This window comes from Staurois parvus, unplaced genomic scaffold (assembly GCF_062004578.1).
Source record: "Staurois parvus isolate SC_StPar_1 unplaced genomic scaffold, SC_StPar_1.0 ptg000198l, whole genome shotgun sequence".
NCBI classification, from domain to species: Eukaryota; Metazoa; Chordata; class Amphibia; order Anura; family Ranidae; genus Staurois; species Staurois parvus.
Genome location: NW_028317994.1, coordinates 9,274,521 through 9,337,954, shown reverse-complemented (window position 1 = coordinate 9,337,954; position 63,434 = coordinate 9,274,521). Strand labels below are relative to the sequence as shown.

The 63,434-nt window shown below is 41.8% G+C and overlaps 1 protein-coding gene across 2 annotated transcripts; it reads left to right on the top strand.

Moving 5' to 3' along the window:
- Positions 1 to 16,759: 16,759 nt before the first annotated feature.
- TYRP1 (tyrosinase related protein 1) lies at positions 16,760 to 59,532 on the top strand. Of its 2 annotated transcripts, none has more exons than XM_089678095.1 (8): positions 16,760 to 16,910; positions 17,971 to 18,384; positions 32,784 to 33,106; positions 38,213 to 38,417; positions 39,079 to 39,246; positions 39,340 to 39,519; positions 40,834 to 40,980; positions 57,763 to 59,532. In XM_089678095.1, the coding sequence occupies exons 2-8, from the start codon at positions 17,991 to 17,993 to the stop codon at positions 57,792 to 57,794; spliced, it is 1,449 nt and encodes a 482-aa protein (XP_089534221.1). In that variant the 5' UTR covers positions 16,760 to 16,910; positions 17,971 to 17,990; the 3' UTR covers positions 57,795 to 59,532. The 2 variants fall into 2 exon arrangements, with proteins under 2 accessions (XP_089534221.1, XP_089534220.1); XM_089678094.1 differs by lacking the exon at positions 57,763 to 59,532 and adding an exon at positions 50,025 to 50,650 and having other exon boundaries at positions 16,761 to 16,910.
- Positions 59,533 to 63,434: the final 3,902 nt, after the last annotated feature.

Genomic DNA, 63,434 nt, shown 5'->3' with positions numbered 1-63,434 from the left:
ATATACATACACACTGCTCGAAAAGCTTACATGAACACTTTTTAATCAGAGTATAGCATCAGGTCAGTTAAACTCCTGGGATATTGATCTGGTCAGTTAAGTAGCAGAGGGGGTTGTTAATCAGTTTCAGCTGCTTTGGTGTTAATGCAATTAACAACAGGTGCACTAGATGGGCAACAATGAGACAACCTCCAAAACAGGAATGGTTTTACAGGTGGAAGCCGCTGACGTTTTTTTTCCCTACTCATCTTTTCTGACTGTTTTTCACTAGTTTTGCATTTGGCTAGGGTTAGTATCACTTCTGGTAGCATGAGGCAATACCTGGACCCTACAGAGGTTGCACAGGCAGTCCAACTCCTCCAGGATGGCACATCAATACGTGCCATTGCCAGCAGGTTTGCTGTGTCTCCCAACACAGTCTCAAGAGCATGGAGGAGATTCCAGGAGACAGGCAGTTACTCTAGGAGAGCTGGGCAGGGCTGTAGAAGGTCCTTAACCCATCAGCAGGACCGGTATCTGCTCCTTTGTGCAAGGAGGAACAGAATGAGCACTGTTTGAGCACTACAAAATAACCTCCAGCAGGCCACTGGTGTGAATGTCTCTGACCAAACAATCAAAAACAGGCTTAATGAGGGTGGCCTGAGGGCCCAACATCCTCTAGTGGGCCCTGTGGTCACGGCCAGGCACCATAGAGCTTGATTGACATTTCCCATTGAATACCAGAATTGGCAGGCACACCCTGTGCTTTTCACAGATGAGAGCAGGTTCACCCTGAGCACATGTGACAGACGTGAAAGGGTCTAGAGAAGCCATGGAGAATGTTATTCTGCCTGTAACATCATTCAGAATGACTGTTTTGGTGGTGGGTCAGTGGTGGTCTGGGGAGGCATACCATGGAGGGATGCACAGACCTCTACAAGCTAGACAATGGCACCCTGACTGCTATTAGGTATCGGGATGAAATCCTTGGACCCATTGTCAAACCCTATGCTGGTTCAGTGGGTCCTGGGTTCCTCCTGGTGGAAAACAATGCCCGGCGTCATGTGGAAAGAATATGCAGGCAGCTCCTTGAGGTTGAAGGAATTGATACCATTGAATGGTCCCCACACTCACCTCACCTAAATCCAATAGAACTCCTCTGGAATATTATGTTTCAGTCCATCTGACGCTGCCAGGTTACACCTCAGACTGTCCAGGAGCTCAGTGATGCCCTGGTCCAGATATGGGAGGAAATACCCCAGGACACCATCCGTCGTCTCATTAGGAGTATGCCACAACGTTATCAGGCATGCATACAAGCAAACAAACTGCTGAATACCATTACAATACAAATTACTGTGTACCATTTTGAGTTGCTGCAATGAAATTTCAGCAAAATGGACTAACATGCTGCATCATTTTTTTACTTTGATTTTCGGGGTGTCTTTGAGTTCAGTCCTCTGTAGGTTGATGATTTTCATTTCTATCAATTGATGGGGCTTTTTTATGTTCCTAACACGGAGCTCCTGGACAGTCTGAGGTGCAACCTGGCGGCGTCGGATGGACTGAAATATGATATCCCAGAGGTGTTCTTTTGGATTTAGGTCAGGCGAGTGTGGGAGCCATCCAATGGTATCAATTCCTTCATCCTCCAGGAATTGTCTGCATACACTTGCCACATGAAGCCAGGCATTGTCGTGCACCAGGAGGAACCCAGGACCCATTGCACCAGTGTAGGGTCTGACAGTGGGACCAAGGATTTCATCCCGATACCTATTGGCAGTCAGGGTGCCATTGTCTAGTCTGTAGAGGTCTGTGCATCCCTGTTGAACGATGTTTCAGGAAGCATAATGTTCTCCACAACTTCTCCAGACCCTTTCAAATCTGTCACATGAGCTCAGGGTGAACCTGCTCTCATCTGTGAAAAGCACAGGGTGCCAGTGGCAGACCTGCCAATTCTGATGCTCACTGGTAAATGCCAATCGAGCTCTATGGTGCCGGTCAGTGAGCACAGGGCCCACCAGTAGTGACACTGACCCTAGCCAAATGCAAAACTAGTTAAAAACAGTCAGAAAAGATGAGTAGGGGAAAAAATGTCAGTGACCTCCACCTGTAAAGCCATTTCTGTTTTTGGGTTCATCTCATTGTTGCCCATCTAGTGCGCCTGTTGTTAATTTCATTAACACCAAAGCAGCTGAAACTGATTAACAACCCCCTCTGCTACTTAACTGACCAGATCAATATCCCAGACGTTTAATTGACTTGATGCTATATTCTGATTAAAAAGTGTTCCTTTAATGTTTTTGAGCAGTGTATGTCTACTATATGCAAGTGGCCCCTTTTCATTTATCCCCTGAAGACATCCGTTGCAGCAGACGAAATGCAAGGAGGGTGAGGCCAGTGGCATATGATGTTGTATACTTACCAATGTTCCTGGGTGTGGTGTTTTTTTACCTATGTTAATATTACAAACAATGATGTGATGCTAATACAATAAAAATATAATGTGAAACCCACAAACATGAATACAAAGATAATGTAATATATGCAAATAATAAAAGAATAAATAAAACAAATTATGCAAAGTGATAATGATGAACGGGGGCCAACAACACTCACACAACTGTGTGTATAAATTCAAATGAATAGTAAATGTGCCAAGAAAAAGTCCAAATGGGACCAATGAATCAATAGTGCCCAAAAAGATCCTAAAATGGATTTAAAAGTGATGGAAAAAATAAAGAAAGAAACTATATGACAAGGAGTCCAAAATAGGACTGCACATCAAAAGTACTGACAAACCCCCCCCCAAGAAATGCACTTGTGACATAAATTCCCAAGTCCACATAAAAAACAATGTGACACACAAAACTAACAAACTGTACCTAACCGGTGCTTGCGTGATAATAAATGACAAATGATCACATACAAATAAACATAACGTGCATGAAAAAACACAGAAACTGAGAAGCATTATGACTGACTGAGGCTGACTGAGAAGCATTATGTAAAAATCACTTCCAGGTTGCCCTGGTAATTTCCCCAGCCAGTATGGCCGGAAAAGAATGTAATGCATAGCGATCTGCACTGCATTACATTCAGTGGAAAACAGGGAAGACATTCGGGGTCTTTTAGGCCCCCAACGTCTCATTAAAGAGAACCCGTTACCATAAAAACCTTCACAAATGCAAAACCGCTCTGGCAACAAAAGGGTTAAAGCCAGGGGTGTCCAACCTGCGGCATGATGGCTATGAATGAGACCCAGCACAAAATCATAAACTTACTTAAAAATGTTGATTTTTTTTTACACTTCGCAAACACATGTGGCCGAAGAAAAATTTGACAGTGTCTCTTTACTGGACTTTTATAAGATTTATCTTCCTGAAGATAAATATCTCACTCTTCACAATCAAGCCTAATGGCCCATACACATGATAAGAAATTTGTATGAAAATGTATGTATGATCGGCCAATTATCTGATCGTTTGTGTAGTGCTTTCGATTCTGATTTTTTGGATGATGAAAACCAAGGGTGCAAGCTAGAGAATTTTTATCATATGTGAACACAATGTCCGATTTTTGTTTATCGTGTACAGTAATCATGTGGAAACAGGGGCGGACTGACAACTCATGGGGCCTCCAGGCAATAGGGGATCATGGGGCCCCTGTGTCCTTGCCCAAACTCAAAAAAGCCTATGAAAAAGGTACCAGGGGCATCTCATGGGGCCCCTACTGACCCCGGGCCCTCGGGCAGTGCCTGAGTTTCCAAATGGTCAGTCCACCCGTGTGGAAATAACCAAAAAGAAAAAAACACGCATGATCAGAAGCAAAGGATGACCGTACGCCTCCTTTTCTACTATGCCAGTATGTAACTACGTTTGCCTATGTTTGCCTTTGTTGTATGAGAATTTTCTTACAAGTCAACACCATTCCAATTACATCATGATACACACTTCCTTGGAAAATCGGATAAACGGTCATCTGATTTTCTCTGTACCAGGCATTATTCATGTCATCAGTTTTGGCAGCAGCTATATTTGTGAGCAACTTTTTTCATGGATGAAGGATACAAAGGGCAATATTGCAACCAAAATATCTGATGAGCACCTTGAGAATTCATTCAGAATTGCTACTATATCCATCGAACCCGATCTTGATGCATTAGTTTATCAAACAGTGTCAGATATCGCATTAGTTTTATGTTGCCCTTTTTTACTTTTAGTTAAAAAAAATACTACAAACAAATGAGGATTTATTACACAGATAGTAACATTATCTATATCAGTGATCATTAAATTGATCTGCTTAACTTTTTCTGTTTCAATATTTTTATTAAGAAAGTTTTGTTTTTAAGAATATAACAAGCTCAAAATACGCCCTCGCAGGGGCAGAGCAGAACAATAACACATAAACAGAGACATCCTGCTGACATGTATTAGTCAAATAACGAAATGTCCAGTGACATCAAGAAGGGACTGCAAAAGCCAAACCAAATAGCAGCAGTAAGCCAACATAATATCGGAAAAAGAAGAGAAAAGAAAAAAGGTTAAAAGAAAAGATAAAGAAAATAAAACAAAAGGGAATCAGAAAGAAAACATGAAAGAAGGGAAATTAGAAGGATCACGAATCTGGGGCTAGCATAGTCAGCGACTATAGGAAGCAATGACTAGTAGGAGGCAGGGATGTCAAGGAATAACATATCAAAGGTTCCCAAACCTTAAGGAATCTCGGATGAGAATCATGAAGAATGCTAGACATCTGTGTATTGAACAACATAGCATTCATCTGGGTCTTCACCCCCTGAAAGACAACCGAAATGGTTCTCCAAGCTTGAGCTATAGCACGTTTGGCCGAAATAAAAAGGTAGGATGCCAATTTCTGCTGAGACCTAGACAGACCCAAAATTGGGCAATGCAGGAGGGCCACCCTTACATCCCTATGGACCGTAATATGAAATAGCGTTTGTAGCAAACCAAAAACCCTAGACCAGAAGCCTATCAATCGCAGGCACGACCACCAAATGTGCAGGACGTCCAAAGTTCCGGAAACACCTATCTCCGCCAGTCGGATTAAAGTGAGCAGTCCGAGCTGGGACCCAGTACCACTGCAGGAGAACTTTATAGGCTGCCTCAAGAGTGACTGTATTGAATGAACATCCAATCCTCCGCCGCAATTGAGACACCCAGATCTCGCTCCCATTGAGATACATAAGACAGGGGTGATGAAGAGGACCTGATCTGCCTAACTTTTTCTGCCCATCAGCTATCTTTATTGTTAGTGTAGTTCATGTGTGGCCCAAAACAATTCCTCTTCTTCCAATGTGGCCCAGGAGAGTCAAAAGGTTGGACACCCCTGGGTGAAAGGCATTGGACATTTATAATGTTTTAAGGATTTTTAAAATATCACTGCACCTGGCCAAATTGAATTTTTTAATAAATGTTTCCCCACTGGTACAAGTGTCCCAGGGCAGTGCCCCCCATGTTATTTTTTTTATACCCCTTGCCTATTAGCTCATAAAATGGGTATTTTAAATTTTACAGATTCAGTACCCATTGATTTTAGTGGAGTTCAGGTTCATCATCATCCCTAGTAGTAGTAGTTCGGCTCATCCCAAGTAATAAAGCACATGTGTGTAAGAGAGGCTCCGTGCTTGGCTGTATATGGCACCAAGAGCACAAGAACCAAACCTTGCTCCTGCCCTGCTAGAACACTGTCCATCCCACTGAGGACAAACCCTCTGCCATCTTGTACAGCACTTCATGTCAGAGATCTTCACATGACATTTCCTGTGCGCAGATCTACTCCTCCCAACCTACTGCCATCTTCAGGGCCTACAGGTGCTGGTTATATCCACATAAGTGTGGGGTGTTTAGCTTCCATAACCCAAGTGTGCGTTGAAGGAGGGCTCTACCTAAAAGGGGCCTAGCAAATGAAGACACTGTCTGTTGTAACCGGACAATATTCTGCTACAGAGATACCTAGTGGCAAAGTAGCTAACTGCACCTGCCTACACGTGTGAATGTTAAAACACAGTAACCACTGCAACAGTTGCAAAAACATCTGGTAGTGTTAGAAAGGAATAAATGTAATAAATGCACACACATGCTGCTGTCAATTTCTTGATCAAATAGTATCCAGTTTTGTAGCTGAGTTGACAATGGTATTGATAATCTTATTTAACACCCTCTAGTGTGCATACGTAAATTTAGTTTGGCTTACAGAGTAGCTGAAGTGAGCATGTCTGTGGGGTTCAAGCTCAGGTCAGACTGGAAGACTCTGCAGGTCAGGCCTCTGCCACCAAACCCTAGTTCTGGAAGTCCCCAGAAACTCTAGAAGCTAGTGGGGAGGTACAGAGGCAAGGATCTGAGAATTCATGGGAACCTGACCAATCCCCAGGCAGGAGGTCTGGCATGGTGGTAAGACCTGCCCATAATTATTGAAGAGCCTGGCCAGCAAGGATGGAGTGCTGAGTTGAGGTTCATGAGGCCTGGAGCTGAGAAAGGAGCACTTTGATCAGAGGACTCTTCACCACCCTTCAGTCCCATCCAGGAGACACCCTGTATTGCAAGAGGGGACCTAAACAGCAGGAGGCCTGAACAACAGTCTAACTGAGCAGCAGAATTTCAAGGGTTGGCGTGAGTACTGTCACGGCCCACGGTCGCCGCCACCAACAGGCGACAATTGTACAGCCGCGACTAACAGTAATACGTCACGCCCACGGCGTCAGACCCCAGACCTTCTCACCAAAACCAAAGGGCCGGCCGATCCAAAACCGTGGTGTGATGTGCGTAACAAGGCCCCACCCAGCTGCACCCTACTTAGCGATTGCCCAGCTAATGGTCTACAATCTGTGCCTGCAGCCTGAATGCGCTTGTTACTGGGTCGGGTTAATTACGCAACTAACCCTTCTACTGCCACCGCCACTTTTGTCGGAGACTGGGAAACTCCCGTTATCAAATATACACTATAATGATTGAAATATTGATCTATATAGCACGGCCCGCAGACCTGCTATACAGAGATATAACAAACAGTAGCGTCTCTTCCAAGGCAGGGATTCGTGAATTGCAAGTAAGCGCTTAGAAACAGTTTAACACTTTCAGAAGGAAAGATTTATTACTAAAAGCATCAGACAGATGCAATAAAAATATTTACAAGGAGATGTCACAAAAATATATATATATGTATATAAAGACACAGCAAGGAGATAATTAGGAAGAAGATTACAGGGTTAAGTTACTTGCCCATATGTCTGGGTTTGCAAATCCAAGATGCAGAGCAGAAAGGTTCTTTAGTCTCCTTTTGTTACGATGTTGCTGGGAGATCTCTCTGTGTGTGTGTGTGTGTCAAGCTCTAACTCTCTTGAAAATCCCTCTCAAGGGGAGGGGGGGGGGGCTCTGACTACACATTTTGGGAGTGGTCGTTTGGGAACTCTAAACTAAACTACCAGCTTCATATCCCATGATATGAACCATACAGTTGACCTGAGGAATGTGCATTTATTCTGGTCAGTTTGATAATGTGTGGGCTTATGCCGTTTTGGGTGACAAAAGTTACACTTTAGTAGCCTGTCTCCACTCTCATGTCTTCCTGGTTGTTCCACGCCATCTGCCAGGAGATAACGTTTGCCTCTCAGGAAGGGAGGAGGGTAGGAATGAGGCTGAGGAATGCCTCAAATAAACAGACAGAACACGAAAAAGAGAGTGGAAAAGGGGGACTCCTCTCCAACAAGGATGAGCAAGTTTGCCACAAGTACCTCTGCCTTCATCGCCGACAGCCTATTGATGAGAGGCAACCAGGTGAGAGGGACAGGTTCTGAAAACCTTGACCCCTGCTTGGGATGATCCTGTGCTAATGTGCCAGTGCTGGGATCAGTATTGGAAGTGCTTTACCAGTCTATTGAAAGTTTCTCCAGGAAACACAGTCTGGAATTTGAGCTAAGAAGACAGTATAGTCACAGTGGTCCTCAAAGTTTTCTACACTTTCAACCCACAAAAGCCTACAATGGAGAGTGAAGCTGAGTGCAATATTCAGCTAGCTTTCAGACGGACAGCATATCGTTATCCTCCACCCTTGCTTATCAGTTGAACCCAGGTGCACCGGTATTTTCTACTAAAGGGACAGAGAGCTTCTAAAAGCAAAAAGGATATTCACTACTGATCCATTAAGGACTGACATTATTCCAGAAGGAGTACAGTCTAGGATCCATTTTTGTTATACATATTATACATAGAAGAGTTATCTTCTAAATCGTTGTTGAATTCACTTTAGGCATCCCCTAACCCAGCAATGGGCAAACTACGGCCCGCGGGCCGTATACGGCCCAGCGGACCTTTTAATCCGGCCCGCGGAGCTAGGCTCCCGCTAGGCTCCTCTCACAGTCCGCCCTGAAGACCGGGTGTAGCATGAAAATCTGTCTCCTATGAGGATCTGTCCCCCTCGACGTATCTGCGCATGTGCCGGAGATCGCCGATCGGCTGCTAATGCCTGAAACTGGCACATGCGCAGATACGTCGAGGGGGACAGATCCTCATAGGATACAGATTTTCATGCTACAGGAACGGTGCGGGAAAATGGCGGAGCAAAGGTAAGTGAATTGACACAGGGGGGACTTGGGGACTTAATATGGGGGATGAATTAATATAGGGGGGGTGAATTACTATAGGGGGGATGAATTACTATAGGGGGGATGAATTACTATATGGGGGATGAATTACTATGGGGGATGAATTACTATATGGGGGATGAATTACTATGGGGGATGAATTACTATATGGGGGATGAATTATTATAGGGGGGATGAATTACTATGGGGGATGAATTACTATATGGGGGATGAATTATTATAGGGGGGATGAATTACTATGGGGGATGAATTATTATAGGGGGGATGAATTACTATGGGGGATGAATTACTATATGGGGGATGAATTATTATAGGGGGGGTGAATTACTATGGGGGATGAATTACTATGGGGGATGAATTACTATATGGGGGATGAATTACTATAGGGGGGATGAATTACTATATGGGGGATGAATTATTATAGGGGGGATGAATTATTATGGGGGATGAATTACTATGGGGGATGAATTACTATATGGGGGATGAATTACTATGGGGGATGAATTACTATGGGGGATGAATTACTATGTGGGGGATGAATTACTATATGGGGGATGAATTACTATATGGGGGATGAATTATTATAGGGGGGATGAATTACTATGGGGGATGAATTACTATATGGGGGATGAATTACTATGGGGGATGAATTACTATATGGGGGATGAATTATTATAGGGGGGATGAATTATTATGGGGGATGAATTACTATGGGGGATGAATTACTATATGGGGGATGAATTACTATGGGGATGAATTACTATGGGGGATGAATTACTATGTGGGGGATGAATTACTATATGGGGGATGAATTACTATATGGGGGATGAATTATTATAGGGGGGATGAATTACTATGGGGGATGAATTACTATATGGGGGATGAATTATTATAGGGGGAATGAATTACTATGGGGGATGAATTACTATATGGGGGATGAATTACTATATGGGGGATGAATTACTATAGGGGGGATGAATTACTATATGAGGGATGAATTATTATAGGGGGGATTAATTACTATGGGGGATGAATTACTATATGGGGGATGAATTACTATGGGGGATGAATTACTATGTGGGGGATGAATTACTATATGGGGGATGAATTACTATATGGGGGATGAATTACTATGGGGGATGAATTACTATATGGGGGATTAATTACTATGCTTACTATGGGGGAATATTACTATACTTACTATGGATGACACATACACATCATTCATCTACTCTTGGTCCGGCCCCCGGATCCAATATATGAACCCATTGCGGCCCTCAAGTCAAAAAGTTTGCCCACCCCTGCCCTAACCCCTTATCCCTATCCAAGTTATATTCCCCCAATAAAACATAAAAACAAGCCCAAGGTCTGGTTTTCTGACTACCTGTGCCTGCTAAAAATGCATGTTATCTAGTTGAGAGGTCAAGGGGGGGACCCAAAATCCAGCGGATCCTTAAGGGGTAGTACAGCACTACACTTATATGAAATTACTTTCTCCGCAACCAAAGAATCAATCTTATCCCATTTATTTTCCAACATCTTGGAATTGATGTTTAGAAAGACAGAATAATGTACAAATTCATAAAAAGAAATAAAAAAAATACAAGAAAGAAAGAAAGAACGCAAGGTGTTTTCTGATAGGGGTGAAAAGTAGCAGAGCTATGTACCAAGTGTTAACCATTATTTCTGAGACCAATATATTCCAATGGTAATGAGCTTATACCAACCTAAATACCAACCAAAACTATCTTAAGATATTCCATATAACCCCTTAAATTTCTAAAAAAAAATTTAGAGATGTTGTGTACCTGTTTACAGGAAAGATCGAACCCACCACTTTTAAAAACAACCTCACCCCCTGCAACATTTCTTATCTTCAATTGTCAAGTAAACTAAACATATAGTTAGGACCTTACTCCCTATCTCCCCTGCAACAGCATCCCTAACCTGTGTTATTTAGAGGAACCGTCTTCTTTTAAAAATTCCAAAAAATTAACAGCGGAAGAGAAAAAAAAGATGAGAAAGGGTCCACAACCAAGTAATTAAAACAGTGACTGTTCTCTCTCTTTACTCCACCTCGTCATCCCTCCTTCTTCTCCGCTCTCCATCCAGTCCTAAGATTTACACAGCTCTACCACATATCACAGCCCTGTCTGCAACAACAGGGGCCTGTTTTATTCTAAGTAACACTTACAGGTTTCCTCCCCAACTCCACCTTGTGATTGGAGTGTGAAAAGAGAGAAGACTGATGAGATCAACTCTCTGTAACTCTGCTCTCTTATTATCAGCATGCACCTTGCACTGCAGCACAACTGGTTCTCTGTGCTGCTTCTGCCTCCCCCAGTTCAATGTGGAGTTCCAGTGAAAAAAAAAAAATAAGTAAAAGTCAGCAGCTACAAAAAACAGCCTGTCCCTCCATCCCATGGTGTCCCCCCTTGCAGCCCATTTCACCAGCCCTCTGTTGTTCGCAGCGGCATCTTCAGTTTGAGCACCTGGCTGTGATAGCTTGTGGTTTCACAGCCGGGTGCCCACTGCGCATGCGCGAGTAATGCTATGCTTTGTGAATGGTCCCGTAGTCTTCTGGGACCTATCACGTGTCCTAGAAGACTATGGGGACGGGGGGAGTGGGTATCTGTCAGTTTCGGGTACCCGCTCCCCAAAGGTACCAATCCTTAATTAGGAGCGGGGGACTAGTCCTTAAAGCGGAACTTCCCCTTTTCGGTGGAGCTCCACTTTAAGTTCTGCAATACAGGGACTGCAAAAGGTTGATACCAAGTTGAATTCAGGTATCTTATGCTGGCCACACATGGTTAGAAAATCGTTCGAAAAAAATGGTTGGATTTATTTAAAGGAATCGGTTGACCGTGCATGCAATCGTCGACATATTATCAAAAGTTAACAATACAAATGCTAAATTTTTTGTCGATTACTGGGAAAGATGTAAAGATTTTTTGACCTTTGTGAACCCTCCCACTCGCCTATTGTATTTAAAATAAAGATCTTTCTTTTCGTTGCTTGTGTTTCCGGGGTTACATTTTAACGTCCACATGCGCTGTAGATTTTTTTTTAACTGTTTTCAATACATTCCACTACTAATGTTTAGAAAATCATGCCTCACATTGTCTGGAATGCAAAGAGAAACTTTAACACTTGCAGGGTGTCCAGACGCTTGTTAAAATGTGCACAACATACATTCACATTATGGCACAATTACACTCTAGTGTGTCCTCTTCCAGCAGTGTGACATCTGTGCTCACCTTCATCCTCTAATATGTTTTGGAAGTCTTCCATGTCTGTCATGAGGCAGCCCCAGATGATGTAATTCCTACTCACTGGAGTCACATCACCCCATCACACGGCTTCATTCTCTGCATTTTTAGATTCCAAGAATAATTTGCACATACACAACAAACGATGCAGCACAGTGGCTAAATGGTTAGCACTTCCACCTGGCAGTACTCGAATCCCAACCCCGGCACCACCTGCCTGGAGTTTGCATGTTCTCCCTGTGACTGCGTGGGTTTCCTCCGGGTACTCCAGTTTCCTCCCACACTCCAAAGACATGCTGGTAGGTGAATTGGCTCCTGTATAAATTGTCCCTAGTATGTGTATGTATGAATGTGAGTTAGGGACTTTAGATTGTACACCCCTTGAGGGTTAGGGACTGATGTGAATGTACAATATATATGTAAAGTGCTGCGTACATTGAGGGCACTATATAAGTACCTGAAATAAACAAATAAATATACACAAAATAAACAATATCTAGAAGGCAGAGTAAGAAATTTTTGCCATAAAGGGCTTTGCATGCCCTAGCAATGTTTTTTATTTCCTTGTTTCAGTTTTTTTTTTTAATAATAAAGATGTCATACTTACCTGCTTTTTGGAATGGTTTTGCGCAGAGCAGCCTTGAACCTCCTCTTCTGGTGTTCCCCATCAGTGCTACTGGCTCCTCCTCCTTTATGAGTGCCCCCATAGCAATCCACATACTATGGGGGCACTCATGCCGACTCAATCCCAAGCCTGACTATCTGTGTCTATTGATGCACAGTACAGCTCTGCCCTGCTACCTCCTCACAGAATTTGGTTGACAGCAGCTGGAGTCAATGGTTATTGCTGCTATCTCCATGTCCTGTGAGGAGGGAGAGAGAGAGAGAGCAGTGCCACTGGTCGTGGGCACAGCACTGCATCTATTAAGTACACTGCTCAAAATTAAAGGAACACTTTGAAAACATGTCAGATCTCAATGGAGAAAAATATCATGCTGGATATGTATAGTGATATGGACTGGGTAATGTGTTAGGAATGTAAGGATGCCCCATGGTTTGATGGAAATAAAAATGATCAAACTAGAGAGGACTGAATTCAAAGACACCCTGAAAATCAAAGTGAAAAAATGATGCAGCAGGCTAGTCCATTTTGCTGAAATTTCATTGCTGCAACTCAAAATGGTAGTCAGTAGTTTGTATGGCCCCCATGTGTTTGTATGCATGCCTGATAACATTGTGGCATGCTCCTAATGAGACGACGGATGGTGTCCTGGGGTATTTCATCCCAGATCTGGACCAGGGCATCACTGAGCTACAGGACAGTCTGAGGTGCAACCTGGAGGCGTCGGATGGACCAAAACATGATATCCCCAGGTGTGTTCTATTGGATTTAGGTCAGGCAAGCAGGGGGGCCATTCAATGGTATCAATTTCTTCATCCTCAAAGAACTGCCTGCATACTCTCACTACATGAGGCTAGGCATTCTCGTACACCAGGAGGAACCCAGAACCCACTGCACCAGCGTAGGGTCTGCCAATGGGTCCAAGGATTTCATCCCGATACCTAATGGCAGTCGGTGCCATTGTGTAACCTGTAGAGGTGTGTGCATCCCTCCATGGATATGCCTCCCCAGACCATCACTGACCCACCACCAAAACAGTCATGCTGAACGATGTTACAGGCAGCATAACATTCTCCACGTCTTCTCCAGACTCTTTCACGTCTGTCACATGTGCTCAGGGTGAACCTGCTCTCATCTGTGAAAAGTACAGTGGGGTTTATTTACTAAAGCTGGAGAGTCCAAAATCAGACTCCCTTCTGCATAGAAACCAATCAGCTTTCAGGTTTCATTGCCAAAGCTTCATTGAACAAGCTGAGGTTAGAAGCTGATTGGTTTCTATGCAGAAGGGAGTCTGATTTTGGACTCTCCAGCTTTAGTAAATAAACCCCAGTGTGTCAGCGACCTGCCAATTCTGGTGTTCAATGGCAAATGCCAATCGAGCTCTATGGTGCTGGCCAGTGAGCACAGGGCCCACTAGAGGACGTTGGGCCCTCAGGCTACCCTCATGAAGTGATATTAACCTCCCTAGTGGTATGATTCTTTCCGATTTTTTGTGCTGAAAGCGGTACCATTTTTTCGCATGGAAATAGTTTTTTATTGTAGGCTGTAATTTTTAGGAAAATTTCCCCACAAATCATTATCACTCAATTCTGCAAGTGGTTCTGATTTACTATCGCTGTTCTCTAGCCGGTCTAAAACCGCTTTTGACGTAAAGGGACACTTTTTGGACACCATGGACGTTTCTCAGTTTCCAGGCAGAAAGAACAGACAAAATGCAGGCAGGGCACAGGACAAAGCACTAGGGACAATATGTATGTGAAATGGAATGAAACAGCAATGTTTTACTATTTAAAATGTAAAAAAAAAAAAAATGACATTTTTGAAATTTTTGAAATTTCCCGCCGCCGGCGGCGCCCGTACGTCCCGACGTCACGGGGACCGGAACACAGAAGCCGGATGCCGGCATCGGCCAGAGGAGATGGCCGGGGATGCTGCAGGGGACACATCACGGGAGCGAAGGACAAGGTAAGTGCTGCAGGGACTCCCAGAACAACGCCGCATGATAAGCCCGAGCTACACTCGGGAATACCGCTAGGGAGGTTAAAGGTTCGGATTTAAAAACAAAATAGCAAACATGTTATACTCACTTGCTCTTTGGAATAGTTTAGCACAGAGCAGCTCCAATCCTCCTCTTATCGAGTCCCCTGCCAGCGCTCCTGGGTCCTACCACCTGCTCAGTGCCCTCCTTGATCTGAGGGCACTGAGCAGGGGGTAGGAGCCAGGAGCACTGGCAGGGGACTCGATAAGAGGGCGTTTGCGGAGCGGCACCATAGACTAGAATAGGAGGCTTCGACCAGAGGCGTCCGTTTTGCAGCGACACAACGTGACGCAATGCAATCGCTCCTGTTAGAACAGCACCATGTGCTGTAATGTGCAGAATTGGCAGAGGCATTTGGGAAGCGGTAAAAACGCTTCCCAAATGCCTCTCTGCCGCCTGCACACAACGCTAGTGTGAAAGTAGCCTTAGTCCATAAGTGTGAACCTAATCTAACTGTCCATAGTGCAGGTGCGTTGCATCTTGAAAAGTTCTACATTCTGCATCGATGGTATAGTAAGTGCACTAAAAAGGCATCTTCGCACAAAGCAGAAAAAGCAAAATGCAAAATAAAAGCATAAAATATGTAACATTTGCATTTTTGGTGCGGTTCCATTGAAGTCTATTGCGCGCAAAACGCAATCTGCTGCATGAAAAAAAGTCCCTGGCCCTTTCAAAAATCTGTACCTGCTCAAAGCGCACAGATGTTAAATAGATCCATAGGAAATCATGTTAAATGAATTGTAGTGCATTTCTGCAAACCAGGAGGTGCACTGACTTCTGCATAAACGTGAACCTAGCTTAACTGTCCACACTGCAGGTGTGCTGCATCTTGAAAAGTCCTACATGCTGCATCTTCGGTGTAGTAAGTGCACCAAAAAGGCACCTTCCATTGTAAGCTAATGGTGATGTATCAAAAGTGCATCAGTGTGAAAGGATCCTTATGCCCCGTACACACAATAAGAAAATCTTACAAAAATTTCACAGAACCACTGATCGAACTATTTTCTCTTAGTTGATGAGCAGGATGTTTTAACCGATAACGATATTGTAAATGAAAAAATCCGGTTGAACAACAGTGAAAAATGTTGCCGTTTCGCATACGAGCGACTGATTTTCTATGCGGTGGTACAATGGTCGTACGAAAAAAATCTATCAAGCGCTATCACGCATGAGCGGAAACGGAAGATGACCCAGATGTTTATGTCCAAGGAATCTTTGTAAACACGAACAAAAAATCCAAATGTTAAAAGTAGATTGGCCTAATGAGATAATGAAACCAGAATGATTCATATTATATTTTATGTATCACTATTTATGTATATAGGTAATGTAATAAGCTATATTATACTCATTGCTGTTAATTGTTGTGTATATCGCTCGTTCTGGCCGGAAGGGGGTGGCTACAAGGTCACACACACTGCATCACTTCCACTTGAATGGAAGACGTCAACACTACATATTGCCTGACAAATGATTTTTTTTTAGATTGGTTAATGTGGGCCATGATTTTGACCAATGAACAAATGCCTCTCGGTCGTCGGATGACCGATCGGTCGATTTTCTAATTGTGTATTCCCACTTTTAGGCAGCACAAAAGCACATTAAAAGTGCCTTGGTGTGAAAGGGCCTTTAACCTGAAACAAGCAACAAAGAAAGAATTTTGACTTTCACAGGCCTTCATTTGTAGCAGGCTTGTTCCAGGTCAGCAACTCAGAAATATTGAAGCAAGCCACAGCCATTTAAATGGCATATTCCAAAAGTCAGCAATGGAAGCACTTATATTCCTTTTAGGGCAGGTATACTTTCAATAAGTCATGGGTTAGTTAATGAGCAAGTGGTCTGTTTAATCGCTGGATACAATACATAGGTGCTTCAGCAAATAATGTTGCATGTAAGCTGGAAATCTGTCTAGGTGTTTTTGGCTTGATATTAAAGCAGGAACTTTGAAGAAGTGGGTTTTTCCTTTAAATTGGTAGTTCTGTAATCAGCTTTTCCCTGTAATAGGCATGTGATGTTGCTCTGACTTGATGGACAATTGCTCTCTTTATTAGCTATGCTTGTGGGGGAAGGGGGGTTGATAAAATAGATGCTAAAGGGGAAAAAAAATCCCTTATACACATCTTTTGGTTTAAGGAATGTTTTATGTCCAGGTTTGTCAAAATTCTTTTCTTTGACCCATGCTCAATCCTTCTGGTCACAAGGCGATCAAAATGAAAGAGATCATGTGCTGGGTAAACTGATATAAAAGGATTAGACTGGGTAGTGAAACTCTCCTGACTCTATCAAAGGGATTATCAGGCAGTGGACCTGAACACAAACTAAAGGGCATCTTTTTAACGTCCAACATTTAAGTGCAGACGCAATCTTTACTTACAGGTATGTGATGTTTAAAATGGAGGGGGCTAATAAAAAAAAAAATAAAATCTGGAATTTAATAAGAAGAGTGGTATTAGAAATGTGTAATGTCACTATAGCCAAATTATTTAACTGCAGTTTATCAATTCTGTTTGTATCTGTGATCCTTCTGAAATGTGAAACTGCTAAATTATGTGTACTTTTCTGATCTGTAGGTACTTTTTTTTTTTTTCTTTTTTTGGGCAAAAAAAAATGGGGACGACTTACAAAAGTTAGAGCACTTATGAAGCTAATGTCTTTAACGACTAATCAGAATTGCCATTTAATATTTCAAGATTAAAACTGCCGTGTGTGGCTTTTTATTTTGATATATAAATATATATATATATATATATATATATACCCCACACAGTTCTATTTAAAAAAAAAAAGTTTGTGTGGGGTTTTTTTCCTTCAACATATGAAGGCTTTTAGCCTAGGGTAGGCAAGTGGATGCTGAGCATAGATATTAAACGGAGTAAAAGTTGTTTAACTTGTCACTGTCAGGGATTATAAACCAGATGCTTTATTGTACAAGCTTCAGAAGTAATTGGCATGTGGAGAAACTGCCTGGGTGTGTAATGGCTTTCATCCATGAAACTTTAGTTGAAATGCTATGTTAGAGAACCACTGAATCATTAGTCCTTTTGATTTCTGTGAAGGTAAGATTGCAAACGTTCTTTAATGTCCACAATATTTTGCTGCTTCATTACATGCATATCATAGGGTTTGTTTAACTGTGACTCGATTGTACAATTGCAGCAATCAGATTAGTTAAGCCTGGCGTGAAAAGTGCCTCTTATGTTTGAGCAAGTGCTTTTTATAATAGTTAATATGGTGAACATCGGTTAATATGCCTATTAGATACTCTTGAGTTAAAAAGGAGGGGCCCATCATCAAAGCTGGTAAACTGTAACTGCTAAGCTTTATTAGGCTTCATTTCAGAGGTTTTATATAGTCTAGTTAAATGTTCTAACTCTGACCACACCAGTTCTCTCCTCTGTCCACACCAGTTCTCTCATCTGTATTTGTTCTTCTACAGCTGTGACCGTCCACACAACAATGATGTTGTGCTACAAGTCTTGGCGTACCTATGCAGTGGCATTTGTGGTTGCCCTTTTTTCTGACCTGATTTCTGCCCAGTTTCCTCGTCAATGTGCGACTCCAGAAGCCTTAGAAAGCGGAGAGTGCTGTCCAGGTCTCTTTCCCCATCAGTCTCCAAATCCTGATGATCAATGTGGCTTTTCTGTTGGTCGTGGTCTATGTGTGCTAATTACAGCAGACTCCAGACCTCATGGACCCCAGTACACACTTGATGGTCTGGACGACCGTGAACGTTGGCCTCTCCGCTTCTTTAACAGGACTTGTTTGTGTAATGGACGTTTCTATGGGTACAACTGTGGAAGCTGCAGACCAGGATGGATTGGTGACAACTGTGATGAACCACTTGTGATTGGTAAGTGAACAAAAACTAGTTTGACAGTTTTAAATACTTCTAAGGGGAACCATATAAATCAAAACCGTTAACACAGAATGCTTCATATTACAGTGAGATGAATCTCCATTTTTATGATTGAAAGAAATGGCATTTGCTAATGTTTCCTGATTATTATGGCATAAAGGCTTTTTTTTTTTTTCCATTGGTATTTAACCACACATTCATAAAGGTTCTCCAATGCATATTTGTAGCCATAAAATGGTTAGTTTTATGCCAACAACTTATTAAATGTCATCCCAGACCAGTTTTTCAAATGCTTATAAATGACAATGATGGGTATCATTAAGGCTGATACACACGGGCTGAATATCGATGGGTTCAATGACATTCGGTGTGTACAGCAGCTTTTTCGGCAGAAGCCAGCCCACCCGTCCAGCTTCTGTGGAACAGGCATGCTGGAAAACTAGCAGCTGTCCGGCATGTGATCAGCACTCACAGCCAATGGCTGTGAGCACTGACGGGTGTGTTCTGGCGGTGGGGGCAGTACCCCTGTCAGAACACAATAGCTCAAAGTACAGAAACTATGCAATGTTAGTACAGCGAGCTGCTCAGGTTTTTTTTGTTTGTTTCAGCTGCTGGGTTGAGCCAAAAAACTACCTGTGTGTACCAGGCATTAGCTTGTGTACGTTAAAAAGATCAGATTGTACAGGCAGGGGATTCATAAAGACCTGATTTTTCCTTTCTCTTACTTGAGTGTGCAAACAAGTCATAAAACTGCTTTCAGTAACTTAATATCTGGGTCCACTTGTATGTTTTTTGTTTTTTTGTTTTCTTTTATCTCGCATTCATCTTTCCATAGCTGGCGTGTGAGGGTTCAGCAGTTTTAATTTCTTCTGACTCTGGAGAAAAAAAATGGTACTAGCTTGCTTTTTCTTTTTTTTATTTTTTTTTTTCTTCTGCTTCTCCCATGCCACTGGATACTGCCCAGAGCTGCTCTTCCAGTGCTGCAGGGTGGCTGTGCATGTGAGGAATTGTGCTACTTGCCTGCCTCGTTTGCCATTCACATAACTCGTACTATTGTTACTCAATGCAATGCAATCTAATATTTCATTCGCTTCTCCTACATGAACTCTCTAAAATGTGTTTTTATTATTGCCATTCTCCCATTGAACCCTCCTATGTATTTTAGCAGGAAAAGTCTGTTTTGGCTGTAAAGCACTAATAAAATGAGACTGAACACATGCAAAGGAATATCGTATACCGTTTTTGACATTTTGGGGTTTATTTACTAAAGCTGGAGAGTCCAAAATCAGACTCCCTTCTGCATAGAAACCAATCAGCTTCTAACCTCAGCTTGTTCAATGAAGCTTTGGCAATGAAACCTGGAAGCTGATTGGTTTCTATGCAGAAGTGAGTCTGATTTTGGACTCTCCAGCTTTAGTAAATAAACCCCATTTATGTCTTTTACATAAAAAGTGTATTTTAAGGCTTTATTTTGTAAATAAGTCATGTAATTTTAATGTTTCATATATAAAATACTGCCACCTTGAAAATCCCCATTTGTGTATCATGGGGTAATAGTTTCTCGGTTCACACTACTGCAACCTGAAAGTCACACCATTTATAGTGCGACTTTGCCAGGTGACTCCCTGGCAACTTGAGTACTACTTTGATGCAACTTGATGTGCCTTTACAGCAACTTTCAGGGAATGCCTGGGTATTCTTCCTGTAATGTCGGATCCAAATTGCATCAATATAGATGAGGATCCAACTTGGAGGAGACTTCCATTAAAGTCTATGGGCACAAGTCAGAAGTCACCTTGAAGTAGTACAGGAACCTTATTCTAAAGTCAGAGCAACTTCATTAGTGCAAATAAGGATGGCTCTCATTGACTAACATGGGATCAGACTTACGACCCTAAGTCGCATGACATGTGAAGTCCCAAGTCGTAGCAGTGTGAACTGAGCCTTACCCTTTTAAATAAATCTGAGAACTTACTATTTGAGATCCACCACAGTTCAGCTTTTACTTAAAGGCTGTAAGTAATGATGGAAATATAGAAGGCTGATACAGAACAAGTCACACATGCAAAGGATAGGTGCTACAACCCTCATAACATATTCCAGAAGGAGTATAAATCTTGCCTGCAGTCTCCATGCGCTGAACCAATGAATCAGTCATGTAGGATCGGCAAAAAGGTGAGAATGAACTGTAGAGACTGCATTTGAATGCAGAGTAAAAAGAGTTCCAGAAGACAAGCAACACTAGTGTCCTATATGATTAAAGTACAATGTAGCAATAGTGAGCGCTCTCCGATAGCAGCTGATACACTCAGGTAACCACATAAAACCTTCAGTATAAAATAAGTAATAATAAAGTGCAGCGCTAAATAAATCAGTGAAAGTAACACACAATCGGTGTTGTGAATAGTGCCAGTAAGCGTATCATTTTTACATGGTGCTCCATGCAAATGATAAAATTATGTGTTTACCAGAAGCCCATAGATTATGCGCATTGATAAATCAGAGTAGTGAGGTATGCGCCTGGGACATCCGTCTCCAATTGGGCAGCTCCACATTAAGTGGGTGATGTCTGCTCCAGAGGTCTCCTTAGGGATCAGTAGGGTCAGCCACCTGATTACAGAAATTCCACCTCTCTGGATATTGAAGATCTTCCCCGGTTCTGCATACTTAAAGGCTACGTGTAGGAGTCATAAGAAAAGTGCTCATAGCGTAATATTGCCAGGAAATTGAATTTATTAATGCAGCAAGTTTCACAATAAAAAGTAATAAAAAGGTACACTGACCAGTAATATGAGTAGCCGCCGGACCAGTTTATGGCTCCGGCGGTTAAAAATCACAGCGTGATATTCAATTCCTGGCAATATTACACTATTTACAACACCGATTGTGTATTGAATTATATTGGGACTTTACTTTCACTGATTTATTTAGCACTGCACTTTATTATTACTTATTTGATCCTATTTGATTGATTCGCTGATACAGAACAAATTGAATAAAATTGTTTGCATGCATTGAAGATGGCAGATAAGGCTGTAATTGTACCCTCCTTATTTCTATCAGGACAGGTTCACTTTTAAATGCCAATTTGAAAGTCAGCCAGAAAAAGTAATTAATGGCACTACTGTATATACATTTCTTTATCCTCCAAAGGGGCATAGTGAACAAAAAATGTTTTATGCAGGCAATGGGGTGAGCATACAGCATGTCTGGTGTTTGTATATTCTGTATATTGAAGCAGATGCATGACCACATTCTTCTGTGCTCATGGTTAACAATTTTAAAAATGTGGGTGGTATAATATTCTGGCCCTCGAAAAACAGTGGGTGCCTGAAGATGTATTTGAGAGGAATCTATGTTCTCACTAAAATCTGAGACTCTAGGCCTTAAAACTGATTCAATGTGTCATATCCTTATACTACAGATTTGAACTTTCAATTCAGTCTTCCTCACAATGATTTCTGAATTTTTTTGATGAATTGAAATCAGTCTTAGCACTAATACCACATCTACAGCCCCTCTGACAGTACTTGGAAACTTGAAACTGTTATTGCTGGCCATACACCCATGACAGCACAGCAGTGGGCTTGAACACTGAGTGTTCACATGTACAGTTGTGCTCATAAGTTTCCATACCCTGGCAGAATTTTTGATTTCTTGGCCATTTTTCAGCGACGATGAATGATAACACAAAAGCTTTTCTTTCACTCATGGTTAGTGTTTGGCTGAAGCCATTTATTATCAATCAACTGTGTTTTACTCTTTTTAAATCATAATGACAACAGAAACTACCCAAATGACCCTGATCAAAAGTTTGCATACCCCAGTTCTTAATACCGTGTATTGCCCCCTTTAACATCAGTGACAGCTTGAAGTCTTTTGTGGTATTTTTGGATGAGGCTCTTTATCTTCTCAGATGGTAAAGCTGCCCATTCTTTTTGGCAAAAAGCCTCCAGTTCCTGTAAATTCTGGGGCTGTCTTGCATGAACTGCATGTTTGAGATCTCCCCAGAGCGGATCAATGATATTGAGGTCAGGAGACTGACATGGCCACTCCAGAACCTTCACTTTATTCTGCTGTAGCCAATGACAGGTCAACTTGGCCTTGTGTTTTGGATCATTGTCGTGTTGGAGTGTCCAAGAACGTCCCATGCGCAGCTTCCAGGCTGATGAATGCAAATTTTCCTCCAATATTTTTTGATAACATATTGCATTCATCTTGCCATTCATTTTGACCAAATTTCCTGTGCCTTTGTAGCTCACACATCCCCATAACATCAGCGATCCACCTCAGTGTTTCACAGTAGGAATGGTGTACCTTTCATCATAGGCCTTGTTGCCTCCTCTCCAAATGTAGCGTTTATAGTTGTGGCCAAAAAGTTCAATTTTGGTTTTATCACTCCAAATGACTGTGCCAGAAGGTTTGAGGCTTGTCTCTGTGCTGTTTGGCGTATTGTAAGTGGGATACTTTGTGGCATTTGTGTAATGGCTTTCTTCTGGCGACTCGACCATGCAGCCCATCTTTCTTCAAGTGCCCCCTTATTGTGCATCTTGAAACAGCCACACCACATGTTTTCAGAGAGTCCTGTATTTCTCCTGAAGTTATTTGTGGGTTTTTCTTTGCATCCCAAACAATTTTCTTGGCAGTTGTGGCTGAAATTTTAGTTGGTCTACCTGACCATGGTTTGGTTTCAACAGAACCCCTCATTTTCCACTTCTTAATTAAAGTTTGAACACTGCTGATTAGCATTCTCAATTCCTTGGATATCTTTGTATATCCTTTTTCCTGTTTTATACAGTTCAACTACCTTTACCCGCAGATCCTTTGACAATTCTTTTGCTTTCCCCATGACTCAGTATCCAGAAACGTCAGTGCAGCACTAGATGAAAGATGCAAGGGTCTGTCAGGAGTCCAGAAACTCATTGACCTTAGCCATTCAAACTCATTTGTGTCAACTTGTGTGCATGTTATCAGATCAAAATCACCAGAGTATGTAAACTTTTGATCAGGGTCATTTGGGTAGTTTCTGTTGTCATTATGATTTAAAAAGAGTAAACACCGTTGATAATAAATGGCTTCAGCCAAACACTAATCATGAGTGAAAGAAAAGCTATTGTGTTATCATTCATAGTCTCTGAAAAATGGCCAAGAAATCATAAATTCTGCCAGGGTATGTAAACTTATGAGCACAACTGTATGCGTACAACAGGCCCACTGTTCCTTGCTAGGAGAATGCTAACTTGCAAGTTCCCAGCCCTGTGGCCAGACTGTCTTTGACCACTTCTGGTAACTGTTTATGATCGGGAGCTGGTAGGGAAGGCTCCCTCAACATGTGGCCACTTGGATCCAATCTGTAATTTCATAAATGGAAGCCTGCATAGCACACCCTTGAAGGGCCATCAGTAAAGGGTTAATACTGCTCCAGACCACTATATGGACTGGCTGGGGTGGAGGAAGCAACTGAATTTCTTGGGGCTATTGGGATACTTGATACACATGTAGTGGGTAAAAAGCATCTGTCTAGGGCGGGTGTCGGCAACCCGCGGCTCCAGAGCCGCATGCGGCTCTTTTTCATCTTTGCTGCGGCTCCGGAGCACACTGCCCACCAGGTGACAGGCAATAGGGTTTCAGTGGTCGGCAAGCCGCGGATCGCAAGCCACATGCGGCTCTTCTGTGTGCTGGGCGCCCGCTCCCCTCCCTCCTCTCGGGCGGCCGCCTCAAAAGTCAGGACTCTTTTAATCCGGCCCGCGGAGCGTGGAACATTAGCTGTCAGGATGTAGGCGGGGCAGCCAGGATGTAGGCGGGGCAGCGTGACGAACTCCTCTCACAGTCCGCCCTGAAGACCGGAACACAGCGCGGGAACACAGCGAGAGGAACGCGCGGAGCAAAGGTAAGTGAATTGAGACAATATGGGGAATTAATTACTATAGGGGGGATGAATTACTATGGGGGATGAATTATTATATGGAGGATTAATTACTATGGGGGATGAATTACTATGGAGGATGAATTACTATATGGGGGATGAATTACTATGGGGGATGAATTACTATGGAGGATGAATTACTATATGGGGGATGAATTACTATGGGGGATGAATTACTATGGAGGATGAATTACTATATGGGGGATGAATTACTATGGAGGATGAATTACTATATGGAGGATGAATTACTATATGGGGGATGAATTACTATGGGGGATGAATTACTATGGAGGATGAATTACTATAGGGGGGATGAATTACTATGGGGGATGAATTACTATAGGGGGGATGAATTACTATAGGGGGGATGAATTACTATGGGGGATGAATTACTATATGGGGGATGAAGCTAACTGCACGATCCTGCATGGGGGATGAATTACTATGGGGGATGAATTACTATATGGGGGATGAAGCTAACTGCACGATCCTGTATATAGCATTAAGGTAAGAAACAATATATGCAGTGTCGGATTTGTTTTAAATGTTGCAATGGTTTTGCGGCTCCCAGTCTTTTTTTTCCCTTCGGAAACGGGTCCAAGTGGCTCTTTATGTCTTAAAAGTTGCAGACCCCTGGTCTAGGGAAATATCCAACCATTGAGCTATCCCTTTTTGTAATTCTAATTAGATCAGTTTGTGGGGAATTAACTCCAGCTGGTTAGATGAACTACCCCCCCCCCCCACCCTGCTATGAATCCTCCTACCTGTTTTGTGCCAAAAAAAACTCTCCTCTTGACCTGAAAAATCTTTCCTAGCCAGGAAAAAGACCAAGCAAATCTTTAACTTTGTAAAAATGTGCTTAAGAAAATAGTCCACCCACAACTGTTTGACTGCAATGTTGGGTCCTTGGTTTCATTTATCTCCCACTGCTCAGACTTGGAGGCTTTGATCTTTTTTTAAATCTGTACACCTTTTATCATCCTGATGAACCAACTATTGCTCTTAGATATAGATGGATGTGTATGTAGTCAATGCCAGTTTCAGAGAATACTGTGCACAAAGAGAAGTAATAATAATCCTAAAAAAAAACATAACTGAGCCTTCTTGTTTCACAGTAAATACTGTTCTCTTTTTTTCTTTTTTTTTTTTCTTTTTTTCCTCTGAGTAGAGGGTTATTGTGACCTGCCAGAAAATTTCCCGTTTTTGTCTCTTCGAGAGATGAGCGAATCGAACCAGGCGAAGTGGAATTTGTTTCGAATTTCAGGAAAAATTTGATTCGCGTCGAATCCGAATATTTGCATACTTCGGGTGCGCGAATCAGATTTTTCCCGATCAGCCGGCAAAAGTGTCCCTGCAGAGAGCTCCGCTATTTCTGACAGTTCTCTGACAGTTCCTTCACATGTACAGCGGTTGAAACATTGTATCTATTTGTTTCCATTTAGGATACAGATGTTTTTATTCGGAAATAAATAGATACAATGTTTCAACCGCTGTAAATGTGAAGGAACTGTCAGAGAACTGTCAGAAATAGCGGAGCTCTCTGCAGATACACTTTTTGCTGTACTGGAATACTTCTTCTTTTCATTCTTCTTTTCATTCTTCTCATTCTTCTTTTCATTCTTCTTTTCATTCTTCTTTTCATTTTTCTTCTCATTCTTCTTTTCATTCTTCTTCTTCTTTTCATTCATCTTTTCATTCTTCTTTTCTTCTTCATGAAAAGAAGAATGAGAAGAAGAATGAAAAGAAGAATGAGAAGAATGAAAAGAAGAATGAAAAGAAGAAGAAGAATGAAAAGAAGAATGAGAAGAAGAATGAAAAGAAGAATGAGAAGAAGAATGAGAAGAATGAAAAGAAGAATGAGAAGAATGAAAAGAAGAAGAAGAAGAATGAAAAGAAGAAGAATGAAAAGAAGAATGAAAAGAAGAAGAAGAATAATCTTTTCATTCTTCTCATTCTTCTTTTCATTCTTCTTCTTCTTCTTCTTTTCATTCTTCTTCTTCTTTTCATTCTTCTTTTCATTCTCCTTCTTCTTTTCATTCTTCTTCTTCTTCTTCTTTTCATTCTTCTCATTCTTCTTTTCATTCTTCTTCTTCTTTCCATTCTTCTTTTCATTCTTCTTCTTCTTCTTTTCATTCTTCTTCTTCTTTTCATTCTTCTTCTTCTTCTTTTCATTCTTCTTTTCATTCTTCTCATTCTTCTTTTCATTCTTCTTTTCATTCTTCTTCTCATTCTTCTTTTCATTCTTCTTCTTTTCATTCTTCTTTTCATTCTTCTCATTCTTCTTTTCTTCTTCATGAAAAGAAGAATGAGAAGAAGAATGAAAAGAAGAATGAAAAGAAGAAGAAGAATGAAAAGAAGAATGAGAAGAAGAATGAAAAGAAGAATGAAAAGAAGAATGAGAAGAATGAAAAGAAGAATGAAAAGAAGAATGAGAAGAAGAATGAGAAGAAGAATGAGAAGAATGAAAAGAAGAATGAGAAGAATGAAAAGAAGAATGAAAAGAAGAAGAAGAAGAAGAAGAAGAAGAATGAAAAGAAGAAGAAGAATGAAAAGAAGAATGAAAAGAAGAAGAAGAAGAATCTTTTCATTCTTCTCATTCTTCTTTTCATTCTTCTTTTCATTCTTCTTCTTCTTCTTTTCATTCTTCTTCTTCTTTTCATTCTTATTTTCATTCTTCTTCTTCTTTTCATTCTTCTTCTTTTCATTCTTCTTCTTCTTCTTTTCATTCTTCTTCTTCTTTTCATTCTTCTTCTTCTTCTTTTCATTCTTCTTTTCATTCTTCTCATTCTTCTTTTCATTCTTCTCATTCTTCTTTTCATTCTTCTTTTCATTCTTCTTCTCATTCTTCTTTTCATTCTTCTTCTTCTTCTTTTCATTCTTCTTTTCATTCTTCTCATTCTTCTTTTCTTCTTCATGAAAAGAAGAATGAGAAGAAGAATGAAAAGAAGAATGAAAAGAAGAAGAAGAATGAAAAGAAGAATGAGAAGAAGAATGAAAAGAAGAATGAAAAGAAGAATGAGAAGAATGAAAAGAAGAATGAAAAGAAGAAGAAGAATGAAAAGAAGAATGAGAAGAAGAATGAAAAGAAGAATGAGAAGAAGAATGAGAAGAATGAAAAGAAGAATGAGAAGAATGAAAAGAAGAATGAAAAGAAGAAGAAGAAGAAGAAGAATGAAAAGAAGAAGAAGAAGAATGAAAAGAAGAATGAAAAGAAGAAGAATGAAAAGAAGAATGAGAAGAAGAATGAAAAGAAGAATGAAAAGAAGAATGAGAAGAATGAAAAGAAGAATGAAAAGAAGAAGAAGAATGAAAAGAAGAATGAGAAGAAGAATGAAAAGAAGAATGAGAAGGAGAATGAGAAGAATGAAAAGAAGAATGAGAAGAATGAAAAGAAGAATGAAAAGAAGAAGAAGAAGAATGAAAAGAAGAAGAAGAATAAAAAGAAGAATGAAAAGAAGAAGAAGAAGAATCTTTTCATTCTTCTCATTCTTCTTTTCATTCTTCTTCTTCTTCTTTTCATTCTTCTTCTTCTTTTCATTCTTCTTTTCATTCTTCTTCTTCTTCTTTTCATTCTTCTTCTTCTTCTGAGGATGAGGATGAGGATGAAGAAGAAGAAGAAGAAGAAGAAGAAGAAGAAGAAGTAGGATGAAAATAAGAAGAATTCCAAGCCGGCAAAAAGTGTATCTGCAGAGCTCCGCTAAGTGTATCTGCAGAGCTCCGCTAAGTGTATCTGCAGAGCTCAGCGGTTGAAACATTGTATCTATTTGTTTATGGAAACAAATAGATACAATGTTTCAACCGCTGTAAATGTGAATGTCAGAGAACTGTCAGAAATAGAGGAGCTCTGCAGATACACTTAGCGGAGCTCTGCAGATACACTTTTTGCCGGTTTGGAATTCTTCTTATTTTCATCCTCTGTATGGAGTGAATGTCAGAGAACTGTCAGAAATAGCCTATTTCTGACAGTTCTCTGACATTCACTCCATACAGCGGTTGAAACATTGTATCTATTTGTTTCCATTTATGGAAACAAATAGATACAATGTTTCAACCGCTGTATGGAGTGAATGTCAGAGAACTGTCAGAAATAGCGGAGCTCTGCAGATACACTTTTTGCCGGCTTGGAATTCTTCTTATTTTCATCCTACTTCTTCTTCTTCTTCATCCTCATCCTCTTCTTCTTCTTCTGAGGATGAGGATGAAGAAGAAGAAGAAGAAGAAGAAGTAGGATGAAAATAAGAAGAATTCCAAGCCGGCAAAAAGTGTATCTGCAGAGCTCCTCTAAGTGTATCTGCAGAATAGAGGAGCTCTGCAGATACACTTTTTGCCGGCTTGGAATTCTTCTTATTTTCATCCTACTTCTTCTTCTTCTTCTTCTTCCTCTTCATCCTCATCCTCATCCTCTTCTTCTTCTTCTGAGGATGAGGATGAGGATGAAGAAGAAGAAGAAGAAGAAGTAGGATGAAAATAAGAAGAATTCCAAGCCGGCAAAAAGTGTATCTGCAGAGCTCCGCTAAGTGTATTTGCAGAGCTCTGCTAAGTGTATCTGCAGAGCTCAGCGGTTGAAACATTGTATCTATTTGTTTCCATTTATAGAAACAAATAGATACAATGTTTCAACCGCTGTAAATGTGAATGTCAGAGAACTGTCAGAAATAGAGGAGCTCTGCAGATACACTTAGCGGAGCTCTGCAGATACACTTTTTGCCGGTTTGGAATTCTTCTTATTTTCATCCTACTTCTTCTTCATCCTCATCCTCAGAAGAAGAAGAAGAGGATGAGGATGAAGAAGCAGAAGAAGAAGAAGTAGGATGAAAATAAGAATCCTTCTCCTTCTTCTCATCCTTCTCCTTTTTCTCATCCTTCTCCTTCTTCTCATCCTTCTTCTTCTTCTCATCCTTCTTCTTCTTCTCATCCTTCTCCTTCTTCTCATCCTTCTTCTTCTTCTCATCCTTCTTCTTCTTCTCATCCTTCTCCTTCTTCTCATCCTTCTTCTTCTTCTCATCCTTCTTCTTCTTCTCATCCTTCTTCTTCTTCTCATCCTTCTCCTTCTTCTCATCCTTCTTCTTCTTCTCATCCTTCTTCTTCTCATCCTTCTCCTTCTTCTCATCCTTCTTCTCATCCTTCTCCTTCTTCTCATCCTTCTCCTTCTTCTCATCCTTCTCCTTCTCCTTCTTCTCATCCTTCTCCTTCTCCTTCTTCTCATCCTTCTCCTTCTCCTTCTTCTCATCCTTCTCCTTCTTCTCATCCTTCTCCTTCTCCTTCTCCTTCTTCTCATCCTTCTCCTTCTTCTCATCCTTCTCCTTCTTCTCATCCTTCTCCTTCTCCTTCTTCTCATCCTTCTCCTTCTCCTTCTTCTCATCCTTCTTCTTCTTCTCATCCTTCTTCTTCTCATCCTTCTCCTTCTTCTCATCCTTCTTCTCATCCTTCTCCTTCTTCTCATCCTTCTCCTTCTTCTCATCTTTCTCCTTTTTCTCATCCTTCTCCTTCTCCTTCTTCTCATCCTTCTCCTTCTCCTTCTTCTCATCCTTCTCCTTCTTCTCATCCTTCTCCTTCTCCTTCTTCTCATCCTTCTCCTTCTTCTCATCCTTCTCCTTCTTCTCATCCTTCTCCTTCTCCTTCTTCTCATCCTTCTCCTTCTCCTTCCTCATCTCCAAGGGCATTTAAATTAAAGGTACAGTGTTCTGCACTAGTTTAAAGGCTCTCTGAAGCCTAGAAACCCTTTTTATAAGTTAAATTCGTAGCGAATAAATTTGCATCGAATCGAATTTCTTCCTCAAATTCGGCGAATCAGCTGAATCGAATTTTTGAATAATTCGCTCATCTCTAGTCTCTTCTATCCAAAGGGTATTCACAAAGAAGTATTGTGACTTGTCAATATGCATTTTAGAAAATTTTAGTTTTGTTTTGTTTTTTTCTGTGGAGTCCTCCTGGGCCTTCTTTCTGTAGGCCCACTATAATTTAGAAAGGGAAAATATGATGCAGTCAGACACGGATTTGATAATCTCTCCAAGATCCAATTATTTATAATCATTTCTAGGAGTACCAATAAATTTATCCAGGCTATTTCAGAATATCTGTATAATAGTAATTTCTCATTTCCCTTTGTCGTTGCCATATGCCAACATACCAAAGGCATGCAGGTACAAGTGAGACAATTTCTTTTAATTTTGTTTGTTCCTTTCGCCAGTTTGAAACCATATAAAACCACTCTTACTGGAATATCTAGATTCTAGAGATTGAGACTGAAGACATCCTGTGAGTGATTACAGTGGTCATGGGCCTGCCCAATGAAGGCACATCAACACAACACCCTGTATGCACAATGTAAAGATGCTGAGAACAGCGCTGATATCATTGTGTTAGTGCTGCTTTCTGTCAAAAGACAGAGGAGGAAAGAAGTTTGGAAGACACCTGAAAAAAGTATACAAAAAAAAAAACCCAACAAAGGGGAGGGGTGGTATGCTGGTGGGGATACGGAGTTAAGCTATTAAAGCCCCTCTCTGGGATAGCAATGTACCCCCTCCAATCCTGTTAGAAAAGCAAGCTACATACATTTCCTTTTTAACATGCATAACTTATCTGGAGCCAACATTGTAGTGCTGAATCTAGCAGAACCAGTAGCAGTGGGGATGGGGAACTTAGGTGAGTATATCTGCCTTCACTAAGTATGGAAAGGGGGGAGGAGACTATCAGGCTGGGTAGGAGGAAGTGGAAGGGAAGTATTGTGGAAAAAATGTGTTTTGCCTGGGCTTGAAGTCTGCTTCTTTCACTTGATGCTGCTATTAAAAAATAAATAAAGAGCAAATAATTTTTATTTTGTTTTTTTTGATAATTTTTAATACTCTTAAAGATCTATGCACTCATTATTGAGCTGCATCTAAAAATGCTGGCTATCTGGTTTTCTCTGGTTTCAGTAGTTGTCACTGTCCCCGAACAAGTATGTGGCAAGTAAAGTATAAGAATTGCTTTGCATACTTGTTCCATGTTAGCAGCTATTGAAATAAATCAGAATGGAAAGTTAGATATTTTAACAGCACAGATTTCTTTCAAGCATTGCTGGATTGAAGTAGCTCATCACTGGAAACCATGCTGGTATTTTTAGTTATGAAAATGTTAAGTTTCCAAGGCCACACAAATTGTGGCTTTCTAATTAATAGAGTTTAGAATTCGCTGATCACTTCACTATATGCTTTCTCTCCTGATTTCTTGCTCTATTTGTGATTTCTCCATTAGTGTTGTCATCCCACGGACCTTTTTAAAACCATGGGTGTCCAACCTTTTGACTTTCTTGGGTCACAATGGAAGAAGAGGAATTGTTGTCTTGGACCACACATAGAATGCATTAAGGATAGATGAGCAGAAAGTCAGGCAGATCACATGTTAACCATCACTGATGTAGATAGATGTATCTAAATAAAATGTCATTACAAAAACACTTTTTTTTTTTTTGTTATAAAAGTAGGAGGGCAATATAAAACTAGTATATGAATGTAATAGCAATTACCATGAATGCTTAAGGTAATCATCAAATATTTTTGGTTCTAATGTTTACCTTCATGTGCTTAATTTTTGAAAATCTGCTCACAAACATAGGTGCTGTCGAAATCTGATGACATCAATAAGGTGTGATTGTGAAAAGTGGGGATTTTTTTGAGAGGATAAAACTTGTATATCCAGTAAAAGACTGTCAAATTTTTCTTTGTCCACATGTGTTCATGCAGTGTAAAACACATTTGTACAAAAAATTCCAAAAAAGATCAACATTTTTAGATAACGTTTGTGTTGGGCCGCATTCATGGCAGTCTTGAGCCATGGGTTGGATAAGCCTGCTTTTAACGGTATTTATTATTTCTTCCATAGTAAGGGTACCCACTAGTAAAGAGCAGTTTAAGGTCACTGTTCCTGAATGGTGGGCATACCAGAATTTAGGTTAGAAGTGTGTTTGCCAGTTTGACACTATTGGGTGACACTCATCTCTTGGCTCCCAGGGTCACTGCTTTGAAGAGATTCATCATAACAGCAAAACTTAAGCCAAATAAAGACTCCTCTCTGAGTCTCGTTTGTCTGACAGCAGCTGATGGAGAGCTCCAAGAGCTGAAAAAGAGGGTGAGATCAGGGTTTTTAATAGACAGCCATGTGGAAACTGAAAGCTCTAAACTGCTGTAAGAGAAAGCGGACATCTCCTAGCTACTAATTCCTCTCAATTGGGGTGAGACACTGGCCATTTATTTGTACTATGGTTTAATACACTAATAACTTGACAACTATTTCACCTATAAGAGAGCCTCTTCTGTGTCAAAGACAAATAAATGGTGGCAGGAGCCCTTCTTCCTAGAGGAATGCCATTGCATCTGCCCATCGATGGTCAGTAAAAACTATGGTTTCTTCAAAATCTAGTAGTAAGTAGTGTTTTTATGTTTTCTATAGATAATTTCAATGCTAATCTTTCCACTTTGTATTCTAGTAAGAAAAAACATTTTGGACCTGCATCCTGAGGAACGCCAACGCTTTATTAGTGCACTTGACCTTGCAAAAAATACTGTGCATCCGGACTATGTCATTGCTACAAGGCACCACAATGAGCTCATTGATGAAGAAAGAAATACTACAAATTTTGAAAACATTTCAATTTATGACTTCTTTGTCTGGACACACTTCTACAGTGTTAGCAAAACCTTTCTTGGGCCAGGTCAAGGAAGTGCTGGTGGGATAGACTTTTCTCACGAAGGTCCAGCATTCTTAACTTGGCACAGGTTACACTTGATACAACTGGAGAGGGATATACAGGTATAACTTTTCAAGTGTGTGTCTGTCTCTTTTTTTTTTCCCTAGAGAAAAGAGAAATTTACAATCTTTCTTGGAAAGTAGGTGAAAACTACATTAGAAGTTGAACTACAGCAAATATCATCATGCATGTAGCACTACCCCCTTAAAAGCCGCTGACTTTTGGGTCCCCCTAAAGTTCTGCACAGCCAGGCAACATGCATTTTCTTCCACACTTTGTGCTCAGAGTCAGTAAATGGTCCTTGAGCTTGATTTTGTTGCTTTATTAGGGGTTTAGAACTTGGATGGGGCTGAGGGATGTGTGAGATACCCAAGGGAACTGTGAACTTGAGAACAAACTCCTTAGCAACTATGTACAAAAATGCAGACAAAATAATCTCCTTGAAGAGCTCTCCAGTTCTTCTGCTGTACCTCATCATACCCCAGATGAATCCTCCTCTTCACCCCAGCTGCCTGAGGGTATTCCTGGGCAAAGGGACCCAGAAGCTGCCACCTTAGAAAAGCAATTTTGATGGTAGATTAGGAGGCATTTATTGAGAGTAACAAGTACATCAAGCCAACGCATTTCAGGAAAAAGACTCTCCCTTCTTCAGTGCTATTAAACAAATACAAAAAATATAAAGAGAAACAAATGAAAAAAACAGTATGTATAATAAAAAATATATTTTCTCTATCGTGCAGCAACAGGTTAGTTCACAACTATTTTTTGCTTAACATACATGCACGGCTTTATATTTTCTAACATCTATGTCACAATAATATCTACACACTGATTTATATTCCTTAAGACCTGGCCTATTACCGCAATCCACACACCTTTCCATAGCAGAGTCCTTTAGGCTCGATGATCACTATTATCGTTAGTATTACTATTCAAAATATTTTTATTTTTTTACCGGGTTTATCTGCAGATTTCCTCTCAGAAATAAAATCAGTAGTAATTGTAATCCTTGAGCTATTTTGATTATTTCTATTCTGATATTGATCAGGAAAGAGAGACTTTTTGTAACTTCAAGACATTATTTTACCATGGTATTTTTGCCTCTACATAATTGACATAATGTTCTCTCTATTTATTTATATATACATACATACACACTGCTCAAAAAGATTAAAGGAACACTTTTTTTTTAATCAGAGTATAGCATCAAGTCAATTAAACTCCTGGGACATTGATCTGGTCCGTTGAGTAGCAGAGGGGGTTGATAATCAGTTTCAGCTGCTTTGGTGTTAATAAAATTAGCAGGTATACTAGATTCGCAATATTCAGACGACCCCCAAAACAGGAAGGATTTTACAGGTGGAGGCCACTGACATTTATTCTCTACTCCTCTTTTCTGACTGTTTTTCACTAGTTTTGCATTTGGCTAGGGTTAGTTCCACTACTGGTACTGGACCCTACAGAGGTTGCATAGGAAGTCCAGCTCCTCCAGGATGGCACATCAATACATGCCATTGCCAGAAGGCTTGCTGTGTCTCACAGCACAGTCTCAAGAGCATGAAGGAGATTCCAGGAGAGAGGCAGTTATTCTAGGAGAGTTGCGCAGGGCCGTAGAAGGTCCTTAACCCATCAGTAGGACCAATTATCTGCTCCTTTGTGCAAGGAGGAACAGGATAAACACTGCCAGAGCCCTACAAAATGACCTCCAGCAAGCCACTGGTGTGAATGTCTCTGACCAAACAATCAGAAACTGACTTCATGAGGGTAGTCTGAGGGCCCAACATCCTCTAATGAGCCCTGTGCTCACTGCCCGACACCATAGAGCTCAATTGGCATTTGCCATTGAATGCCAGAATCGGCAGGTCTGCCACTGGTGCCCTGTGCTTTTCACAAATGAGAGCAGATTCACCCTGAGCTCATGTGGCAAACGTGAAAGGGTCTGGAGAAGCTGTAAACATTTATGCTGCCTGTAACATTATTCAGCATGACCGTTTTGGTGGTGGGTTCCTACGCTGGTGCAGTGGATCCTGGGTTCCTCCTGGTGCATGACAATGCCCAGCCTCATGGGGCGAGAGTATGCAGGCAGTTCCTGGAGGATGAAGGAATTGATACCATGGAATGGCCCCCATGCTCGGCTGACCTAAATCCAATAGAACACCTCTGAGTTATCGTGTTTCGGTCCATCCAATGCCACCAGGTTGCACCTTAGACTGCCCAGGAGCTCAGTGATGCCCTGGTCCAGATTTGGGAGAAAATACTCCAGGACACCATCTGTCGTCTCATTAGCAGCATGCCCCAACATTGTCTGGCATGCAGACAAGCACATGGGGGCCATACTAACTACTGAGTACTAATTTGAGTTGCTTCAATGAAATTTCATCAAAATGGACTAACCTGCTGAATCATTTTTTCACTTTGATTTTCGGGGTGTCTTTGAATTCAGTCCTCTGTAGGTTGATAGTTTTCATTTCCATCAAACGATGGGGCATCCTTACGTTCCTAACACATTACCCAGTCCATATCAGTATAGATATCCAGCATGATATTTTTCCCAATTGAGATTTGATGTGTTTTCAAAGTGTTCCTTTAATTTTTTTGAGAGGTGTGTGTGTTTGTGTGTGTTTGTGTGTGTATTTGTTTAAGAGTCCTGAAGAAGGGAGCTTTATGTACTTGTCGTTACTCTCAAATGCCTCCTAATCTACCATCAAAAGTACATTCTTTTGGACATCGGGTGCTCCTTTTCTATTATTCCAAGTATACATGTGGAAACTACCTCCAAGGCTGGACAAGAAGGCAGCAACTCAAAGCCTGAGGGTTTACTGCCAACATCCACCATTGGGTACTGGAGGGACACCTCCATACCCACCCATGCAACCATTTGCCTACAACCAGTGACTGATTCAGTCAGTCCAGCACAGTCTTCAGCACAAACAAGATGCTCCACAGGTTGTCCTCTCTCGGGACGATGAGGCAGCACCTGCCTGTAGGTAGGCCTCCTTCCAGGCACCTCACTCCATCTTCCACCTGACACTGCTCCCCCTGCTGATCAGGCTCAGTCATATTTATGGGCTGTCCTGGCCCATGCCAAGCCTCTTGTTTGGTGATTGGCCAAGGTCCCTTAAGTAATGCAGATCAGCCCCTCCTCACCCACTGACGTCTAGAAATTTCTCCAGCTTCTAGAGCGGAGGGGGGGGGGTATCTGGGAACTGACCTGCAGAGCCCTCAGCCCTGACCTAGAATAACCTGGCTGACTAACACCCAGGCTGACTCATCCCAGATTGCTAAACAGCCTCTATCTGAAAAAAACTAACTAGCTCCCCCTAGCTAAACCTGAGGAGTGCTACATAGAGAATATTCCAATGTCCCCTATTTATAGTGTCATTAAAGTCGGACTATGAAACTCTCATTACAAGCTATAGTGTGCATACTCCTAAAATCACTAAAGCATTCATTTTGTGTAGAGCGAATAAAACTTGGTTGATCCTGCCTTCTTTTAACTCCACCTACACCATACTAAGACACAAAAATACACATTTGATGTTCAGTAAAGATTTATAGGGGGATGTAAAACCGTTTTGAATGAATTTGGCAATTTAATACTTCTGTTTAGTATTTTCAAATGCTTCCACCCAGCTTTCAGCAGGTGCTGGAGCAATTCCTTCTTATTGAAGTCTTGAAGGCTTCTGTGATTTTGTATTCAAGTACCTCATCACCTGAAATGGCAATAACGGGCTCTTTTCTGTATTTTAACATTTGAGAAATGCATTAGAAGGAGTGGAAATGCCCCATTTCTATGAGAACAGAAATAGATTTTGCTTCTGGAGTCCCTAAGAAGAAATGAGCAAAAAAAAAAGGCTTGGACCATCAAACCTGCATCTAAAGGAATTTTAGCTTTTTGGCACATTGATTCATTTTGCATTAAAAAATTCTATGACCGTTGTTGCTTTTTACATACATTTCTTTTTAAGGTGTGTACATGAGAAATGTCATGAACCAGCCAGTCAGGTGTTTCACACACAATCCAGTCCTTGAAAGATCCCACCCCACCCCTTTTCTATGCTTAACCATCTTTTTGCTGTCTCTTGACCCTTTTTATAAAAAAAATACCCAGAACATGTTTGATCCAAAAACAAATTGGGTTATATGAACCTTCTCTTCACAATATGTGCATTGTGTATACTAATCTCTGTTGCACAACTGAACTTGACCTTTTACATTGTATCATAGTAATTGCACATGGCTGTATCAAGTGAGCTTTGTCTTCAAGGGAGTCAAATATCAAAATAAGTGGATGCCAGTCTGCAAAGCTTCTAAAGGCTTTGCAGACTATGTGATGCTAAGCCCCCATGATTGAACGAAAATTGGTGAGTGAAAGGGCAAGACAAGGATAGTAAAGGGCTGGATGATGAATGTCTAACAGGCACTGCCTGACTTGCTGCAGCTTCTATTGCACACAGTGTGCAGTACAAGTGGAGCATTACATTTCACAAACGTGCAAGACTGAAGGAAAGCCTGGATTGCCAATATTGCGCTAAAAGACGTGGCACAAAATTTACTGCTAAATTTTTGCAGTGGATTCTGAATACATGAAAGTATAAGCTCTCCATGAGCATATAGCATTGATGGTTTTATAGTCCACTCTAACCAAAAATGGTTTAGGCCACTAGAATGATTAGTTTCTTGTGTATTTATGTTAGAATTAAATATTGCCCATCAAAATGTGATGTTTGTAATGTATCTTACCATGCATGTAGAAACCGATGTTTAGAACATTGCAGGCAATTTGCTCATGTCAAGGGGCTATGCAAAGATATAATAAAATAACACAACTAGGATCTAAAACCTTTACCTACTTTTAATAATAAAACTGTATAGATCTTTGAATCCATATAGCAATCCTCTAGAATCTTTAATTCAACACCGTGTATAACTTAGTGGCACTAACACAACATTAGCTTCTTACCAAAAACGAATGAGCCAATACATGATACTCAGAAATGTTGGATTAGCATAATGCTAGCAGTGTTTAGGGGTGTAGTTTTGGAATTATGTTTTTCTGTTTGTTGCTAAACTTTCCAAATCAGAATATGACAAGTATGAAGAGATGCTTCCTAGGCCTAGTTCATAATAAATACAATTTTTGTTTTTGTTTTTTTTTCCCCCTTCAGAACCTTCTACAGGATCCTTCTTTCGCTCTTCCTTTTTGGAATTTTGCTATTGGTGGAAATGAGTGTGACATTTGCACTGATGACCTAATGGGTGCAAGAAACAACTTTGATCAAAATCTGCTGAGTCCAAATTCTGTGTTTTCTCGATGGCAAATTGTCTGTGAAAGTGTAGAAGACTATGAGAACCTTGGAACTATCTGCAACAGTAAGTCCCAATGTCCTGTCTCAGGCAACATAGTATTCTATAGGAATGGCCTATTTGGAGCAATGCTGCCCATAATCTGCTTAGTATGTACAAGAGAATACCAATTCAAGTACTGCTTGTCGTGCACATGCAATGCATGTGTTAATGTACAAGTGAAAAAAGTTCAAGCACTTTGAAGCACTCAACATATTGGAGAACTTCTTTTGCAGGATTTTTTATTTCTCCCTCTTTTGGCTATGCATACAAGGTCACTAGGTTAAAATATTGCAGCAATCTTGTCAATGACAGGCTGGTCTTCTCTGTAGGCCTCTTACGGTGGTCATAGACAAGCATCTCTCAAAGTGGTTTTTATTTATTAATGTAAACTTTTATAGTCTCACAGAAGACATAGATGTAGCTCAAAACGCTACAGTTTTCCACAGGTTAAGTAATCTCAACAGATCTGACACCTGCTGGTAATGGGGATGGAGAGGCACAAGAAGGGGTTACAACATTATTGGTAAAGGTAGTTCTCTATATTTCCTTTTGCATAAGTGTGTTAAAGGTTTCTAGGTCTAAGACCGCATCAGAATACATGGTTACTGCATTTCAGTATATAACATATCAGTATTTAGTCCCATCAAATTTCCTTGTACATATATTCAACAAAGGTAATTTGCAGGTACAACTGGTGGCCCAATAAGACGAAATCCTGCAGGAAACGTTGACCGACCTATGGTGCAAAGACTTCCTGAAGCGGAAGATGTTTTGCTCTGTTTGGAAGTAAATTTGTATGATACTCCACCATTCTTCTCAACCTCTTCTGAAAGTTTTCGAAATACAATTGAAGGTACAATTTTTTTTTTTTTTTTTTTATTTGCCAACACAAAGTTCTTGTAGATTGATTCTAACATCATGGTTTACTGGTCTGCTTGTTTTACAGGGTACAGTGAACCTTCTGGTCTGTACAATCCTACTGTTAGAAGTCTTCATAATCTAGCTCATTTGTTCCTGAATGGCACAGGAGGACAGACTCACGTATCTCCAAATGACCCGATCTTTGTACTTCTCCATACTTTTACTGATGCAGTGTTTGATGAATGGCTGACAAGGAATAATCCGGGTAAGGCAAAAGGGGAAGGTGTTTCAAGAGACATCCAATGGCTATAGTACTTGTGATGAGATGTAAATGCTAACTCTCTATCTGGAAACAAGAGAATTCTTGACTTTATTATTTTTTTTCTTTCTGTCAGAAAATTGAAGATCAAATTCAACCAAATTCTCTGGCAAATGGAAATTATTCTAATTCTAGTGGTTCTAAAGGCTAAAGTTGTTTTTTTATCTCTTTTTATACTTTTTAATGCATTAAGGTAATATAACCTTCTGCATGACGCTTCCCCCAGCCCACCTTATAGTTACCTGAGCCCACTCTCAAACCATTGCTGTGCATGAGAGCAGATGCTCTTTCCCTCGTTTGTTCAGACAGCAGTGGTGAGTGTTGTCAGTCATAACCAGAAGGGGGGGGAGGGGTGCAAGTTGTCTTCTGAGTGTCAATGGCTTGGAAGTGAGCAGGCATAAGTGCCCCCATAGCAAGCCGGTTGCTATTGGGGGCACTCAGGTTGGGGGAGAGGAGCCAGAAGTACTGGTGGGGGACCCGAGAAGTGGAGAACACAGTCTGCTCTGTACAATAGCACTGCACAGAGCAGGTAAGTATGACCTGTTTGTATTTTAAAAATTACAATTTCATCCTTTTTACATTAATAATCACTTTAGCAAAAAAGAATGATGCCATAAGTAAAGATCATTCTCTTCAAGTATAGAATACAGCTAATAAATAAATCTGCTGTTTGGTAGTTAATGCTTAACCTGTGTTGCATATCTGTATTTAAATCAAGAGTTCCAATAAAGACTGTAGCCGTAATGGTGTCATTAAAAGAAGTATTGTAATATTTGTATTTATTTTCTTTCCAAAAAATATTAATCTAGGTGGAGGCAGCATCAATCTGATGCTGCAGCTGTCTCCCGCTGGCTCTAAGGTTGAGAAATTAGCAGTCAAACACTGCTGATAGCTTAGTTCTCCCTTCCATTCTGCCCGGCTCTCTGCTATGCCCACCCCCAGCACTTACTGGAGTGATGAGCTGTGGAGGGGGTGGGAGCAGCTGGCTCAGGCTCTCAGCAGCTAGCTGAGAGGCTGAGCCAGGTGCTGGTCCAGGGTACTTTCCCCAGCCAGGCCGGCTCTGTGGCATCAGCTGAAAATGGGTCGCAGAAGGGCAGAACGAGCTGCACTCGTGTGATACACAGAAGTACGGCCAAATGAGCTTTAGCAGTACTTTTCTAATTAACTGATTTGCTAGAAACGTGTTGTGTGGGGTGTTTTTTTTTGGCCTAACCACTACAGTACTTTTACATGTGGTACTTTCTTGCCTTTTTTTTTTAGATCTGTCTCAATATCCACTGGAAAATGCACCAATAGGGCACAACAGACAATACAACATGGTTCCCTTTTGGCCTCCAGTAACTAATGATGAAATGTTTGTAACAGCGCCAGACAACTTGGGATATTCATATGACATTCAATGGCCGAGTAAGTAATAGGTTAGACTATGCATTAGGTCTGTGTTGCAATAAGCCTCATGCACATGGTCATACAGGAGCCAAATAGCATACTGTGTAATGCACTCCCCGGACCCTCTGCTATGGCATACATTAGGATAAACTGGAGGATGTGGCTGTACAGTTATGTACCAGGGGTTGAACAAGGCATGCTGTGTGGGTGTGTGTGTGTGGGCCCTCAAAAAAAAGCGTACATTCCTGTAATGGGGTCAAAATGGGGAAATGTCAATTGCGAATGGTCACTTTAATCTATTTATTCTACTTTAAATCTTTAGAGAGGAGTCTAACTTTTGTTCACTAGTTCAAAATAGTAAGACTCAGCGGTAAATGGAAATTTTCAGTATCAATTATACTGTAGGTTGCAGAGCCTAAAAATAATTCTATTCACACATACTGCAATGACCTAGATTTTATCACACTGGAAGAACACAAGTCACTGCTAGGACACACAGAAAACAACATTTTTTTTTTCCTATTTGTCCCGGAGGTGCAGTGAGCTGTCAGAAAATGCAGACATGCTGCATAATATTGTAGCACACTGAACAGTCTATGACCATGTCTATGCATTGCGCTGCTGTACAGTGACATAGGTGAAGTGTCACTTTTTTTTCTTTGTGCACTTTAAATAAAGTTTTTGTACAAAAAGTTGCGTGCTGCACTAAAACACAGCATCCTACTGCTGGCTCACTGCAGCCAGAACAGACAGCTGCCACACATTAAACCACTGGTTTAAAGTATGGCAGCTGTCTGTTGCTGTGTGAACAGGCTCTAACTGTTCATCTCTTTTTGATGTGATATGTAGAGTGTCCTAGATGACACCCATATTTGATGATGAGCCTCTGGTTAAATAAATTAAATCCCTGGTGGATGTATGGCAACTTCTTCACTCAGGCGAACGAGATTACTCCTACTCCGTCTCCCATAAACTGTATTTCTACAGAACTAGTTCCTCGTAGACCACTCCATGCAGTAACTGGGTCCTCCACTGGACAGATCACGTGGTCCAACCATGCTCCTGTCCTCCTTTACTATGCCCTCTCTGATGTCCTTCTCTCCAGATTGGCTACCTGTTGACTTAATGAGGGGCTCCTTCACGACTCAGATATCCAGACAGAAGTGGCCAGAGAGAGAGGTCATCATTATCAAACGAATGATACTCCTGACTGCAACCCTGGTTCCATGTGGGAAACTCAAAAGCCAGTAATTGGAGGAATCCTTATTAAACATGGTGCGTGCCTTAAGCACGAAAGGGAGGTGAAAATAGACAGGCTGCTTAAAGATATTCATCACTTGGAAGCCCGCCACAAACCTGCTTCATCCTCTGACAAAGAGGGAACTTTGCGCAGACAAATCTGACTTTCTTAGATATAAGGCCAAGGCGGTCTTACAAACTTGCTGAAAAATGTTCTATGAAGCTATTAATAAGTGCAGTCACTTATTGGCCAGGTCGCTCTGAGAACAGAGCTTGGAAACTTGTGTCCCCCAGATCTCCCACTCAGATGGTGAGAAAGCCACTCTTCCTAAGCATATTGCACACACCTTCAAAGAATTCTACTCCTCTCTATAGAATTTGAGCCTCTTTTGGCTCTCAGGAGCATATTGAGAATTATACTGCTTCCCCTCATATGCCAAGACTCCCCTCTCCAATACAGAGTGGCTTGGAAGCCCCTGTATACCTAGTGGAACCCCAGACAGCTGTTTGTTCAGCCAAGTAAGGCAAATCGCTGGGACCGGACAGGTTTATGGCCAAGTATTATAAACTCCTGTTATCCACTTTAGTCCCTTACATAGTCAAAATGTTTAATGCATTTGGTTCCCCAGAGTCCTTCACTCGGAAACTTTAAAAGCACATATTTCAATTATTCCAAAGTGGAGGGTTAAGATCCCATGTCTTGTGGCAGTTATAGACAGACCTCTTTACTAAACATAGACTTGAAACTATTAACTAAGATCATAGCCTCCAGACTTCAACTACATCTACTGTTACTGATCAACCTGGATCAGGTGAGTTTTGTCCCAACCATAGAAGCACGGGACAATACCATTAAAGTCCTTAATTTGATACACCTGGCTTCTCAAACTTGCATCCTGTGCGTATTTATGGGAACAGACTCTGAGAAAGCATTTGACCGGGTGAATTGGCACTTTGTTCGCTGTCTTACGCCTTATAGTTTTGGGAGAGAAAGTGTTACACTGGATCTCCAGTATCTATACCTCCCAAACCGCACAGGTTAAAGTGAATGGGTTGCTGTTGGAGCCCTTTCCCATTACCAATGAGACAACTTGTCACTCCTTCTCTTTGCACTCACTCTGGAACCTTTTTTTGCACTTAAACCTAGACCTACTGGCCTTACCATTGGGGACAATCAGATTAAAGTCTCAGCCTACACTTATGACATGCTCTTTTCCTTTGGCCAATCTGACGCTCTCTCCCCGATACACGTCAGGAGTTTGACTCTTATGGCGCTATATCTCACCTTTTAGATATATTTCTGCAAATCTGAGGTGATGGGAGTAGCAGTCCCCCCCCCCCCACAACGATCTTAATCCTGCAAAATCGTTTCAAGTTGAAGTGGACTGAGGTTGCTTTAAGATGCTTAGGTACTTAAATTCCAGTCAATTTGTCCCACACTTTCAATCTGAATTTCCCACCACTCATTGCCACGGTCCGTAGTCTCCTGGAGTCTTAGCACCATGGGCTTCACTCCTGGTTTGGTAGCTGCAATATAATTAAAATGAGCATTCTCCCGAAATTTCTATACCTATGTCAGGCATTGCCTATTGCTATACCCCCACAATACTTTAAGAAAATACACTCTTTTTTCATTAAATTTAGCTGGGTGGGTAAACTTCCTCTGCTGCGTGGAGACGCCTATTTATCCTCAAATAACATGGATGTTCATAAGTATTACTTGGCAACTCACCTGAGAAGACTGATAGAAGGGTGTTGCCATTGGACTGGTATCAGCAATGGGACACTGGCTTTGGGCTTGTTCAGCTTTTCAAGACGTTCTTACTGTTTATGTTGGACTCTCTTCTTTTTCCAATTCTGGGTAAAGTGGAGTTCCTTCCAGGCCTTCAGGAGGGACCATTTCATTCACTACCTGCTGAAGGTAGATTTCAGGCCTCACTTCCTAATGGCAGCTGCCTGGCCCACCATACAGATTGAGTATTGGGATCCTTTTTGCTTGTACTTTTGGAGGGAAATGCAATTACGCCATTTATTTATTTTAATTTGTTTTTAACTGTGGCCCTTCTTAGCTGATTCGGCTGAACGATGACCCCTTTAGAGGAATACTGCTCGCACCAAGGGCCTCTTCCCCATTCTTCTCAAAAATGTACACTTGTTGATATTCCACTAGATAACCATTGCTTGCCCTTTCTTGAGAAATGGGAATCAGATCTGGGTATAGTGTTCATGGCCAAGCAACGGACGAACATCCTTACATTTACTTTCAAATCCTCCATCTGCTCTAGAATACAGGATACAAACTAGAAGATCCTGTCCCGGAGGAATTACAGCTGACTGATACTGGTGATGCCAGGAGGAACGAGGCACATTGCTTCATTATTTTTGGGGGGGTCATGTCCTAAACTCTCTGATTTCTGGAAAGAGGCCTGGGGGATTGCACAGCAATTTACTGACTTTCTAATCCCTGATGACCCAGCCTTTTTCCTCCTTCATGCTTCTAAAATCTACAAGAAATCACTTCTCCATCATCTCAAAGCCGTTAAGTCACGTATACCTCTTGCCTGGAAGAGTACCCAGCCACTGTCTATTGGGTTTTAGCTTACTAAAGCAGAGGAATTTAACCTGAGGATCCTTTCCTAGCAGCAGAAATGAGTTTACTCAAAAACTTGGACCCTATGGAATATTTTCACGTACTCAGAGGAGGATAAATGTGTGTGTGTGTGTTTTCATACTCTACAACATGAGAACTCCTCCTTTTTATATACCTGTAAAATGTCTTTATTTTGTACAGTCATGGCTGTTATGCTTTTTACTCCTGATGTTATCTTTATCACTTTAGTGTTGACTGTTGGAACATGCCTTTTCTTTGAATGAAAATTCGTAAAAAAAAAAAAAAAAAATCCAAATGAGCAGGCCAAGAACAGTAAGGCTTCAGAGGAAAGAGATGATGGATGTACTCAATCCAGGCTTAAGCTCAGGCACCCAGGGCCCCCCACCTCACAAAATGGTCAGAAGAAAGACACCAGTGGTGTGGTCAGATTGTGTTAAGTGAAAGGACCTGAAAGGGAATAGTTAAATAACACCTAAGCCTACACCCCTATACTTGACATACCTTTTGCCAAAATCTTTTTACCCACAAAACATGCTTTTAATGAAGAAGTGTTCCAGCTTATGGCATGTCGCCTTCTCTATGGTGCCCATATGCAGAGGGCCAGCTGAGAGTAATAAGTAAATAATAAGTAAATTTAGGGAGGCACTGAAGCACCAGATGCAGATTCTGTGGGTGCTGTGGCAGTTTATTATGTAGACTGCAAGGTTGCTATAATGCCTAGAAGGGCTGTTCAGAGTTGAGCCATATTCAGGCACAGAGACTGGATAGGACAGAACCACTGTTGAGTCACTTAGCCTTGTTTCCATGTCAGAGATATGGCTTATTGGTTGCAATTCTTCCATGATGACCACTTCTGGCCTGACGTCTCACAGTAGGTGGGTGTACCTGGGTCTCACTGGTTTTCACCAGTTCTGTGCTGATGGCACTGCTGGACATCTTCTGATGTCAAAGGGAAGTAAGCATGATGTCTTTCATCTTCTGCATTGATTCCTTAGCCGCCTACTGTGTCGATAGTCTTCAATGTTACCCATTTCTTTGTGCTTTTTTTTTAAAAGAGCTTGAACAGTAAATCTTGAAACCCCAGTCTGCTATGACATCTTTGCCTGAGAAAGACGTTGCTGATGCAGTATAACACCTTGTGTCTTGTTGCTGTGCTCATTATTGCCATGGCGTATGACCCAGGACAGAATTTGGCTGTTCTTCACCTAGTTGTAAGCCTCCCAGAGAGCTGTTTGTTTCTGTTAATGACTGTGTTTCAACCTGCATATGAAATTAACCACTTGACCTCCAGAGGATTTAACCCCCCCCCCCCCCCTTTTTTCCTGACCAGGCCATTTTTTGATATGGCGCTGTATTCCTTTAATTGACAATTGCGTAGTCATGTAACACTGCACCAAAATGAAATGTATGTCCTTTTTTCCCCACAAGTAGAGCCTTCTTTTGGTGGTATTTAATCGCCTGTGAGTTTTTTGGGGGGTTTTTTGGGCTGTAAACAAAAAGACTGACAATTTTGAGAAAAAAACAATATTTTTGACTTTTTCCTTGCTATTAAACATGTCCAATAAAACAAATCAAATTTCATCATAAATTTAGGGCAAAATGTGTTCTGCTACATGTCTTTGCTAAAAACAAAAAATCCCAATACGTGTAAATTAATTGGTTTACGTGAAACTTATAGCATTTACAAGCGGCTGTGTGTGTTCAATCTGTGTTGTCTTTGGGTGCCTGCAACATTCTCCATGGCTTCTCCAGACCCTTTCACGTCTGTCACATGTGCTCAGTGTGAACCTGCTCTCATCTGTGAATAGCACAGTCCACCAGTGGTGGACCTGCCAATTCTGGTGTTCAATGGCAAATGCCAATAAATAGCAAAACAGTGCAGCGCATAAAAAAATCCATCAAAGTGAAAGGTGTAGCAAATCAATAAATTTATAAAAAAGATAAATTACATTCAAAAGTGTCACAGTTCAACCAACAATGGAATATTGTACAGTATAGTCCAATCAAGACAAACCGTGTTCAATCCCACCAAGTGCTCTTTATCCGGTGCAAGGTCCTTCACCACTATGCACTCAACAGAAAGTTACTTGGTCAGTAGCATGCATATCCTAACCATGAGGTATGTCATCCGCTCTCCAGTAACTTTACCAGTCCAGTTAGAACCCTAAGAAGAGATACTCATCACACGCAGGATTTGTATATAGCGTAGTAGTTTAATAATTATAAAAGCATTTAATGCGCTGCACTGTCTTGCTATTTATTTTAATATTAAGATTTTGTTGCTTTCTTTTTGTGCCAGCTGCTTCCATCTCTGTAGTGGTTGTTGTTTATCTTTGAATTTGTATACTAATGGCAAATGCCAGTCGAGCTCTATGCTTCTGAGCAGTGAGCACAGGGCCCATTAGAGGATGTCAGGCCTTCAGGCCACCCTTCTGAAGTCTGTTTCTGATTGTTTGGTCAGAGACATTTACACCAGTGGCCTGCTGAAGATCATTTTGTAGGGATCTGTCAGTGCTTATCCTGTTCCTCCTTGCACAAAGGAGCAGATACCGGTCCTCCTGATGGGTTAAGGACCTTCTACAGCCCTGTCCAGCTCTCCTAGAGTAACTGTCTGTCTCCTGGAATCTCCCCCATGCTCTTGAGACTGTGCTGGGAGACACAGCAAACCTTTTGGCAATGGCACATGTTGATGTGCCATCCTCTGTAGGGTCCAGGTATCGCCTCATGATACCAATAGTGACACTGACCCTAGCCAAATGCAAAACTAGTGAAAAACCATCAGAAAAGATGAGTAGGGAAAAAATGTCAGTGGCCTCCACCTGTAAAACATTCCTGTTTTTGGGGGTCCTCTCATTGTTGCCCATCTAGTGCACCTGCTGTTAATCAGTTTCAGCAGCTTTGGTGTTAACAACCCCCTTTGCTACTTAACTGACCAGATCAATATCCTAGCAGTTTAATATCCTAGCAGTTTAATTGACTTGATGCTATATTCTAATGAAAAAGTGTTCCTTTGAGCAGTGTATATTAAAATGGGTTGCTTGTCCATACTTAAAGCAGAGTTCCACTCACACTGTAAAAAAATAAGTCAGCAGCTACAAAAACTGTAGCTGCTGACTTTTAAAAAACAGCCACTCACCTGTCCCATGATCCCGCACTGTCCTCCCCGCAGCTCGTTTCACCAGCCGTCTGGTGTTCCAGGCACCAGCATCTTCAGTGTGGGCACCCAGCTGTGACAGTTTGCGGCTTCACAGCCGGGTGCCCACTGCCCATGCGCGAGTAGCGCTGTGCTTCCTGACTGGCCCCGTAGTCTTCTGTGACCTGTCACGTGTCCCAGACGACTACAGGGAGGGAGGCTAGGAGGACAACTTCTGCTTCTGATCGCCTAGGAGAGGGTGGGAGCGGGTACCTGTTAATTTTGGGTGCCCGTTCCTCAAAAGTGCCAATCCTTAATGGGGAGCAGGGGACCAGTCTTTAAAGCAGAACTTCCCCTTTTGGGTTGAGCTCCGCTTTAACCACTTGCCTACCAGGCACTTATACCCCCTTCCTTACCAGGCCAATTTTCAGCTTTCAGCGCTGCCGCACTTTGATTGACAATTGCGCGATCATGCAACATTGTACCCATATGAAATTTTGATCATTTTTTTCTCACAAATAGAGCTTTCTTTTGGTGGTATTTAATCGCCACTGGGCGCTTTACTTTTTGCGCTATAAATTAAAAAAAGTGCAAAAAATTTGAAAAAAAAAAAAAAGTTTATTTGTTTCTTTTATAAAATTTTTCAAACAGGTATTTTTTCTCCTTCACTGATTTGCGTTGATGAGGCGGCACTGATGGGCACTGATAGGCGGCACTGATGGGCACTGATAGGCAGCACTAAAGGGCACTGATAGGCAGTACTAATGAGGTGGCACGGATAGGCGGCACTGATAGACAGCACTAATTAGGGGTCACGGATAGGCGGCACTGATATGCAGCACTGATAGGCGGCACTGATAGGTGACACTGATGATGGGTACTGATAGACGGCACTGACTGGCATCACTTCTGGGCACTGACTGGCGGCACTGACTGGCACAACCCCTGGGCACTGACTGGCAGCACTGGTGGGTGGCACTGGTGGGTGGCACTGGTGGACAGCACTGGTGGGTGGGCACAGGTGGGTGGCACTGGTGGGCACAGGTGGGTGGCGCTGGTGGGCACAGGTGGGTGGGCACAGGTGGGTGGCACTGCTGGGCACATGTAGGTGGCACTGCTGGGCACAGGTAGGTGGCACTGCAGAGTGGCACAGGTGGGGGCACTGCTGGGCACAGGTGGGGGCACTGCTGGGAATGGGTGGGCGGGGCTAGTGGGCGCACAGCTGATCGGAACTTGCGGGGGTCACTGCTGGGCACCGATCATCAGGGCACTGATCATCAGTGCCCTGATGATCGGTGCCGATCCCCGCTCTGACAACTGCCGGTTCTCGGCAGTACTTTCCTCACGATCTGACAGCGTGAGGAAAGTGCAGCCGAGAACCGGCACTTGCATTTTCCTGTGATCAGCGTGTCATTGGACACCGCTGATCACGTGGTAAAAGGCCGGTGGGATCGGCCTTTCACCACATCTCGTGATCAGCTGTGTCCGTAGGACACAGCGATCACGGAGATCGCCGGGTGCGCGCCCCCTGGGGCGCGCAGGAGAGCGCGTTCTGGGAGGACGTCATATGACGTCCACTCAGAACTGGCCGGCCGCGGTGAAGCCGTCATTCGGCTATGCGCGGACGGCAAGTGGTTAAGCTATAGTGATGGTTTAAAACAGATCAAACATTTGCACAAAATTAATATGTGCAATTTTATCAGTTGTAGAACAATAGTTTGTCATTCCTAGGCTAGGTTTAATTTATCTGTATAAACCCTTTAAATGCCTGCTCTGTTTTCATAACTCCTTACCTGTTAAGTAGTAGATATTGGAATGGCAGTGCCCATTGGGTAAATAACTGTTGCTACCTGTTAAAATGACATTGTCATTGCATTGTAATTGACAGTGATGGCACCTGGGTTCCAGCAAATCATATTGGGTGATGAGTAAAATGTTTGTCTTATTCTTTAGGATATACCTTGGGGGTGGGTGAGGGGAGAACCATCCCAACCCCAAAGTGTTTACAGCTCCAGTAAATACATGAAAACAAATGGCAGGAATTTGGAGAAATGATGCCTGAATATTCTGTTTCTTTAGGTCGTCCACTGAGCAATACAGAGATTATTACTATAGCAGTAATAGCAGCCTTAGTTCTTGTGGCTTTAATCTTTGCTGGTGCCACATGTGCTGTTCGGCGCAAGAACCAGAAGAATGAGGTACTACAGCCACTCCTTGGTGAATCTTATCCACGTTATGCTGAAGACAAAGAAAACACTCAAGCAGTGTAAAATTTCTACTATAACTATTGCGATATAGACTGAACACACTGTCCTTCTCCATTTTGTTTGAAATGGTTCTGCCCAGTTTAATGCCTAGAAATCCTGCATGGTTTTAGGGCTATGTGGTGATTATAGATGTCCTTATCCTTGTAGGTCCCCTGTCCAGCGTTCTGGAAGAGAAGTCAACTTTAGCTGAACCTTAAATGTTTTCTTCAATGAGCTCTTATTTTTCACTTGTATAGAATGCTATTCTATGTCCTGCTGATGGGATTTTAAGCAGCCCTACCTGTAGAGATGTGAAATGCCTAATTTGTGTGGAGAAGGAATGCTTTGTACCTGTATAAAACCTACAAACAATTTAGAACATCTAAGTTGCAATATTGGTAAAGAATGTATGAATACCAAATATAAAACTATCATAATAAAAACAAATTGCAACTGGCAGTGTGTAATTTCATTGCTCTTTCAATGTCATGTAATTGTTATGGTTACAGCAATACATCCTTTTAAATTATTATAGACCTAATAATTTAAAATATTCTGTTTCTGAGCTGGAAAATGAAGTCTGCATAAGTAACTATAAAGGAAAATTCAGACATTAAATGAAAGGCATTCCAGATGTAAATTAAAACATTAGCCATAGTTGGTACATTCACCTTCCGAACATGTCTTTATTGAATTTTAAAGCTTCCAGTAAAGGGGAGGGGGGGTGTATGTGTGTATGTGTGTATATATATGTATATATGAATGTGTATGTATGTGTGTATGTATGTATGTATATATGTGTGTGTGTGTATGTGTATGTATGTATGTGTATGTATGTATGTATGTGTATATATATATATATATATATGTGTATAAATTATTATTATATTCATTATTAACTCCTGATTAAACAGTTTTGGGGTGCCCAGTTAGGCTGTGAACATTGTTCTGAACAGGCTTAAGAAAGCTGATAAGACTGGGTGCTTGTTTAAAAATACATATTTGCAGTCTAGCAGCTATATTTAACTGACCCTGCGTCACCTACCATGGCTGACGAGTATATCTTTAACGGGAAGTTCCCTCAAATCAAAAGGTGGAGGGGCACTGTTAATGTGTTACATGCAGCCTAGCACAATCCTGCATTCTTGAACTTTCAGACTGGCTGTACACTTAAAGGCAGGTGTTGGGCTGCAGCATGTACTGAAAAGGCCATTTTTTTTTTCCCTCCCAATCTTTCAGGACAGCACCCTTGAGAGACCTCGGCTCCTCCCCACCTAAGGAAACACCACCTCCACTCAGATAAAAGTGCGGCCTCCCCACTCAGATCTCAGTAATGGTGCTCTTCTGGTGGGTAAACACATTTTTGGAAGCCCTCTCAGGGTGGTCAGTGGGCTATGTTGTGCCTGGAAGACGGGAGGGGAGGAGGACTTGGTGCAGTCCATGTGCTGTTGCCCTCCAAAGGTGGTAGGGACCCATTCAGTCTTCTGGGAGCAGGGGTGGGTGCCCCTTACCTCCTGCAGCTCAGCCCCCGCTTGGGGAGGAGAAGTGTGCTGGGTGTCTGCATTTCGCCTGTCCAGGGGCACTCAAGGGAGAAGTACCGCCACTCCGCGACTGATGCCGATAGTGGAGCTTTTTTCCGGAACGGATGACGGGACATCACTTCTAGTTGATGGGTGAGACTTCCTCCCAGAAGGCGGCTTCCAGCCACGACCTGTAAAGTGGAGACTGGTGAAGGCTGATGCAAGGAGCTGCATCCTGCAGAGGCAGGCCACATGGACCACCATTACGGACCATGTCCACAGCAGAGGGACCAGGTGACGCCAGCACCAGCCAATCAGGTAGGCAGCTCAGAGGAGCCTCTTCCCCCTACCTGTTTGGCCCCTAGCTCCAGGGGGTGTCCTGGTGGTTGGAGTGAATGGACAGGGGGTGGGGGGGTGTCTCAGGTTAGGAGATGCCCTGCTAGGCACTGCACAGAAAGCATGCAAAGGGGGGAGGGGCAGGTTGGCTTTGGTATAATAGGAGGCCTCTGTGTGTTCTGTTTTTAAGTAAAAACTAGAGAGAAGCCTAAGCTACACCATGGGACTACAAAGCAATGCCCCTCATGCAGGGTGACACACAAAGACTCCTGGACAAAGGTGCTGTGTGGGTCTTATATAGAGGGCCTTATTAAGGAGGAATCCCCTTCCCAGGGAGACCTGTTTAAGTCAGTTAGGGAGCCAACAGCCATGTTTTTGATTCCTTTAGATCCCTTGCAGAGAACTTATCTCTGCCCCAGACACAGAGCTCCCTCACCCTCAACAGACCGAGGAAGCGGTCCTTCAGGTTTCCTCAGCGACCAGTAGGGAGGTGTGGGGTCCGAGGGCTGAGTTGGAAGAGGAGGATAAATTATCTCTGGAGGATGTCAATGACTTCCTGGGAGCCATTTATACTACCTTGGAGATTGAGGATAGGAAGCCCCTCAAATTGCATGATCAGATGCATCAGGGTATGGGGGAACAAAAGTGTAGAGTCTTCCCAGTCCACGAGGTTCTAGTAGAATCCATAAAAAAGGAGTGGCAGGACCCAGAGAGAAAACCATTCTTTGCTAAATCTGTCAAATGCAAGTTCCCTTTTGATGAAGATTCATCCACAGTGTGGAATAAGAGCCCCAAGCTTGATGCGGCATTCTCCCAGGTAGCCAGAAAGACAGACCTTGCTATTAAAAGATTTGGGGCTCTTTCTGACACCATGGACAGCAGGGAAGATTCCCTTCTTAAGAAGTCCTGGGACTCCACACTATCCAACCTAAAGTCTGCCATGGCCACTACATGGGTAGCTTGGAACATGAAATACTGGCTCAAGCAGCTACATGCCCATATTGTTGCAGGTTCCCCGAAAGACAAGATACTAGCCTCTTTCCAGACCTTATTACAGGGGGTTGGTTATATTGCAGACGCCTCTGCAGCGTCTGTGAGGATGACTCTGCAGAGTCAAGCCCTGTGGCTTAAAACCTGGCAGAGTTAAACTTTGTGGTATCCCATTCACAGGCTATCTTCCTTTTTGGGCCCGGTCTTGAAACTGTGTTGGACCACACCACTGACAAGAAAAAGGCCTTTCCATTTTAAGAAAAAGCCCCAGGCGCAGAGTAGGAAGAAATTTTGCCCCAGAAGTGGGTACAGGCCAATAGGCTGGAGGAGCAGAAGAGACCCTGGGGGCAGAAGGAAAGAGGCAGTGGAGGAGTGATTTTCCATCCTCCTGAGCAGCCCCAAAAGTCTCAATGACTGTGTTCCCTCGGTGGGAGGAAGATTGGAGTCTTCCTCTCACAGTGGGAAGTGGTGTCCTGCAGTTCCTTTATCATAGGTATAGTGAGAAGGGTGTACTGCCTAGAATTTTGGAAACCACCGCCACAGAGGCTGTTAGTGACGGAACTCACAAAATGTGCAGAGAAGGCGTCAGCCTTGCTGTCTTCTTCGCAGGATTTGGAGGAGCAGGGGTCGACTCTAAAGAGATCGGTGAGGGATTTTATTCCCATTTCTTCGTGGTCAGGAAGCCCTCAGGGAAGTACAGGCTCATTCTGAACATCAGACCCCTTGAACAAGTGCATAAAACACAAGAGGTTCCAGATGGATTCCATATTGTCAGTCAGGTCTCCCCACTCCCCAACTGCTTTCTGGCGTCAATAGACCTAAGGGACACCTACTTACATGTTGCAAATGTGGAGCCCTTTCAGAGATTCCACAGGTTTGCAGTGTGGAGCCCCAGGGGAGTACTTCACCTGCAGTTCCAAGCTTTGATCTTTTGGGCTTTCCTCCTTGCCCAGGATTTTCACAAAAATCATGGCCAAGGCCCTGGTGTCTCTTCGTCTAAGGGGAGTCTCACTGGTGGTATACCTGGATGATATCCTGTTTGCAGATTCAAAGAAACAGCTGACTGCGGATGTAGCCTTAGTGATGAGACACTTAAAGGGTTTGGGTTGGCTGCTAAACTTGGCCAAGTTGAATTTGGCCCCTGCCCAAAGGATGGTGTACCTGAGGTATGAGCTAGATTCCACCCTTCAGAAAACCTTCCTACCCCAGGAGAAAATTCTGAAGTTGGACTGGGAAATCAAGTGACTGCTAGGGAATTGGTCTGTGTCCCTAAGAGAATCCATGTCCATTCTGGTGGTGTAGTGGGTAGGGCTGCATTTGCGGCCCCTCCAGCTGTTCATTTTGGACGTCTGGGATCACTGTCAGCAGTCTCTGGACTCTTTGGTACAGGTACCCTCCTCGGGTGAAAAGATCACTTTGGTGGAGTAGGTCAACCAATTTAGCTCAGGGGCTATTATGGGTCTTTCCCATCTCCAGAAAAGTTTCAATGGACTCGAGTGCCAGAGTTTGGGGAGCACACCTAGTGGGGTCTGTGGTGCAGGGTTCTTGGCTACCAGAAGAGATGGGCAGATCTTTGACATGGAAGCAGTGTTGCGGACCCTTGTGGCCTTCAAGGAGCAGCTGCGGGTGCTCTCGGACAACTCCTTGGTCATAGCATACATCAACAGGCAGGGAGGGACACAAAGCAGAACTCTGTGGTCCCTTGCCTCAGAACTGCTCACCTGGGCCGAGGCCAATGTAGCCTCCCTATCCATGTCCACCTGAAAGGGGATTTGAACTAAGTGGCAGACTTTTCCGCAGAAGGCAGCTGAGGGTACTTAATTGGGAGATTTACCAGATCATAATAGAGAAGTGGGGGGTCTACATCCATAGACCTTTTCACGTCAGGCCAGAATGCCAAGGTCCTGGTATTTTTCTCCTTAAACCGTTGGGACGGGGCGTTGGCAATGGATGCACTAACACAACGGTGGGACTTTTCCCTGTGTTACACCTTCCCCCCAGTGTCCTTGTTGCTGGCGGTTTTGAGAAAATTCAGGTCCAAGTGAACTTCCCTGATCCTGATAGCCCTGCACTGGCCCAGGCGGGCCTGGTTTTCAACCCTCATGGCCCTGGCCACTTATCTTTCTTGGCTGTTGCCATGCCAAGAGGATTTTCTCTCACAGGGTCCGGTCCTATGTCCCCAGGTAGGCAGGTGGAATCTAGCAGCCCGGTTTCTGAAAAACAGCTGCTGAGGAGGAAAGGGTTTTCTGTTAGGGTAGTATCCACCCTCTTAAATAGTAGAAAGGAAGAAACCCGTTCAAGCTACCTTTTTAAGGTCTGGAAACTTTTTAACAGATGGTGTGCCCAGACTTTCTTGGAAGTGCATAGTCTAATATCAGTCCTGGAATTCCTGAAGGCTGGGGCCTACAAGGGGCTAGTGACGAATACGCTAAAAGGCTAGGCCTCAGCCTTTAGCATATTCCTCGAGTCGTCCTTAGCCAGGTATGAGCTTGTGGTGAGTTTTTTTTTTTTTTTTTTTAAGTTCTTGACCACACAAAAGCCAGTAAGGGAGCGGCCATTTCCAAAGTGGGACCTGACAACTGTGCTCAATGCACTGACAAGCTCCCTGTTTGAACCTTTTGATTCAGATTCCTGAAAATTCTGACCCTTAAGAGAGTATTCCTGGCAGCTATTACCACAGCAAGGAGAGTAAGTGAGTTGGAAGCCCTATCAATCAGGGCCCCCTTCCTCCAGATTTTTGCAGATGGGGTGACATTTAGGATGGACTCAGCCTCCTTACCCAAGATAGCCTTGAGATTTCATCGGGGCCAAGAAATTACTTTACTGTCATTTGTTCTAATCCTTAGTTTGACCAAGGTGTACTGTTCTATATTGAAAGAGAAGATGCTACCATCACTCCGTGCCCTTGGTCGTCGTGTACTTTTCCAACATGACAATTATCCAAAACACACATCTAAGGCAACTGTTGCATTTCTGAAGAAGAACGGGGTGAAAGTTATTCAGTTTCCAAGTATGTCTCCTGATCTGAACCCAATCGAACACTTATGAGGAACTCTGAAGAGACAAGTTGAGCATCACTCTCCATCCAGCATCCCAGCTCTAAAAGAGATCATTCTTGAAGAATCGAAATAGATAGATGTTGCAATATGTCACCACCTTGTTCATTCCATGTTTAGAATACTTGGTGTTGTCCTTACAAATCATGGAGGTCATAGAAAATACTAGATGTAGTAGTTTGTTCTGGGGAGAATTCATTTTTGCATCAACTAATTTGAGTAAAGCTGAAGATTTTGAAATCTAAGTTATATTAACCTTACTTTCATGTAATGAGCTAAACAAATGTTCTGTAAACTCAGTTTTGTCAATTTTAGAAATTGTTCTTGTGTTCATTGAGATATTGATTAAAATCTTACTTTTCAAAGGGAGCTACTCATTTATGCTGAGCACTATGAATGTGTATATGTATTTATGTATATATATATAATATATATATAAAATATTTTGTTTTTCTTTTGCCAAGAGCTTGAAGGGCATTGCACCCATTATCAGCAGATGTCAGTGTATCTGTCTGCTCGTACAGGCAGACAGTTATACCCTGAGAGGAAGAGACAATTAACTACTTAGAGCGCTCAACAGCACCCTGGTAGTTCATTGGAAACTGCAAGCCAACAGCCACAAAGGCTATTGGTACTTTAAGTTTTCCATTCACAGAACCCTGTGAACTAATGTGTGTGTATTTTTTTGTTTTGTTTTTCATTTTTTTTTTTTAAATGGTGACAGCAAGCGGGGGGAGAAGATCCAATGTATTCTCCCACTAGATGCAGAGGATCAGGAGACTCTGTAGGAGTGATAACAAGTTATGTTCCACCTGTTATTAGGATGTAACATGTTCCCAAAGGTGAACTTGTCCTTTTTAAATCAGCAGGCTGAGAAAAATTGCCATATATACATAAAAACTAGGGTTAAACATTCCTTGTAATAACATTATTTTTTCAAATGTATAGTAGCTAAATAGTTTTTTTTTAATCACTGACCAGAATATATGTCCTTTTTATTAGAGTTGGCAGTCTGCGTTAAAACCAAGCATATCCCATAAGGTTTGCTGGCTGCCCAACATAAACTGATCCTACTGAATGCTGAAATAAAGTTAGTCCAGTCTATATAGAGAATAAAAACTGTCTAACTAGCTTGTTATAGAGCAGGTTCCAGAGTTTCCAATCACATTTTATGGCATGATATACTAATGCAGATTCAGTATTTTATGGTGCTTTCTGTTCTTGGGCTACTTTTTTAGAGGAACACTTTTTTTTCCTCTAGTTGTAAATAGGAACATAATGGTTATATGTACATAAGGGTTATTTTACAAAGGATTGGAACTCTTTGAAGCAAGTCAAATGCGGCAATGTTTTAGGTGCTTTCAGAGAAACTGATTTGCATTTAAAATCTTTAACCCACCCAGGTTTTGACTGTAGAAAATCTCTCAGTCATAAGAAATATTGCCAACTCTTTCTCTAGCTTGGTGCATGTATCTGGTATGTTCACATTGATGTGCATGACCACTGGGCATGCCAAGATTTCCCATGCCTCTGGGAGAACTAGAGTGAAATAAAATGCAATGGCATAAGGTAGGATCTGGTAGATGGGTTAGAGGAAGTTACACAAAATATTTTTACTTTTCTTACAAATTTAGTTTTTCTAACATGGGTTCTCCCCATTCTTATTTAGGGAGAAGAACCAGTGTTAAACGGCCTCTGTGAAGAAAATCATGAGCATGATGATGAACAGTGAGCATGTAAAACCAATAACCATTCTCTGATTTGATTTATGATTAGATCTGTCAGTTTGTGGTGGTGATGGGTTAAGGCTGGGGTCCTTCAAATTGTTTCTGCTTTAGGGCTGGTGATTTATGGGTATTTTTCCATTAATAGTAACAAAATGTTGCTTTCCACATTTTGGTGTACATGATTCCATGTCAGGAAAAAAAGGCATATACTATACAAGGTACCTAAAATGTTTAGAATTTAATTGTCAGACAAAATGTAAAGGCCTAGTAAAATCGAGCATTCGAGAAGAAAGCCCTGAAAAAAAATACATACTCATTAAGAGTACACGTGTTCTAATCTGCTTTGGCACTTGTTGCTCAAACAGATTTGTGCATCCATTTTTTGAGGGTGTACCTATCCATTTCTATTGGGACCCTATTGTGCCTCCTTTAACCACTTGCCCTCCTGAAGATTTAACCCCCCCCCTTCCTGACCAGGCTATATTTTCCATTATGGAGCTGGTTTACTTTTACTGACAATTGCGCAGTAATGAAATACTGCACACAAATCAACTTTGTGTCATTTTTTTTCCCACTGTGGCGGACATTCTGACACTGGGGGGAACTGACTTGGTGTCACTGACATCCCTAGTGACACCAATACAGTGATCAGTGCTAAAAAAAGCACTGACACTGTACTAATGGCACTGGGCAGGAAAGGGTTAACATGAGGGGCGATCAAAGGGTTATGTGCTGGGAGTGTTTTACTAGGGGGCGGTGTCAATGGGCTTCACTGTAATCACACTGCTTTGGATGGCTGTGTGTGCCCGAACTGACAGGGAGGAGAAATGTTAGTAAATAAAACAGTTCTCTTCCCCGTCGGAGATACTTGGATATTACCGGGCGCCAGCAAGTAACCACTGTCCGGGACCTGGTGATTGACAGCCGCGGTCATGAATGGTGGATAGGGCGCGTGCCCCCTACCCAGAAATGCAAAATCACGTGTATATATATATATATATATATATATATATATATACACACATGATTTTGTGCACCTGTGCTGTCCTGTAGCAGTATTTCTGCTATAGGGCGGTCGGGAAGTGGTTAATATACAATGCACATGACCCTCAAGCGTATACCAGTAAACACTTGTGCTACCTTGAAATCTGAAGGAAAAAAAAGTGCATTTATTGATATGTGGAAGATCATCGAGGTCCCACAGGAAAAGGATAGGCACATCTTGATGCATCAAGCAGTGCATACAACATGCTGCAACGTAAGCACAATGGTTCAAAAGGACTTTTGGATTTTTTTTTTTTATCAGCATAGGATACTAAGAATAAGGGGATGTCAGACGTAAAATATGGTTCTTATGTTTGTTGATGGAGCTAAAATACTTTCAACTTTCAGTACTGTACATGTGCAGGGAACACTGCTTTTCAACCAATTCTGAGCTTGCAGTGTAATGTTTAATCCTCCAGGAAACTGTTCTGGTAAATGTAGAAATACCAGATATTAAAAAAGGGATTTCAATATCAACCTTCTAATAGAATGGATGTACAGAGTCTGGTGTTTGTGAACTGATTCTCATTTGCCTGGCTGATCATGCCGTAATATTACCAAATATGCAAAGATTTGCAGGGATTTGTCCTTACTTTTATGTATTTACTTTATATCTATTTAACTTTTTGAGCTTCATCAAGCAGAAATTAATAAATTATGGTACTAAACTTGTTTGGTCAATTCTTGTGTTTTCAATATTTTCTTTTACATTTTAAATAATTTTACATATTTTGGAAATTAACAAAGTATTTAACTATTTTACCTGCCAAAGGAATTGCAATTCTCTTCAGTCATATCTATGATTTACAAGCCCCTAACACATTACAAAGATAAGGACAATATTTTGTGCTTCAGATTATCAGCTTCCAGTGTTACCTAAATGGCCATCGCACAGAGGTAATGATGCTGATAAGATGTCTATTGGGCCAGACGTTGGTGTTAAAATTGACAATGAACTTTGACAATGACAATGAAAGTTAGAAAATAGATCTGTCACTATAGTGTATGGCTCACAACACTGGGTAACTAGTGCAGTAATATTTATATACAACTGTTTTGATAGGCACCAGAGTTTTATGGTACTGCCCAATGCATTTCATAATCTCACAGACCTTGTCAGACATCTCCCCTTTGTAAGGACACATGTTGAGGGGTGTAGTTAGTACTCATCTACATCAGCAAAGAGCATCAAGAGGGGGAAATGGTATGACTGCACCAAGGAGTGTACAGTATATGTGTATCTATGTTTACCAGCATAGAGCTGCATCTTGTCACTGATTTGTACACTCATCTGTGACTCCCAGGTGAAGGATTCTGCATGGACATTGTACTGTCCTTCATGCCCACAAGAATGAGTACTTAAACTTTCTGCTCGAGTTCATTGAGAAATTTGAAATTGCCTTGCAGATAAATAAATGGATTCTAGGGGTTCACTGAGAGAAGTTTAATCATCTGACAGTTCTACCAACTCTTTGCAAAGGTTTATTTAATGAAAATCAAATGCAAAACGTTTTGCACCTGGTGCCACAAAATATAAAATTAGAACTGGAGGATCTGAAAGCAGGTCTAATGCTGATTTAGACCAGTATTCAATGAATTCGGATTGGCCACTATGGGTTATTGCACTAAAAGTGGTAATAAATCTTTACATAAGCCCATTGAAATGACGCAAATCCTCCGACGTAAAAAGTAGCTCTTTACCTGTATCACTCTATCCTCTTGTGCTGTTTAAGAGCCAATCATATTCATTCTCAGCTCCCAGGAGGCAGGGCGTGGAGATGTGACATTGCACAATGCACAGCACAGAGCCGGGTGTTACCTGGGACCTGAGTGGAGAGAATGGACACACCCACCTTTACACAGCCTCACTGGTAAATATGCACATAATCAGTTTAGTGAGTCAGTCAATCACCACCTGTTTGCTGGGGGGGTTGGCTGTCACAATGGATTGCCTGGTGTTGAAGAAAACTATGAAACCCACAGACAAAACAATTGTGCACTAAACAAACTAAGATTGAAATAAATTAAAATAAATTAAGAGACTGCTGTGTCCTTCCACCTATCTGGGCACCAGATATGACAAAACTATAAAAAAAACTAAATTGTACTGTCCCTTTTAAATAAATAATTTATACAATTAATACATTTACATGTAGCCAAGTCCAGGCTGTCATTCTACAATCCAGGGACATCTGCAGCCTAGACTGAGATTCTCTTCCTTTCCCTCTAGTGTTCAGCTCAGTGCAATCACATAATTTCCTGTTAGCAGAGTGGGAACTGTGTCTGACAAGCAGAGGATCATGGGAGTTGTAGTTTCACAGCCTAGTTACACTGTATTCTTCTTGTGAGGTCAAGCACTGATGTCAGCAAAGCAAAAGCAAAGACGGGGGGGGGAAACAATCACAGAGAGAGTCATAAAAATATCAGATAATGATTGAGGAATCCCATGTTCAAATTAAGGCCCTTATCTCTTGTGTCAAATAGAATTATCATTCTTAGTTCAAAAGTTTTTCTTTCCTGAATGGATTTGAAATTTCCTTTCAGAACTAAAACATTGAGGTCTTCCATAATGTGGTCTGGTTGTGCGAAATGGTGTCCCACAGGTGTGCAAAAGTTATCTTCTTTATATTCCTTGATGGTATGTCTGTGCATTGTGTACTGTATTCTTCAGAATGGTCTGGACTACACTTACCAGAAGGAAAGAAACCGAAGGGCAATCTGGGGAAGCGGATATATATTTCTTCAACAGCTGAGCTGCAGCTCTTGACATGGGGATTTGGAGCTGGGTGGAGGGGAGTGTGCCCCCTCAGGACTAGGCCATAGCTCACCACTGTTCAGCGCAGTGATCCTGCTTGACAGCCCGCATCACCCAGTACAGCTGCTAGTCACCTGGCAAGTTTTGCTACCCGCTGTCCTGATCGGTTGTCAGGAGGCAATCCAGTAACACTCTACTCTGCCAGTAGCCTGTTCCACCACTGAAGATTTTGGTTGTGTCATCTCCTAGATCAGTGGTGAGCGAGTGCAAGCCCAACATTCATTAACACAGTATAGACACTGCATGCAGCCAACACTTCCCTGCTTATATATCAGAGCATACCTGTTTGATGCTATCACTGTTAACCTATCTGCCCTTTACAGAATACAATCTACTGGATCCTACCTAGTGAATGCTGTTTAACCATTAGCCACCCGGCCAATGGCCGTTTGGCGGCTTCAAAAGTGATGCTGCATTCCGGGTGCATGCCATTTGGCGTGCTCCCGCACATGCGCAGTTTGCGCTAATGCAGAGCGGCGCAGCAGCGCGATCTGTCACCGGCCGTGCACCTCGGACACGGCCGATGACAGATCCGAGTACCGGCTCCCGTTGCTGGTACCATGTGACCTGCTGTGACCAATCACAGCAGGTCACATGACAGTTGTATACAATGGATGGCTTCATTCATGCCATCCATTGTATACTAGTGCCTAGCTGTGAATGGTCACAGCTAATCACATGCACATGTCATGTGATTAGCTGTGACCAAATCACAGCTAAGCACAAAAAAAAAAAAAAGCTGAATGAATCGATTTCATTCAGGTAAATACTTGCTTATAGCAAAGTAATTCTTTGCTATAAGCAAATTGTGTAAAAAAAAAAAAAAAAATACTGATCACTTCCCCAAAGTAGTACAATGTTACTATGGTAACATTGTACTACTTTGGTCATAGTAAAATATGAAAAAAAATCTTAAAAAAAATAAAAAAAAATGTAATAAAAAATTAAAAATAATAAAAAAATTTAAAAAAATAAAAAAAAAATATATATATATATTTTTTTTTTCATACTGTCACCAGTCAGTGTCCCTGTTCACCGCCATGCCAGTTATATGATGATGCTGTACTGCACTGGTGACAGTATGTAAAAAAAAAAAATAGTGAAAATAATTTTTTTAATTTTTTCATTTTCCGAAAAATTATGACAAAAAAAATACAACTTCAAAAAACTCGCCATGCCTCTTATGAAGTACGTCGGACTGTCTACTCTGCAAAAAGGGGTCATTTGGAGATATCTGTACTGTTCTGACATTCTTGGACCTCAAGATATTAGATTGGCTTTCAGTACTTCAGGATTGATCAATTTTCAGATATATTCCATAGTTTGTGAACTCTATAACTTTCCTACAAACTAAATAATACATCCTAATTTGGGTTATTTTCACCAAAGACATGTAGCAGAATACATCTCGGCCTAAATTTATGAAGAACAATTATTTATTTGTAAACTTTTATAACAGAAACAAAGAAAAATGTGGTTTTTTTTCAAAATTTTTGGTCTTTTTTTGTTAATTTAGCAAAAAATAAAAACCCCAGCGGTGATTAAATACCACCAAAAGAAAGCTCTAGTTGTGTGAAGAAAATGATAAAATTTTAGTTTGGGTACAGTGTTGTATGACCGCGCAATTGTCATTCAAAGTGTGAGAGCGCTGAAACCTGAAAAATGGCCTGGGCAGGAAGGTGTAAAATTGCACGGTATTGAAATGGTTAACCACTTACCCTCTAGAAGATTTACCCCCCTTCCTGACCAGGCTAT

Excerpts from the sequence above, each read along its gene's own strand:
- TYRP1 (XM_089678094.1), top strand. The coding sequence starts at position 17,991 with ATGATGTTGTGCTACAAGTCTTGGCGTACCTATGCAGTGGCATTTGTG. Across the intron at positions 33,107-38,212 it reads AACTGGAGAGGGATATACAG|AACCTTCTACAGGATCCTTC; the intron begins GTATAACTTTTC and ends TTCCCCCTTCAG. Across the intron at positions 39,520-40,833 it reads GCTGACAAGGAATAATCCGG|ATCTGTCTCAATATCCACTG; the intron begins GTAAGGCAAAAG and ends TTTTTTTTTTAG.